This window comes from Pseudochaenichthys georgianus, unplaced genomic scaffold (genome assembly GCF_902827115.2).
Source record: "Pseudochaenichthys georgianus unplaced genomic scaffold, fPseGeo1.2 scaffold_596_arrow_ctg1, whole genome shotgun sequence".
NCBI classification, from domain to species: domain Eukaryota; kingdom Metazoa; phylum Chordata; class Actinopteri; order Perciformes; family Channichthyidae; genus Pseudochaenichthys; species Pseudochaenichthys georgianus.
In genome coordinates, this window is record NW_027263155.1 from 11,595 (window position 1) to 81,625 (window position 70,031).

Sequence of the window (70,031 nt, forward strand, 5' to 3'; positions counted from 1 at the left end):
TTTTATTGCACTTTGGCAGCAGATTCCTGTGTAGCTTCAGATCTGAGTTGTCTTATTAGTAAGCCTAATGTATTCTTTTGTAGCAACACTATTTTTATATAATGGCAAAGAAAGGGTTCAGAGTCTTTTCTTTTTTCCCTGTGTCATATGTGGCAGCACTGTTCAATGTTTCTTGAAAACATTACCCACTGTAGTATGTGACGTGTGAACACACTCCAACTCTGTATCAACAACACTGTTGCGTAACTTCAGTTAAACACTTGTATGTGTGTAGATTAGAAAGAGGTAAGATAAAGGATCTGCAGTATTTTATGAAGTATTAATCTTACAAAGGTCAGTTTTATACAAGTAGAAGTGTGTATTTACCTGGTAGTAGGCTGTCAGTAATGGCTACGCCTCTCTATTTGGACTGGTAGATCTCGGCAGACTGGCAACTTTAAAAGTAGCTCTCGGTTCAAAAAAGGTTGGGCACCCCTGCTTTAACCTATTCTTTCTGGAATTCAAAAATAGAATTTCTCAACAAAACAAAAAATGTATACGTTTAACTTGCACATGACATGGTTACTATACTTTCACTTACCACACAGCAATATGCATGGGGTTGTGGGAAGATGCTGCAATCTGTTGCAACACAGGTATCATCGACATTTATGAGCATCTTGTTCTGATCTTCTTTGAAGTGGGCTAAAAGCAGCAACAAAGCCCTACAGGAGTCTTCACCTGGATTTCCTTGGATCACATGATACACAGTAAAAATGACAAATTGAACTATTTCCCTCAACAAAAAAACCCTGACATTACGAAATGCATGATTATATACCGGTATGGCATAGAGATAAAAAGATGTGGTTATAATGGGAGTGATTGGGACATTTTTGTCTGCGAGTGGCTAATTAGGGATTTTTGTTTTGTTTGATCTGATTCTGTGAAAAAACTAATAATGCAACACAATCAATGTTATTGCTAATCTTTGACCTATCCAAAACTGTGATAAAATGATACAGTATGTATTATATGGAAAATAACAAATGTTCTCAGTTTTTATCATGAAAAACAACAGCAATTTAATGTATTCAAAATGGCATTTAAAAGGGTTAAAAACTTAAAATCCTGAAAATTATTAAATATTTGGTATTTTTTTATTAGGGTTGTTTTTATCAAAGCTTTTTTTCACAGTGAATTATAGACCCATTGAAAAAATGGCAATTGGAATTCCAAAATAGATCGAGAGAATAGCCTTGTTCCAAAAAAATCTTGCCATTTGCAGTAACCAAATGAAACGTGAAAAATGACTCATTTAGACAAAAATGTCCACAGAGGGTATTAGGTTAAGGAGGGTTAAATAAATAAATTCCCTTGTGTTGGTTGAGCACTCATTGTTACTTACTCAGATTGTTCACAGGTCTCTGAGATGTAAGTCTGGGCTACAATATAAAGAAGACATGTTGTGAGTACATCTATTAAAAATCATTGCAATGTTATCCTTCACGTTGCTTTAATAACTAATATTAGTTAATAATGTAGTATGCTCTCTAGAGCGCTTTGCAGCAACACGTTGGCTTGCTAACAAAAACAACTAACACGGCAAACTTTGATAGAAAGTGCATGGAAAGTAGTAAGATTAGCTTCAGACGCCAATTCCTTCGACCACGCAAAACCGCAAGTCATTATCGTTAAATTGTCATGTTGCAGTTATGCCTAATGGCTATAGCCATCAACAGTATGACTGAATAGTTATCAACTCTTCTCTAACCAACAGGCGAACTCATTAGCATTTCAATAGAAACCCTACTAGCATTGTTATGCTAAATAAAACTGTTAACTACCTGCTAGGTCAGGGGTGGGAAACCTCCGGCCTCCGGGCCGTATACGGCCCACGAGACAATTTGGTACGGCCCTCGAGGTAATTTATAAACACACGCAAAAAAGAAAAAAATGTAAGAAATCTTGACCGCACATTTTTTTGCTATACTAAAGAAACAGACTGTATAGTACAGCACAAACAACACAAATGATCAATACTTGCATACATTTTTACTTGTAGTATTATAATAATTGTAATGCTGGTTCTTCTGGGGGTGTTCTATCCAAGCTCAGTTACGGCACTGCAGCTTCCTGCACTGTACAATCGTTGGAGGACTGGGCTGTCACTCAAAAACTGGGTAGCCAATGGGGACACACTCCTGAAAGTCCCGCCCACCTGGGATGTTTGTGTCAAAATCTCAAACAAAAAATGAGGGAGCGCAAAAGAGAATGCTGCAGCGAGAGCAAAAGTCTGATCATTGAGAAAGAAGAAACAAGAACTGCAAACAAAAACCTATGTTAAAACAAAGAAAAAATACTCATAGTTTACATGATTACACAAATGATTTGTTTGCAACTTATAGTTTTATTTTTGAAATTTATTTTATTTTGCTTGACTTCTTTTTTTTTCTTTTAAACTCATAGCTTTATTCTGAGAAAGTGTTGCTTTTAGGGGTGTAACGGTATCCGTATTCGTCCCGTACCGTCACGATTCGGACGTCACGGTTCGGCACATGAGTCACACGGCCAATACGCCTTTTTTTTACAAGTGGGAAAAAAGTAATTCAGGGCAGTATCCACTACACTATATATAATCCAGGGGGCGGTATTGCGCCTAAAAGCTGTTTGCCAGCCGCCCTTAAACAACAAATGAAGAACAAGAAGAAACACAACAACAAAACGAACAAAATACAAGAAGAAGAAAAGTTAGTATGGTGAGTTCAGATAACACACAGGAGCTAGAACCCACCTGCTTCTTTTAAATCAGCTGTGTGGGAACATTTCAGGTTCCCTGTGGACTACAATAACGATGAGGTGTGAGAGTGGTGGATCGGACGAGGACGGTGTGTCGGCGTTGTTCTACAGCGGTGCGGTATGCTAATGGTAACACACGCCAAACATGCTAAATCATATCAGAAGGCATCACCCAGATTTGCCAATCACCGGAGCCGGTGTTCCGGTTTAACTGGTTCCCCGATCAACTGGTTGACAGATGTGGAGGCGTGGCCTTCGACTGAAATACACATTTCGATCGCTTCTTCTGTCGTTTACATACATCTTTTGGTATATTTGGCTGGATAGGAACACTTTGATGCACATTCAGTACCAGTGTGTGAGGTTGTGGTTACGATGGCGATGTCCGGACGCGAACAGCGAGGACTACAAAAAGAAAAACGAGTTGACATGGGCATGTCTGTTCAAAACATTGCGAGCTCCAATAAATCATTTAAACCAGCTATTGTTGTCAGACTTATTACTGAATATCGTTCTTAATGTGATACCAAGTCCATCTGAGACCTGTGTACACCTTCAGACAGCCTCCAAGTGAAGCACACGTTGTTTGCTCACAGTTTGAAAGCAGCGTGGAGAAGTCTTCCGCTGTGTTAAGCTGTGATCCGCTCGAATAAATCCTTAAAACCAGCTATTGTTGCCCGAATTATCACTGAATATCGTTCCTAATGTGATACCAAGTCCATCTGAGACCTGTGTACACCTTCAGACAGCCTCCCAGTGAAGCGTACGTTGTTTACTCAGAGTTTGAAAGCAGCATGGAGAAGTTTTCAGCTGTGTTAAACTGTGACCCTCTCAGGTAAACTGTGATTCGCCCATGGGAAAATGGGATCCGCCCAGATTAAACTGTGTACATCTTCTGTGGCAATCTACCAGCGATCATGTTTAATATGAAAGACACACACATACATCCCTTATAAAAACGGCATTCTGCAGCACTCATCCAGATCACATGTGACTGTTAACTCGTTTTGCAAAGATAGCAGCAGAAATGTCATTGCTGCGTGTGCAGGGATATTTAGACTTGAAAATGCTGATGGGTCATTAATCTTGGTCTCGGCAAACAATATTAGGAATCTTCTATTCCAACTACATAATATTCAGTGTCCATCGACATGAAAATAACAAAAAGGTTCATGCTGGACTCAAACCCGAGTCCCAACAGCGAAAGTCACTCCAGCCCTGCACGTTATGAGTGCGCCACGGATCAACACGATACTTCCCAGAGAATCAAAAATAAAATAACAGTGTTCAAAACACTCACGTCAATTACATTACATGACATTGCATTTACCTGACACGTTTATCTAAAGCGACTTACAATAAGTGCATAAGACCAAGAAGATACAAACTTGAAGAAAACATAATCATAAAGTACATCAGGTTTCATAGAGCCAAAACATTTAAAGTGCTACTCAACTGGCTTTAGATAAGCCATTCCGTTATTAGTATATAAGTGCTTTGTTAATAATTCTAACGTCAATAAATCCTTTACAAACTATTCTTGTTGTCAGTCTTACATTTGTATCATATATCGTTATTAATATGATGTCGAGTCGATTTGATACCCGTATAAACAAGGATATCTGATCTCGGTGGGTCTTAATGAGGCTTGATACAGACCTCAGTCAGTATACTATATTATAATATGTATATTATGGCTTAAAGTGTACATACATTCGCTCACATTATAAATTATGGTCGGGTTGCATTTTTCTGGAACTTTTTAACAAGGTTAATCTAAAATGTTGTAGTGTGGTGGTTCGATATGTCGTGTTGATCCGCGGCGCACTCATAACGTGCAGGGCTGGAGTGACTTTCGCTGTTGGGACTCGGGTTTGAGTCCAGCATGAACTTTTTTGTTATTTTCATGTCGATGGACACCGAATATTATGTAGTTGGAATAGAAGATTCCTAATATTGTTTGCCGACCCATCAGCATTTTCAAGTCTAAATATTTCTGCTGCTATCTTTGCAAAACGAGTTAACAGTCACATGTTATCTGGATGAGTGCTGCAGAATGCCGTTTTTATAAGGGATGTATGTGTGTGTCTTTCATATTAAACATGATCGCTGGTAGATAGCCACAGAAGATGTAACACAGTTTAATCTGGGCGGATCCCATTTTCCATGGGCGAATCACAGTTTACCTGAGAGGGTCACAGTTTAACACAGCGGAAGACTTCTCCACGCTGCTTTCAAACTGTGAGTAAACAACGTGTGCTTCACTGGGAGGCTGTCTGAAGGTGTACACAGGTCTCAGATGGACTTGGTATCACATTAAGAACGATATTCAGTAATAAGTCTGACAACAATAGCTGGTTTAAATGATTTATTGGAGCTCGCAATGTTTTGAACAGACATGCCCATGTCAACTCGTTTTTCTTTTTGTAGTCCTCGCTGTTCGCGTCCGGATATCGCCATCGTAACCACAACCTCACACACTGGTACTGAATGTGCATCAAAGTGTTCCTATCCAGCCAAATATACCAAAAGATGTATGTAAACGACAGAAGAAGCGATCGAAATGTGTATTTCAGTCGAAGGCCACGCCTCCACATCTGTCAACCAGTTGATCGGGGAACCAGTTAAACCGGAACACCGGCAAAAGACAACAGCTGTTCAACAGCTGATCCCCGCTGTTTTTAAGAAGCCAATAGACATGAGAGCCGAGAGACCAAAAATAAATAACGGAAACTTTTGGCATATGTTTTTCAACGACTTTGCACTCTTGCAACACTTTCTTATTATTTATGATGTCATATTTTCAAGACATTCTTTTTAGTTTTACAGCTTGATGAAACCTTTTTGTTTGACATCAGCCATTATAGATAATATGGCCATCTGAGTGTGTGTGGTACTGTGTATGGTTTGTTTTTAACTGTTTAATACAGTTAATTATTCAAAATGTCAGAGTTCTTTATTTTTAAACTGAAACGTGCACTACTGTTCAAACATAAATAACAACAAACCTGGAATTATGCATTTGGGACTTTTTTTTGCTTTTTTGTTGTTGTACCGAACCGTACCGAACTGTGACCTCCAAACCGAGGTACGAACCGAACCGTGACTTCTGTGAACCGTTACCCCTAGTTGCTTTATCTTTATGATACAAAACTAATCCCATAGTTTTCAGGTCTCAGGCTCGAAAATGACATTCCCAGAACAAATGACCATACCTTCCCTTCTAAAAGGGTTAAATTAATAATCTTTTTTCTCAAAGTAATGGTAAACCTGTGAGTTGGATGTAGAAAAGTCAGAATAAATATAGATGTTTTTTATTTTAAAGAAAATTCAGATTGAACATAGTAAAAAACTGTAAATTATAGTGTCCGTCCAAACATTCTTTTTTACTTATAGTGAAAACTACCCTTGGATGATGGTATGGTAGAATACAGCTTTAGGAATTCAAAGTACATCATATAATAAGTACCCTGTATCAAGATTGATGCAAAACAAGTGACATTTGACCTTTTTAGAGAGATTTAGCACAAATAAATCCACTTCTGGGGCCATTTCTATGATAAAGTTTTAGAGGCAGAGAGGGGGTGGAATGCGTTTGGTATTCTGGGAACAGAAGGAGAGGGAGTAAGAGCTACCAGAAAGGCACTGTTCACCTTTTTGAGGGAAACTGGGGTAGGGAAAATAATCTAACAGTAGGTTAGAATAGACCTTGGAAGATTTGTTTTTTGTTTTTGTTTTGTTTTATTTACTTTATGGTTTCTTAGTTTTATGTTTTTCGATATGCTCGTTTATTAGAGGGGTGACATGATGATACACACTCGTGTACAGTAGGTGGCGGTATGCAACCAAAAGCTGTTTGCGATCCGCCATTACAAATTGAAGAAGAAGAACAACCTGGATCGAGGAGGCGTCTCGTCGCTACGGTTCTCTCTTTCTGTGTTCCCGATAAAGTGTGTGTGAGCTCCAGCAGTACTGATCTATCATCTGTGTCTGGATAAATCTCCGAATGGACTTTTTTCTGGAGCGTTTACCTCGGACTATAGGAGCTAGCTTAGCATGCTAGCTGGAAACACGTTAGCAACACTAGTCACATTGAGAGTTTGATGGAGAGAGAAACGGTGTGTTTAACGGAGTTTGCAGGAAAAGGTGATCTAGGAAACATGAGTAAAGTCCAAATGCTGCTGTCGTTGAAGAAGCAGCGATTCACTGCTGCTGCTGAAGAGATATTTGCTCTGTTTGATAAAACGATAGCAGAGCTCGAGGAGGAGATGTCTCTTTCCAAAGAGAAGAACGAGAGACTCCAGAAACTACTGGACGCTGTTTTACAGCCTCAGCTTCGGATACACAGAGCAGGTCTGTTCCCTTTACTCTTAATCATGGGCGTAGGAAGCATCCTGAATGTGGGGGGGACATTTTTAACGGGGGGTTTGGGGATCCCCACCACGAAAAAATATATAGATTACCTGTATTCTGGTGCATTTTAACTGGTGGTTTGATACTTCTTTGTGACTATACTAGCATGAGGAAAATGATGGGTACATCTTGTAATTTCATCCAGTAGTAAAGAAAGGAAACATATTTGATTATTAATTCAGATTCTTTGAATTAATAAAAAGCAGTTTAAATGCCCATTTTTTGTACATTTATATACAACAATAAATATGTGCATTGAGAGATATAGTTGTGGAGAGTCATTTATATATACATCGCAAAATACATTTGTGAATCCTTCTGTGAGCATTTATTCATATTGAGACTGATCTGACTCCATACTGATGTTAAGTTCACCTAGGAATGGTATCGACTTAGATGTTCAAATAAATGTTGCTCTTATTGGTCATAGGATGCCCCTTGACTGAAATGTTTCCTGTTCAATATCCCCACTGATTTCCTTAACATTCTGGGATGAGAGTCCACATCACAATTTACTCTAAACTGTCATTTCCCTTTCATCACTCACCTCAGCAATGAACCTCTCTCCACTGTCCCTGTGTTCTGCCTCTGACTCACTCTCAAGCGCCTAGATGTCAAGAGAGGTGGTGAAGTGATCATTATTTATTGAGCAGTATACTCTTTCACATTGAATCATAACAAGTCATACTGAATATAAATACAACTGACTCTAAAGTAAGTCCCAGTCTATGACATTGGACATTTTGAAGACTCAAAGCCCCAAGCAGTAGGTAGAATATTAGCTAGTCTATGTAATGTGCACAGAAACTAAACAGTTAACTGAATACTGGGATGGAAATTGCCTATAAGCACTAAGTAAAACATAAACACACACAAACAGCTTCTGAATGATAAGAAGTATAATTAAAACATAATGCATATTACCATTTTGAGAGAGAGTACCTTAAAGAACTCAGAAAATAATCTCTTATTGAACTGAGGCTCCAGTAAAACACACTGACTGCGTCTATATGGACATCATGGTGTTTACATGAGCACAGAGAGATCGGGTTATTCATGTTCCCTGTTTACATGATACATACTAGTAACCTGGCATTTTGATGCCTTTTCTCATCTAAACTATTCAGTATGTGTATCTCTCTTTCATGACATAAAGACGAAACTCCTCTCAAGAAGTGAGACGCTTTTGCCGCCGCCTCCGCCATCACTGTTAACTGATTAACTGCTACCAGCTGATGACTTACTTTCCTCTTCTTTGAAAACAATGTTCTTATGTCCATGTTGTCTGGGGGAGAAAACATATCAAACCAAGAGATCGTCAGCTTTGATTTTCGCTGTATTAACAATGTCCTGAACATTTGGTGTGTGTGCCTTACCTCCTTGAACATGCGTGCGCTATGTGAGAATCTGCCTTGGTACAAAGTAGCAGCGAAAACATGGTACGGAGTTTCATTGATTTGGGCATTCTCTCAATAAGCAAGTGGAATGGATTTGATAGTGAGGCACTGACACAGCGCTCTACAAAGTGCGGTGAGTGGAGAGACCGATTCACGGACTTTCCACATGGTAGAAGTGGGGGGGTCTAAACTAATCATTTCAAAAAGTGGGGGGGACTTGTCCCACCCTCATATAATGCCATGCTCTTAATTAACACTTTCAACCAGGTTTTTTTGTACTCTCCTATAGTACACATTGGAATGATTTCTTACTTTATTTTTTACAACTAGGCTATATTAAATAGATAAAGGTGTGCTCTCTCTACCTCTCTCACTCTCTCTGTCTTGCGCACAGAGGCTGTGTGCTCCTCCGTGGCGATGACGGCTTGTGTTAAAAAATAATAATAAACATAGGCCTATTTGTAAAGTGGAGGGACACAAACTGGATTTCGAAAAGTGTCACAGTTAAACTCCTTGGTTTCAGTTGTGTGTGAGCCTGTTTTTCAGGTCTCAGGCTTGAAAATGACATTCCCAGAACAAATGAATATCTTCCCTTCTAAAAGGGGTAAATTAATAATCTTTTTTCTCAAAGCAATGATAAACCTGTGAGTTGGATGTAGAAAAGTCAGAATCAATATAGATGTTTTTTATTTTAAAGAAAATTCAGATTGAAAATGGTAAAAAAAACATTACTTATAGTGAAAACCACCCTTGAATGATGGGATAGTAGACTAAAAGCTTTACGAATCCAAACTATAACACAAGTCAAAACGTTTTCATAGCGGCCGAGAATATCTAGCCAGCTAGATGTTATTAGCCAGCTCGGGGCCGGCCTGCTAACAGTGTTAGCCAGTTCAGCCTAGCATGGCTAGCTCGATCTACTGAGCAAATAAAAGTACATCTGAGACCATTATTGTGCAGATTAAAACCCCAGTGCATGTAGTTTATTTTACCTTCGTCGTGGTCGTCGTCATTGGCCACTGAATCCGCCGTTTGAGCGGCCTCCCACACCATCGTGCCCGAATTGAAGGTCGATGCTGTGCCGGAGAATGAAGGTCTGTGGCCGAGCAGAGCATCCAAGCGCTCCTACCATTTACTGGACTTCCGGTCATTACCACTCTTGTTGTTATAGTCTTTAATTTTGTTGTAGTCCTGCCTGAGTTTCTTTATTTTTAGCCGGCATGCCGTGGCGCTGTGGACGATTCCCAGGTCGAGTAACTTTGCAGAACAACGCTCACACATTTTGGAGTTGGGTACTGCCTTCAGTAGCATTCCCTGGGTCGCGTCCTCGGAGTAGATTTCCAGAAGCGCCGACACCTCCTCATCACTCCACCGCTCCGATGATGATTTATTTATGATGATGAATTATGATTATGAACGGGAAAAGTATGGGGAAAAGTACTCCGGTGTGAAGGCGCCTATTCCCAGAACAAAAAACCCCCATTACTTACGGCCCGTCCACACAGCGGCGTGCACTGACGCTTGCCGGCGGGCGTGTCTGATATTCGACCAACAACCAATCACATGAATCTCCCGCCCCAGACACACAAGCACGCGGTTTGATTGGCTAGAGCCTGTACTGGCATATGATTCGATTGGCTGACGCCTCCGTCGAGGCGTCAAAAGTTGAACATTGCTCAACTTTTGAAGCGAGCAACGCCATCAACTCTCCACGTCGCTTCCCAAAATGCAGTTCGGCTAAAAGTGACGTCACCCCATTCAAAGTGAATGGGCAGAAGCGTTGGAAGCTTCAACGCACGCCGCTGTGTGGACGGGCCGTTATAGTGAAAACCACCCTTGAAAGATGGGTTAGTAGACTAAAAGCTTTAGGAATCCAAACTATAACATATAAGTACCCTGTATCAAGGTTGATGCAGAAAAGGTGACCCCCTCAGTCGATTTTGATGATTGACACCTCTTTTGAACCATTAGAGCCAATAGAATTGAGGGGAAGTTCCTAAATCCACCTACATGTTCCATTGAAGAGTGAGTGTGATGCATATGCAGTTTGCCCAAACCGAAAGCTATGTTACGCTCTGACAACTGAAAAATAGGCTTATTGCTGAAGGATTATCAGTGATCATTTCAAAGTGACACAGACACATTGGATTAACCTTCAGCAGCATTGTTATCGTTTGAATGCCATTGAACACAACTTTTGATCAGAAACAGCAAAAGGTAAGACTCTTATCCGTGTTTCCTCCGTAAAGCTACGTTATGCTGGGTTAGCTTCCCCTGTCGCAAAGTGATGATACTTATATTTCTAGAATCTGTGGAATCTCGGTTTGCCAGCTAATATCTTGTTTGTGAAGATCCAATAAGTAATAGTATTAGTATTTCTACCGTGAGTTCTGTGCTTACCCCCAGTTTCCACCGGGTCCGCTGCGCCGCGGTACGGCTGCACCACGGCGGTCGGAAGGATCGCGGCCACTCTAGTCAATGGGTGCTATTCCACCACACGCGCCGCGTTACGGGTCAGACGCGTCCCAGAAGCGGCCCAGAAGCGGCTCGGCGCGGCGCTTCTCTAATATTAGGATGAAGGCCATCCAGACCAGGCCCATCCCCCACATATACTAATTTAGCAGACCCCCCTCCTTCATCACAACACCTCCACTACGATACGCACAATGGACGATGAGGTTTTCATCATGGAAGTGGACTATTACAATTATTATTAACTGTGTCTGGAGATTACAACATAACAAAATAGGAAATGTATAACAACAATAAACACAATTTAAACACACACAAAAATAAAACATTTAACTACGTAGCCTACTTACTTTCTTGTAGAAGTACAAATGTCCAGGATGCCCGAATCAATAACAAAACTGCGAGCCTGCACGCACGACGCTACGCTTCTGAAACGCTTCTAGGACGCGTCCGGTAGGTTATGGCGCTAGAGGAGGTTGGATCAAAACCGCGGCGCAGCCGTGACGCGGCGCAGACGGACCCAGTGGAAACTGGGGGTAAGTGTGTTAGCATTTTTTCGCTCGGGGCTCATTTAGAGGCTTCTTGTGGGACTTGTGTTTTGTTTCGGTAAAAATTGTTCGTATCATCAGTTAGCTGAGTTTCTTCCCGTTAGGTGGGTATGACACATTCATAGTTTGTTAAATGTTAAGAAGCCCTCAGACGCTGTTTCTAGCAGATGTTGCGTTCATGCCCCCGTCTGTGGTAAAAAGGTAATGAACTGAACAAATTGTAAATCTTGTGAACTTACAGAACTGTAAAAAACAAAAAAAACAAGTATTTACTGCAAAAATACAGTAGTACAGAGCAACACAGGTGAGGCATACAGGTATGCTGCAAAAGGCCTAACGGTTCTTCTGGAGGAAGATTAAGTATACATAATGTTGCGGCTCAATCCCCAGTTACGTTTGAGTCAACGTGAGGCTAAATTTGGCTATCAACTGTGACGCGTTATCTAAGAGAGAGCCCATATTGAAGCCATATAGTTTTAAGGATATTTAATAAACAAAATCATAGCATAGTAACTATGGACAAAACGGTCAACAGAAAAAATGACAGCACAAGCTCACCCTCTGTCATCCCACTCGACATGAAACAGGTGACTTAAATAGACAAACCACACCCATGTGAAAATTACCGGAAGTGCTCTACAAACAAACAAATAAAAGTGACGTAAACAAATAGTAATAATACAAATAATGAACTTGGGCTAAATAGCATTATGGCACCTACACATACCATACCTGACGTGGAAACGTTACTCGTGGATGGGGCTACAGAACTACCAGAAAGACAGTCGAAAACGTTATTTATATATGTTTAGTAGGTTGTGGAAGTGCGCACCAAAATATTTGTTGATCTTTGTTGGTATTCATTATTTTTATATTTATTTAAATGTATAATTTATTTAATTTTTTAATTGGTTTTTCAGTTGCATTATGCGTAAGTAATCAACTGTTAAAAACATACTGTTCAAATTATTACTATACATTTTTTAGAAGTTCAATAAATCCATCCATCCATCCATCTTCTCCTGCTTACCCGTGGTCGGGTCGCGGGGGTAGCCATTCCAGCAGAGAGCCCCAAACTTTCTTTTCCCTGGCGACATCAACCAACTCTGACTGGGGGATCCCAAGGCGCTCCCAGGCCAGCGAAGAGATATAATCCCTCCACCTGGTCATAGGTCTACCCCTTGGTCTCTTCCCAGCTGGACGTGCCTGGAACACCTCCCTAGGAAGGCGCCCAGGTGGCATCCTAACTTGGTGCCCGAACCACCTCAACTGGCTCCTTTCGACGCGAAGGAGGAGTGGCTCAACTCCGAGTCCCTCCCGGATGACCGAACTTTTCACCTTATCCCTAAGGGAGACACCAGCCACCCTGCGGAGAAAACCCATCTCGGCCGCTTGTATCCGCAATCTCGTTCTTTCGGTCATGACCCATCCTTCATGACCATAGGTGAGGGTAGGAACGAAAATGGCCCGGTAGACAGAGAGCTTTGCCTTCTGGCTCAGCTCCCTTTTCGTCACAACGGTGCGGTAAAGCGACTGCAGTACCGCTCCCGCTGCTCCGATTCTCCAGCCCATCTCAGGCTCCATTGTTCCCTCACTCGAGAACAAGACCCCGAGATACTTGAACTCCTTCACTTGGGGTAAGGACTCATTTCCTACTTGGAGTGGACAGTCCATCGGTTTCCTGCTGAGAACCATGGCCTCAGATTTGGAGGTGCTGATCCTCATCCCAGCCGCTTCACACTCGGTTGCGAACCGATCCAGTGAGTGCTGAAGGTCGCAGACCGATGAAGCCATCAGAACCACATCATCTGCAAAAAGCAGTGGTGCAATCCTTAGTCCACCGAACTGCAGACCCCCTCCCCCATGACTACGCCTCGAAATCCGATCCATGTATATTACAAACAGGATTGGTGACAAAGCGCAGCCCTGGCGGAGGCCAACCCTCATCGGAAATGGGTCCGACTTACTGCAGAGGACCCGGACACAGCTCTCGCTTTGGGAGTACACATGTAGACCGGATAAGCGTACTACCAGGCCCCCTCCAGGATCCTTGCGAGAGTAAAAAGCTGATCCGTCGTTCCACGACCAGGACGGAATCCGCATTGTTCCTCCTCAATCTGAGATTCGACAATCGGCCTGACCCTCCTTTCGAGTACCTTGGAGTAAACTTTCCCGGGGAGGCTGAGTAGTGTGATGCCTCTGTAATTGGCACACACCCTCTGATCCCCCTTTTTAAAAAGGGGAACCACCACCCCGGTCTGCCACTCCTTTGGTACTGTTTCCGACTTCCACGCAATGTTGACGAGACGTGTCAGCCATGACAGTCCCTCAACACCCAGAGCCTTCAGCATTTCTGGGCGGATCTCATCCACCCCTGGGGCTTTGCCACTGTGGAGTTGTTTAACAACCTCAGTGACCTCGCCCCGGGAGATTGGTGTTGATCCCCCGTCATACTCCAGCTCTGCCTCTAACATAGAGGGCGGAGTTGTCGGGTTCAGGAGTTTCTCAAAGTGTTCCTTCCAACGCCCTAACAGTCCATCAGTTGAGGTCAACAACGTCCCATCCTTACTGTACACTCGGGTAAAGAGAGGGGCGGAGTTCTCAACTGATCACCATCTGGTGGTGAGTTGGGTCGAGTGGCGGGGGAAGCCTCTGGATAGACCTGGTAAGCCCAACGTGTAGTTTGGGTGAACTGGGAACATCTGGAGGAGGCCCAAGTTCAGGAGGCCTTCAACTCACACCTCCGGCGGAGCTTTTCAGGCATTCCTCTGGAGGTTGGGGACATTGAACCAGAGTGGTCGGTGTTCAAAGCCTCTATTGCCAAAGCCGCGGCGGGGAGCTGTGGTCTCAAGGTCCTAGGTGCCTCAAGGGGCGGTAACCCTCGAACCTCCTGGTGGACACCGGTGGTCAGGGAAGCCGTCCGACTGAAGAAGGAGGCCTTCAGGGATTTTTTATCCCGGGGGACTCCCGAAGCAGTTGCAAGGTACCGACAGGCCCGAAGGGCAGCAGCCTCATCCGTGGCCGAGGCAAAGCAGCGGGTGTGGGAGAAGTTCGGAGAAGACATGGAGAAGGACTTTCGGGCGGCACCAAAGTTGTTCTGGAAAACTGTCCGACACCTCAGGAGGGGGAAGCAGGGAACCATCCAAGTTCAATAAATGTCAATTAATAATCTTGATATCAATATTGACCAAAAATAATCTTTTTTTGCCATAATCGAGCAGCCCTTTTGCAATATATACCTGGCTACTAAATCCTAAGAACTGTTACAGGATGTGTATTTTGTAAATTGTGTAACTTTTTATTATATCATTACTTTTCTTTACTTTAAAGGTGGGGTAGGTAGGTTTCAGAAACCGGCTCGAGATACACTTTGTGTTATATTCCATGGAATGCTCTTAACATCCCGATAGCAATGAATATCTTAAGTGTTTTGACAAAAAATCCATAAAAAAATGTCATCTGTGGAACCCGTAATACTGTAAAAAGTACAACCAATCCGTTTAGCCGGCCCAGCTAAATGGATTGCTGGCCTGTCTGTCAGCCTTCCATCTCGTGCACGCACAAATGTATCTCGTTCCCTCATTGGGCGTGCATTGCAGCAGTACTTCAATGACTCGCCAGCAACAGGCGGCCACTTTCACCAGTCTGCTGATGTCATGTGCGAGTTCATGTGTGTTGGAGGAGGTGCTCTGTAAGGAAGTCTGAAGGAAGGGGCGGATTCTTTTCGGCTGTGTACTTTCACATTTTAGTGCACTCGAGCCGGTTTCTGAAACTTACCTACCCCACCTTTAATACTTACTAATTCAGGTAAAATATGTAACATTAAGCTGTCTGTGGCTCTTTTTCTGCTGTAACAACATACATTTCCCCTCTGTGAGACTGATGAAGGTATTCTGATTCTGATTAACCCTTTTTACTCTTTGTTAACACTTTAAACTCTTCATTAACGGTACGTCCACACAGCAGCTTCAGAAGCAACTTCCACCGCTTCCAACGCTTCTCTGCCCATTGACTTTGAATGGGGATGACGTCACTTTGCCTCGCTTTTCCCCGAACTGCATTGTGGGGGAGCGAAGCGAAGATTTCCAGGATGTCCAGGATCTCCAGGATTCAAAAATAAAGCACAATAATTACATTTAAGACTGTTTCCCTTTTTTTAAGAAAAGTATCGAAAAGGAATCGCAATTCTTGACTTGGTATCAGTATCGAAACCAAAATGTTGGTATCATGACAACACTAGTCGACGTCAACCCTACTGTAACAGCGGAGGTGCTGTGGATGCTAAATACCATAGCTAAACACCAATCATACAACAGCATGAAGGCAGCATAACTCTGAATATAGCTCTTGTCACACACACACACACACTTTTTGCCTAACACGCTAACACAGTTCTGTGTGCTGTTATGTTCAGTCATCATTCTTATGTTGAACATGAATACATTTACTTTGTAAGTAATTATGGGACGTATTTCTTCTTTCATAGCAATTTTCCTTCATACTTTCTTGCCTTTTCGTTCTAGCTGTGAACGAAAAAACCCTTTGTCATTTTTAACTGGAAATGGAAAGGGGTTGGGCTACATAAGGTGAATTGAGACAACACAAATACACCATAGGTGGGACTAAGAAAGATAATGTGAAAATATAAAAACAAAGGCATTAATTAGGGCTGCAAAATGTCCCCCATTGTAATGGTGATTAGATTTTTAAATTCTAACACTTAACAGTTTTTTTGTGACTGTGTGCTTCCTGTTTCCTGCAGATGTCCAGCTGTTGGTGGTGGTTAAAGAAGAGCTTCTCCCTGACCAGCAGGAGTGGGGCACCAGTCTGGACCAGGAGTACCCAGAGCCCCCCCCACACATTAAGCAGGAACAGGAGGAACTCAGGATCAGTCAGGAGGGAGAGCAGCTTCAGGAGCTGGAGGAGGCTGATATCACCAAGTCCACTTTCACTCCTGACCCTGTGAAGAGTGAAGATGATAAAGAGAAACCTCAGTCCTCACAGCCTCATCAAAGACAAACTGAACACATGGAAACAGAAGCTGATGGAGATGGCTGTCGAGGACCAGAACCAGCCAGGAACTCAGATCCAGAGAGCAGTTTACAACCCAAGACTGGAGACTCTTCTGAACTTGACACTGAAGATAGTGCTGATTGGAAAGAGACCAGAGAACCTGCATCAGGCTCAAACTCACTGAAAAATAGACATGAATCTGTCAGTGATCCACAACGTACTGCTGAAAGGAAACCATTCAGCTGCTCAGTCTGTAAAAAAGTTTTTTCAAAGAGTGGACATTTAAAGGAACACATGAGAATCCACACAGGAGAGAAACCATTTAGTTGCTCAGTTTGTGAGAAAGCTTTTTCAAAGAATATAAATTTAAAGGAACACATGAGAACCCACACAGGAGAGAAACCACACAGCTGCTTAGTTTGTAAGAAAGCTTTTTCATGGAGTGGAAGTTTAAAAAAACACATGCGAATCCACACAGGAGAGAAACCACACAGCTGCTCAGTCTGTAAGAAAGCTTTTTCATGGAGTGGAGGTTTAAAGACACACATGAGAGTCCACACAGGAGAGGAAATATACAGCTGCAATGTTTGTGACAGAAGATTTAAATGGTATAGTGATTTCAAAAGACACAAGTGTGTTGGTCGTCAGTCCTCACAGCTTAATGCAATTCAAACTGAGGATAACGGAGAGGCAGAGCCTCCAATCAGCAGCTCAGCTGAACACATGGAAACATAAGCTGATGGAGAGGACAATGAATAAGTCTTATGACAAAAAAAAAAAGGGTTGATGATATTCGCTCTAATTTTTCTGACTCACCTTTACTCACCGCTGGGTCACCAGACACTCCTTTCACCCACACACTGACCTCCTTTTCCCCTCTCTCTCCAAGTGAGGTTCTTACCCTCATTACCTCTGCCCGCCCTACCACCTGTCCTCTGGACCCTATCCCTTCAAACCTCCTTCAGACTATTGCTCCTGATATTCTACCGTTTCTCACCCATTTCATCAACACTTCTCTAACTTCTGGTCACTTTCCAAACAGTCTCAAGGAGGCAAGAGTAAACCCTCTCCTGAAGAAACCCACTCCCAACCCGTCTGATGTTATAAACTACAGGCCTGTCTCTCTCTTCCCGTTCCTGTCTAAAACACTTGAACGCACTGTCTTTAAACAACTCTCCTGTTATCTCCATCAGAACAACCTTCTGGATCTGCACCAGTCTGGTTTCAAGGCAGGTCACTCCACAGAAACTGCCCTCCTTGCTGTCACTGGGGAACTGCACACGGCTAAAGCAGCCTCCCTCTCCTCTGTCATCATCCTGTTGGACCTGTCTGCTGCATTCGACACGGTGAACCATCAGATCCTCCTTCACACTCTTCAAGAACTTGGAGTTTCAGGCTCTGCACTTTCCCTCCTCACCTCATACCTCAAAGACCGCACCTACAGGGTTACTTGGAGAGGGTCGGAGTCCGACCCTTGTCAATTAACTACAGGGGTCCCTCAGGGCTCTGTTCTTGGTCCCCTCCTCTTCTCCTTGTACACAAACTCGCTCGGATCTGTCATTAGCCCGCATGGTTTTTCATACCACTGCTACGCTGACGACACCCAATTATTCTGTCCTTTCCCCGCTCAGAGACCCAGGTCGTCACACGCATCTCTGCTTGTCTAGCTGACATCTCTCAGTGGATGTCTGATCATCACCTCAAGCTCAACCTTGACAAGACTGAACTGCTTTTCCTTCCGGGAAAAGATTGTCCCACTCTTGACCTAACGATGCAAGGAATCTGGGCGTGATCCTAGATAACAACCTGTCCTTCACTGCAAACATCGCTGCTACAACCCGCTGCTGCAGATACACACTTTACAACATCAGGAGGATACGTCCCCAGCTGATCCAGAAAGCGACGCAGGTTCTGGTCCAGGCTCTCGTCATCTCACGCATGTGCCATCCGACCTCTGCAGCTCATCCAGAATGCAGCGGCTTGTCTGGTCTTCAACCTTCCTAAATTCTCCCACACCACGCCACCACGCCGCTCCTCCGCTCCCTCCACTGGCTTCCGGTAACTGCTAGAATCCACTTCAAGACAATGGTACTTGCGTACCATGCTGCGAATGGATCTGGCCCTTCCTACATCCAGGACATGGTTAAACCGTACACCCCAGCACGTGCACTCTGCTCTGCATCAACAAAACGTCTCGCTGCACCCTCGCTGCGAAGGGGACCCAAGTTCCCATCAGCAAAAACACGTGGGTTTGCTATCCTGGCTCCAAAATGGTGGAATGAGCTCCCCATTGACATCAGGACAGCGTCAAATAAATGAACATTTGTGATTATTAGCAAATCGGTTGCAGGTGGGTGAAATCAGGCTTGGGGAGTAACGTATTACATGTAACGGCCTTAGGTCATCAGGATACAAAATAGACAAATGTATTCCCTTACAGTTACAGAAGCAAAAACAATCAGATAACAGGTACTTTTATGTAAAACAGGGCTCATTAACAGGATAGCAATGATACGAAACATTTAGAAATAAAAAACAATACATCAAATCATCCTTTATCTCTATATGGAAACTTGAAGCCCTCAATCCAAAATAAAATGGTTCATCAACAGTCAGTGGTTAACGTATAAATCAGAAAATCAGTATGACAAAAACATTAAACATATTGTCCACTTATGTTGATAAAGATGGAGTTCATTTAAGTCTTATATGAATGTTGTGCAACAATGTTAATCCAGTCAGACAGTTTTTTCTCATATGTGAACTGTCATTACATTAGATTTAGCTGACGCTTTTATCCAAAGCGACTTACAATAAGTGCGTTCGACCAACAAAATACAAACTTGAAGAAAACAGAATCATACAAGTACATCGGGTTTCATAGAGCAAAACATTTCAAGTGCTACTCAACTGGCTTTAGGGAAGCCAGTCCTTTATTAGTATAGAAGTGCTTTGTTAGTAATTCTATCGCTCGAAGTGGAGTCGAAAGAGATGAGTGTTCAGTCTGCGCCGGAAGGTTGACTCGACTATTTCTTGTTTAATAATCGTTACATCTCCTCAGGACCAAGTTCCAGTGTCCTGCCTTTCACCTGCTGATAACCCACTGCTCATTTAAGGTGGACTGACCTTTACAATGGACCAGCTAGTCTTATGGCGCATTTCCACTGCAACGGGGTAGCCCCGTTTAAGCGTCCCTAAGCGTCCTCGCTCAGGCCTCGGGCTGCCTCGCTGGCCGTCCGAGGCAGTGGCGCATTTCCATTACAGTTTAGGACCTGGGGTAGCAACGCAGTGTAGGCGGGACGATCGGATTTTTGGGCGGAGCGACGCTGGGTAAAACTGCAGTGGCGTCATTTTCAATGCGACACAACTCACAAAACACACACAACAATGGAGGATGTGGAAGCGATCGTTTTCTTGTTTATTGTGAAATCCATGGTGCTGACATGCTGTGCTCTGCATAACGTCTGCGAGAGTCATGGAGAGAACTATGATGATGGGTGGAATGCACCAGCAGCAGAGCCTGGGGTAGCAGTGTATCAAGGTGTCTTTGATGCGCTACCTTAATACCTACATATGCATTGTATTGCATTCATTGTATTGAACATAAATAAATCTTTTTTTTTTCATATACATGTGTTTGTCACATTTTTTAAACAAATGTTATCTGAATTGAATATTTAGTAAATATTTGAATTTCAAGCACCAGTAAGTACTGCCCCATAATAAGAACATTTGAGGAAATATCAGATCATGAAAAGAAAATCTTTCTAATAAATTAAGCGAATATCAAAGCTAACTATAAACATAAATACTAAAGTGTAAAACACAGCAAAACTATATTCATAAATGCAAGTGTAAAATAGTGTGGACAATTGTAAACATGGATGGAGACTAAAGTATCCACAACATAAAATAATATATTAAATATAACCTCAATCTTTCTTCTAGACATGTTAAAAGCTTGCTTGAATGGGTTATAGGTTTATTTTGTTCTCTCATCTTTGAAATATATAAGGAATGTGTTTGAGTCTAGTAGAACGAGGGTATTACAATTGAGCAATTTCTACATGTATTATGTATTTATCATGTATTCTTAATACCATTACAAAATAAACATGTAATAATGTTTTAGAGTAGGACCTCAAGCTAGCAAACTCAATTTCTTGCTTTAAATCTCTTAAAAGTAAGGGGCTTTTCCCTAACTGATGGTGTTTGTTATTGCTTTATAAATTCATGTACGTTTATGATTTTGTTCTGTTGGGTGCCATTCATTATCAACAAGAGATAAGATAAGTCAAAGAAGTACTTTATTGATGGCAGTATAAAAATACAAATGTTGTATCAAAAAGGCATGCCATTAAACAATACAAATAAAAAATGTAAAACTGTATTGCAGCCAGCATAAATATACATGGAATTGTAAATATAAAATGAACATTTTAAAGAAAATAAATAAACAAGGAAGTACAAATGTTGCATTTAAAAATTAACTAGATAAAAAATATATAATATGTACAATAACTATTAAGGTTTTTTGAAGTATCAGGGAGGAGACGGGCCACGTCGGCTGCCCAGTCATGGTGCCGTTCCTGCTGGGCCCGATCCTCTCCTCCTCGTTTCCTCTTGCCTGGGTGACAATAAGATAATAATTAGCAATAAGGAAAACACACAGGACGGGTACAGGTCACACAAGGATATAAGAATAACATGTATAAACAGAACAACAGTAAGGTGAACTAAAGAAAGTTCTGGCCCTAGATGTTTACAATGATTGTGAAAGTGAATTACATTATGTCCAGCCTGTTGATAATGAATATAAATATATGTATATGATAGGATGTCACACACAACTGTACTAGCTGCTTACTAGCTAAGACTTTACTTGTAACAGAGCATTTCCACACAGTGATATAGCTTATTTTAATTACTGACGATGGATGATTGTTATCTGTGTGTGATTTTTCTAGCGTCCAGGAGAGAAGTTTAAAAAAGGAGACTAAATGGAGTCTCTGAAAAGGTTCAAATTGGTACTTTAATTAATAAAAAGCGTGGTGATGTCACAAACAGAATATAGTCCGAACAGAAATACAGCTGTGATCTGGCTCTGGTAGTGAAGAAAAGAGCCCCCGTTGGCTCAGGTTGGTTGAATATATATCCTCTGCTGGCTCCTCCCTGCGGGCCGGCTCTCAACATCCGTTGTTACGCATATCAGAGGATAAAGACATTGTACATTCAATATATATCTAAACACGCCTTTTCTCTGGCTTAACTCTTTCATGACTTTTCATTTAACACATTCTAAACGCTGTAATCAATACTCCTAAAAATACAGCAAATACTTCACAGCAGTTTCCGGTTGGTCTGAATGTTGTCACATTCTAACCACATCTGTAAACAATAACGTAATCAAATAAACTGTACCTTATCCAACAATAATAATATCTCGACGTCTATAGTTGTAGTGTTGAAATCAGTAGGTTTCGATGTGCAACATCATATCATATTGGTGCTAAATTCACCTCTATAGTAAATGGTATATTAGCCTCATGCTAACCGGAGATGAAGGATTTTCAGAATAAAAGCTTAACAAGTTCTTGTGCACAAGAACTTCTGGTTTTTCAGTGTAAAACAGCAATTAAACTGACTGTGTGTTTAAAGTGCACTATGCTCTCAAAACATTGATTTTAATTTCTAACATGATCCAAGGTTTAAAAAAACAAAACACAATTCCAGTCGTTTTGCCATTTCTATTTCTTACCTAGAACCACACGCTGCGGTGTCGTGATGGCACTCGGTGTTGGTGGTTGAGTCGGTGTCGATTCTTCGGCTGGGTTCCGTTCTGGATTCGATGACGATGTGGACGGAACACTGCCATCAACCGTTGTTCGGGAATGTTCCTCCTCACGAGTCCCAATGTAATCATCTAGAACAGCAAAATGACTTGTTAATTCCACAAACTACTGCAGCACAATACTAAATAGCAACAACAACTATAGAAAAGAAAAACTGAACGTAAACAATGGCACATATGGTGTTAGCAAACAATAGCTCTAGCTAAGGCTATCTGCCTAGGCTATCTGCCTTAGCTAGCTATGTAGCTCTTCGGGGCTCCATAAAAGCACGGGTTGTCGAACATTAATGTAAGGATAAAATAGACTTCTTTGTTAGAAGTGAGCGTACCTTGCAGGGACTCCAGTAAAGCTGTTGCCGTTTTCCCTACATCGCAGGAAAGTCCTCGAAAATCCGCGTTCGGACATCTGTGCAGAGACATCCTGGAACACTTTCACATTTTGCGTTGTTCCGTCGAGCTCCCGCTGGATTTTATCATCCCCAATGAGATGTAGGAACGTCGTCACCTCCTCGGTCGACCACGGTGTGCTTTTCTTCGACGTTGCCATTTTTGTAGCTCCTCCGTTTACAAAATGCTGCAAGCTTGCTTCTTGATATATATGTGACGCGAGGGATGATCTCGCGCGCGATCTTGTGACGATTCTCTCTGACCAATCAGCAGTCGAGTGTTGACGTCACAGCCCTGGCCTGGTCTGATAGAACCACGATTTTATGGGGCTGGAAAAAGAGGGAAAAAGTACCCGCTAGCCGGTACTAGGCTATATGGAAATGCCACCAAAAACTGGCCTGGCCGCTTGAGGACGGTTCAGGACGCTTAAACGGGGCTACCCGCTGCAGTGGAAATGCGCTATTAGTGTCTTAATGCAAACGTTTTGTAAAGTGATGCTAGACCAAAAACGTGCTGTTGGGTTGTGTGCTCTCTGCAGGACGGTGTCTGTACTCAAAGATTGATTATGAAATGAGAGCTTCACTCTGTTTTTGTTGTCCAAACAACGCCAACAGAGCGATACGTCTTCTTTCCATCAGATGGCATAAGTGGCGAGCCGTCAGGGCCCTCTGTGAGGGCCTAAGATATTTTAAAAAAAAATATTTGAAAACATTAAAAAAATATTTTATTTATTTTTTAAATATCTTTTAAAATATTTTGTTGTTGTTACATTTTTCATTAGTTTTACCAAAATAACTTGATTTAATTGTATTTAAAATAATATTTCCAAAGAAATACATCCTTCGAATCTGCCTGTTCAGTTTCTGTTGGAATGTGAAGGGTTAAATGCCGTCTCTGCAACTGTGAAGACTGGAGAGCTTGTTGGTCCCTCTCTACATTAACAGAGGGCCCGCTATATTAACTCAATAAGAGAGTAATGTCAAATGACAGTACAATTGACCAATCATATCTTCCCTCTAAATGGGCGGGCTTTATTTTTGCGAAATTTATGACAAGTTCCGCCAGCTGTGAGGTCTATGCAAGTGGTGCAGTGACGCGTCCTAAAACCCGGAAGTAAGCTGCGCCCGGATTCCCTCGACAGAAAGCAATGGAATTTCTCCATAGGATTTTGGAAAATAGGTCGAAATAAGATCTGTGTAAAACGAACCTGTTAGATAAATGTACGTTTTGTTCAGCCGGATAATATCCACTTGTCTATCCTACTTTTATTATTTTCGAATCATAAATTTAATCGATAGATTTATAATTAGCATAAGTTCGTTCATGATGGCTCACTTTAGTGATAGTGATGACATCGTTGCGAAATTATTAACCGAGTCATTTTCAAGATTGAGTTACAATGATAAACTTGAGTGGCAAAGGATCAGCTGCATGACCCCGCCATCAAGTGCTTCATCCAAAAGGACAGGAGGATGGACTTTGTGTTTAAGTGATTTGATCATCAAAGGTAGGCCTAAGTCATTTTCAATGTGGGCCGCCGTGCCGACTTAATTCATTTGTAATTGTTACTTGGCTGTGGGTGCCCTGTAATGGTAGGTGTTTATATAAATGGTGTTGTTTTGTGTGGTAGAGGGTCGCTGCCATTGATGCGTTTTGCACCCCGGGCCGCTGTTTTGATATTCCGCTGAAGTATACGCTGTGACGTAATATCCCTTCTTTTTTTTCTCGAGGGAAGGGGGGTCACGGCTCGCCACTGCATACATGTTACATCATCCAGTTCAACTGTGATACACATATTAATGTTTCAAAACAGCAATGTGTAAGATATGGCTAGTAATGGACTATTTCAACCGAATGTGAAGGGGTTACAGTCTTGAGGTCATGTCCAATATGTTTATGTTTTGTTTGATTAAATCTACTGAAATGAGCATTCAATGACTAAATTATTCTGAATGACTGTCATTACATCATGGGTTTGCATTGCAATATTAGAACGCATTAACCCCAACTTTATTTCTTCTAAGTTGCGAGTGTTCATTGTTTAGAAGTCTGCTGTGTTTCATCCAAGCTTCCACTTCGTGCTCCGATAATGCTGAAAGTATCTGTTGTATGCTTTACCTGCTCCAGTAACACAAGTGTAATTCACTGTACAGAGACAAGATAGTGGATGGATCCAGAGGATAACCAGAAGATAGTCCGTATAGAGCCACGCCATAAGATAACACAAGTATTTATTCTCGTATTTATTAGTATTTTGTATCCTCTAAAATCATAAGTAAGTAGTAAATTATAATAACAAACGTAATGTTCTCTAGCTAATTGCCGTTTTTTGCAGCGTTATACAGTAGGCCTATGTACAAGCTTTTGTGATTGTAGTCTGTAAGAATGATCAGATATCATCGATCTATAAACTAAGCAACGCTAATGAGACACGCCGTTTTTTGCAGCGTTATATGTAAAAGCTTTTGTGTGTTTACTTGTTAGCGCACATGCATTTAAAAGTGTGTGTGTGTGTGTGTTTGTGCATGACTGTTAGGATACAACAGTCTGTATATGTGTGCAAGGGGGGAGACACCACCAGTAAAACCGAGCTAAAGCACCGTTGGTTTGTTGTTGTGGTTGTTGACGGGGCCTTACCTCCAGCAACAGGCTAATTAGTGGCTAGCACTCATTACAGTCAGTCTACTGACCTCAGCCCCTCTCCAACACATCATCTGTATTCTGTCAGAAACACAGCATGCACGTTACGGTTCCAAACTAACTCAGATTGGAAAAGGCTAAGCAAAGAGCTTTGCTAAATAGTCAGTTTTAGCCCCCATCTTTTGGGATTTCAGACTATAATTATCCAAATAGTATTTTCTCATCCTGAACACTAAGTTGAGATGATTTTGTTCTATGTGTTCTTCTTTACAGGCCAGCACCTCACATACTACAAGCAGATTACCTGTGATGATAGATTCGGCATGTCAGACTGACCCACCGTAGCCTACTGTTCGTACACAGCTATCCTCGAGCACTCTTCCAGGTTCACGTCAAAGTACAGGTTAGAAGCACGTTTTTAAAATGTTATTTGGCTACACCTTGACATTCTGATGTTGTAGCCTTGAATTTGTGTGCTTGTAATTTGTGTAAAGCCTATTTGTATTATCTTATTTTTTTGTTTTAATGTCAAATACAATTATGTTACAGCTGTCCAGGCTAAAATTCCCTTTTTTTTAACCTTTATTTAACCAGATAAAAAGCATTGAGATACAATCTCATTTGCAATGCTGACCTGGCCAAGAAGACAGTAACGTTACACATAACACATAACACAAACATATAAAATACAGAGAACATAACTATGAAAACAAAAGACGAAAAAGCAGTCACTACATTGTACACATTAGGACAGTAAGAAAGGTGCACTACTTATTACTGCAAGAGCAGCTGGTGGTAAGGACTTCAGACAACTTCAATTTAAAACAAGCTATTGAGACAAGTGCCCTCAGTTTGAGGCGTGATTGAAGGTCATTCCAAGACCAAGGGCCATAATAAAAAAGACTCCTTTTCCCAGCCTCAGTCCGCACAGCAGGTACCTGGAACCGTATCCAGGCACTGGATCTGAGGTTGTAAGAGTCAAAAACTGGAGCAAATCTGGCACATATGTACAGTGGAAGCTTACCTAAAATGGCTTTATTATACATTAATAAAAACCAATGCTGCATCCTACGCATTCTAAGTGAGGACCATCCAGTTAGGCTATACAGTTTGCAATGATGATAGGGCATGATAGGGATGATAGGGATGATAGGGCAATGATAGGGTGCATTTGATATATAACGCAGCGCAGCATGGTAGAGTGGGTCAAGTTTGGCCAAAACAGTGGGACAGGCAAATCTATAAATGGTATCACCGTAGTCCAGCTGGGACAGGAATAAGCCAGAGACCAACCTTTTACGGGATGAAATTGAAAAACAACATTTAAGTCTGTAAAGGAAGCCAAGAGTGAATTTTAATTTCTTTGATAGAACTTCAATATGGTGTTTGAAGTTCAGATTACTGTCCAACCAAAAGCCAAGATATTTGTAGGTATTGACAAACTCAACAGAGACGCCATCAAGGGTGTCAATGGAGAGGCAAGAGGACGCTGACTTGGGAGCAAAAAGCATTGCTTTGGTTTTCTTACTGTTCAAAAGCAGTTTGGAATGAAGAAGTGCATGCTGCAGCGTGATAAAATCAGATTTTAAATTGGAAACGGCCATATCCAGAGAAGGAGCACATGAGTATACAATAGTGTCATCAGCATACATATGATAGGTAGACAATTGCATCTGATTGCAAATATTGTTTACATATAATAAAAAGAGCAAAGGCCCCAAAATAGAGCCCTGTGGAACTCTCTTCTCCAAGGTGACTGGCTCAGAGACAGTACTACCCAGCCTGACGCATTGAGTACGGTCGGTTAGATAACTCTGAAACCAGCAAATGGCATTATGACCGAAACGAGACGTCAACATAACATTAGACAGAATGTGGTGATCTACAGTGTCAAATGCTTTGGCTAGGTCTATAAACAATGCAACACAAACAGATTTTGTATCCAAAGCAGCCTTAATATCGTCTAAGACTTTCAGACTGGCAGTCACAGTACTGTGCTTTGATCTGAATCCAGATTGCATAGGGTTAAGGATGTTGTGTGAATTTAAAAAAAGTTTTAGCTGAGTTTTGGCAGTGTGTGAGTGGACAGGGAGAGATTACAAATATCAGTTACTGGTTGTGCATTTCAATTTAAAATTCCCTGCAGAAGCTTTGGTGGTCAAGAAAGAATCTGCAGTCTCCGAAGCCTGATAAAGATGTGTGTGTACAAAACGCAACAAAATCTGTGCTGGGTCCAGGCTCAAGGGCGTAATATCTAGTATTATCAATTCAAACACCATGACACAATTCCATCAGATTAATGATAAAAACCTAGAGGACATTATTCAACTTCTGAAATCCTCCTCCTGCTGCCTTGATATGACTCCAACTGGATTTTCCAAAGATGTTTTTCGTTGCATGGCCTCAGATCTACTTCATATAGTAAACAAGTCTCTTCACTCAGGTATTTTTCCACAGGCCCTGAAAACTGCAGTCATTTAACCGCTCTTAAAAAAGAATAATCTAGATGCTTCAGTCATGAATAATTACAGGCCCATATCAAACCTGCCATTTCTAGGTAAAATCATTGAAAAAGTTGTTTTTCAACAGTTGAGTAATTTCTTGCATTTAAATAACTGTATGGATGTGTTCCAAACCACAGCACTGAGACTGCTCTTGTAAAGGTCTTGAACGCGTGGAAAGTATATATATATATGAAAAAGGTATTTATTTGATAACACAATGTGGTCGAAGCCAAACAAAAAGACGAAGCAAAAGAATAGGAGACGTGGCTGCTCTCTGAGGTCCGGTCCTCTGCGGGGAGAGCGATTGCGGGTCTCACTCAGGCCTTTTAATCATCTGGTACCGGCAGCCAGGTGTCCTCAATCAAAGCTGATAGACAAAAGGGAGAACATTAAAGGAACACACACACACCACAAGAGATAGCATGGCAGGGGTCGTCACCCCCCCCTTAAAGTCGGTGTCCCCAGGACCACAAAACAAAAGACATAAGGCACCCCACTTCAAAGAAAACTAACAATTGCAACATACAACCCTCATACTGCCAACCGCGCCTCCAACACCCAGCCAGACCTTTAGCAACACAGGTAGGCTACCTGAGAAGCACATTTTAAAAAGATGGGCAGAGCGAGAACGATTTACCAAAACAGTATGTAACATTTGTGACAATCATACCACCAACCATCAATCTGGAAAAGACAATAGGTTAAGCGCATTTTTCTTCGGGGCAAACAGTTAACAGGTGGTCCATGTTTCCTCAGTTGTAGCAGTTACCCAGCTAGCGGGGAACGTTCTCACAACTTTGGCTAACGTTACCTATTGGTTCTAATAAGGTTTTAAATAATAATATCAAGGCAGCAGGAGGAGGACTTCAGAAGTTGTATAATGTCCTCTAGGTTTTTATCATTAATCTGATGGAATTGTGTCATGGTGTCTGAATTGATGTTAAGTGGACACAGAGACAACACATTTGCTGTTCCTGATACAGAGGCACTGACTGCTTGTCTGATTTTCTGAATTTTGTCAGTGAAGAAGGAGGCAAAATCATTGCACGCCCTGGTGGATAGAAATTCAGAGGCTACTGACACTGGGAGGTTAGTTAGTCTGTCGACGGTAGCAAACAAGGCACATGCGTTGTTTTTGTTTTTGGTAATGATGTCAGAGAAGAACGATTGTCGTGTGTTTTTCAATTCCAAATTATAAAGGCCAAGTCTCTCTTTATAGATTTCAAAGTGAACCTGGAGATTTGTTTTTCGCCACCTGCGTTCAGCTTTTCAACATTCTCTTTTTTCTATTTTCACGGTCATGGCCTTTCTCCATGGAGATATTTTCTTGCCAGACACTTCCTTTACCTTAGTTGGAGCAATGGCATCTATAAAAAATTTAATTTTTGAATTAAAATGATCTACTAGCTCATTTACTGAGATGTTAGCAGGGGCAAGTGTGGAAGAAAAATTCTGAGTAAACATTTCCCTAGTATTTTCAGTTAAATATCGCTTTGTGGTTACCTCTTTTTGAACATTTTTGTGAAAAGAAATAGAGCTCTCAAAGAAAACACAGGAATGGTCAGAGAGTGCAACATCAGACACCACAACCTTAGAGATATTCAGACCCTTTGAGATAATTAAGTCCAGAGTGTGCCCCTTATTGTGCGTGGGCTCCGTCACATGCTGAGTCAGTCCATAGCTATCAAGAACACAAAACAGTTCTTTAGCCCCTCTGTCCTGGGGGTTGTCAACATGGATGTTAAAATCACCAACAATGACTAGACGGTCAAAGTCAATACACACTATAGACAGCAGTTCGGTAAAATCATCAAAACAGCTTGCACAGTATTTGGGTGGTCTATAGATATTTAGGAACAGAGCTCGAGAGGAGTATTTCAGCTGAAGGGCCACATATTCAAAAGAAGCGAAGTTCCCATAAGATGTCTTCCTGCATTGAAGGGAATCCTTGAACAGAATAGCAACTCCACCCCCTTTCTTATGCATTCTTTCCTGACTCATAAAACTAAAGTTGGGAGGGGTTGATTCGATAAGAACAGCTGCACTGTTATTTTGTTCAATCCAAGTTTCTGTTAAAAACATAAAATCGAGATTGTGCTCAGTGATAAAATCATTGATTAAAAATGTTTTTCCTGCCAAATAACTGACATTTAATAAAGCTAGTTTAAGTTTGTTAAACACATTATCAGTCAGGTTTTTGGAATCACTGCTAAATTAGATAAACTCACACAAACGTTTGAGCGCTTCCTGTATCTAAGATGATTCACCGCTCTTAATCTATTACATAGCAACACATATATCGGCAAAGCTACTGGCAGGCAGGACCCCGGCATGTCCTGGAAAGAGTTGAGAGTGCCATGCGCCCTTGAGCCTGGACCCAGCAGATATCAGTTTGCAGCCTTTTGTACACACACATCCCTATCAGGCTTTGAAGGGGAGGGAGGACCCACCACCCTGCTCCTCTCATCATAGGAGGGCAAGGTGAGGGCTACACTGTAGAAAGGGGGGTTTGGAAATCTGCTTCCATCTTCCTTGTATTGTTTTGGTTTGGATGATTGTGGTAGGCATGGTGATGATGCCGGGGGAGGTGGTGCGCATCTCTGCTTCGGTGATTGTGGTGGGCGTTGTTGAGGGGCGGGGGTAAAGGACATGCTGCCAACCCTGCGTGTCGCCTTCATGTGGTCATCGAACTCCAGGGGGGTGGGCGAGGGTGAAAGGGTGAGCGGAGAGTAGAGAGAGCAGGGGGATGAATGAAGAGTATCCTCAAAGGCATTGACAGGGAGGTTGACGGGCAGTGGAGACTCCTCGATTTGTGTCATAGGTCTCCCATAATCAGAACATTCCTCAGGCGGGTGCAGTGATACTTCTTCAGGGTTTTATGCGCGATGTGTTGTGTCTTTCTCCGGTTTTGATTCCTCTTGCTGCTTGTCCTTGGCAGAGGGAACAGATTGATTACGCAGGCAGTTGAATATATGAGATAAACAATTTCACTCCTGACTTGTTCAGGCAAACTCCATTTGCTTTAAAAAGATGTCTGCGGTCCCAGAAAAAGTTAAAGTTGTCAATAAAATTGACAGAATGGTCAGTACAGATAGTTGAAAGCCAGGCGTTCAGTGCAAACAATCTGCTGAATCTCTCCACTCCTCTTCTGACTGGCGGTAGAGGGCCACTGATGAACACCTCTGCATTTAGAGAGCTGACAGTTTCCAACAAACATTTAAAGTCTTCTTTCAGCACTTCTGACTCTTTTTTCACAACATAATTTGTTCCAATGTGCAGTACCACATTCTTCACGATGTTCAGCCCCAATATGCAGGATCTTCTCAGCCAAGTCAGAGACCATATCCTTGGGAAAACAGAGTACTTTGGTGTTGTTCTTACTACACAGACCTTTTACATCTCTTACAGCAGAGTCACCCACAATCAGAGTTTCAGGCCCAGTCGTTAGCTTTCCCTCTAGCCTTTTACTTTTGGAGTAGCTATTGGTCCTTACCCTGCTGTGTGAAGAGGACAGGTTATCCAGGTCATCAGAAAGAGATCTCCGTCTCTCGGGCAGCGGAGTGTATCTGTTCTGGATTGGCACACTTGGTGGTTTAGGAGGATTTTTTGTAGTTCTCCCTTTAGCAGATGTCCACTGCTGTTTCCTAGTATGAATAGGGGTTGAAGAGGCGCTCTTCCTGGGTGATAACAATGCAGGCCAGCAGGTCGCATCACAGATTTCAGAGCACTGGGCTCTGCCTGTTATCCGTCCTCCCAAATCCCATGGAAATGATCCAGAGAGTTCCAGGGTGGACTACCACTTGTAGATTTATTACCCAGTACACAGCCCTCCTGTTCCTTGGAATCCTTGTAGCTGCTAACTAGCTGTGAGTTAGCATACCCTTTTCCATTATTTTGCAACACTGGTAAAGTGGTGTCATTCCCATGACATAGTCCATTCACTTCCACGTTAACTTCCAACCGTTGCATTTTCATTTCCAACACAGCTATCTTCTGTATAAGTTTGTGGAAGTCATCTGTAGAGAACGGAGGCATTTTGCTACCAACTAGCTTAAGCTAAATAGCATGCAGTAGCCTACCAGGCTTTAGCTGTTGCTAGTCCACGCTACTGTAAGACTGAGGTCGTCGTAAAAATGTTGAAATATGGCTGAAACCCTCCGTCTATTTGCGAAGATGAACTGTCCCAGTGATAAGTTAATGTCCAGGAGCCGTTGCTCGAAGTTTTCAGAGAATAAGAATAGTAAAATCAGCATGGATGTTTAAAATAAATCTGATGTCACCACATTTTCGTTTTTAGAAAAAAACAAGCACGTAATTCATGATATTGCACATTTGCGTAGGCATGTCTTAATTCCCAGCTAGACATTATTGGTTCTAAAAACATTCTGAGAATGTTACCATTCATTGTCCTAGGAATGGTTTCATCGAGAAGTTTTATTTTGGTTCCTAGAATGTACTTCTGAAAGGTAGGATAACGTTCTCTAAAAACATTCTTTAAAAGTTTGGTGATAACATTGCTCAAACATTATACCCCAAGTGTTTTTGTTGTTTATGCACATATCTCTATGGTCATATGGATCAAATAACACTTAGAAAACCAAAGACAGACATATAGAAGAATGGACCGACTATCACTGCCCGTCCCTGAAACCCCTGTTAGTGGGTTAGTCGGTTAGTGGGTAGTTATCCTACCTTTCAGAAGAACGTTCTGGGAACCAAACAAAAACTTCCCGCTGAAAACCTTCCTAGAACAATGACTGTAACATTCTCAGAATGTTTTTAGAACCAAACATTTCTAGCTGGGTAGTCTCACTGGCATTACTGCAATGCACCGCAACGTGGCCAATGTCGCCACATATGTAACATTTCACCTTAATTACAACGTCTCTGGATGTGACCAAGCCCACCGCAGGAGTAGCACTTCCGGTTGATGGCATGCCCACAGTCACGAGTCATGTGTCCTTTGTCTCCACACCGATAGCAGAACATTTCCTTGCCTCGTCCTCGACCCCTGCTGCCGCCGCCGCCACCACAACCACCATCAACGCCGCCACCACAACCACCATCAACGCCGCCGCCAGGACCACCATCAACGCCTCCGCCACCACAACCACTTTCAACGCCGCCACCTCCACGACCACTTTCAATGCCGCTTTCAGTTTTGGCCATAGTACGTGTGACTACGCAAGAGGACGTGACCTCTGGAACCACTGTAGAGCTCTCCCCAAACCCAGACTCAATCAGGTCACCAGTCACTAAAAATGCAGAGAAAACATCAGTCCAGACTCTGCTACCTGCCAAACCGTTGCCCAGAATGAAATGTATCCCCTCGATTGTAAAGCTGGACGTACACCAACAGCTACTAAACTACCAGGGAAAGTCCTGCGGTGTGAACGCGGCTATCGACAGGCAGCGAGGCTTCGTTTGTCATCGATGACGTCACTGGCCCAAAACGATACAAGCCTCGATACATGCTTCACAAAAAGCTTCGGGGATTACTCGACACACGCTCCGAAGCCTCGGCGCAATACGTAACATAGTTATCACGTCTCTTTCTGAAAGCCTGCAGTTAAAGTGTGCACTGCTAACATGTCAAATCTGGCCAAGTATAGTTGTCTAATTTCTAGTCAGAATTTGTCGTTACACTTGATATAAGACCTAATAACTTAAGTCTTGTTTTTAGACAAGGCATCTTAAAGATTTCCTAAATGATGGCTTCCAACAATCTCAGACATGGACTGGATCATCCTGATGGTGTTAATTGTACTGCAGTGGAATGCTAGAAGTTGAATTGCAAATGGACAAAAAAGTTCAAAAAATATGTTGACAACCTGGGAGAGAAACCTGATGTACTTTGTATTCAGGAAACATGGCTGAAAGCACAACTGGATTTGATTGTAAAGGGATACACTGCAGTTAGAAGAGATAGGGACTCTGGCAGAGGGGGAGGAGTTGCAACATTCATATATACAGAGTGGTATAAGTTACAAAGTTATGCATGTAAGTACAGATCATGAAGCTAGTTATAACGGTATGGAATGATAGAGGACCTATAGATATAGTACATTATTATAATCCATGTGGGAAATTAAATCAAAGTATATTAGATGATGCTGGGGTTTCACTGCAAGACAAAGTAATATGGTGTGGGGATTTTAATTAACATAATTCGCTATGGGGAAGCAGTAGCACAGATGCAAATGGTACAGTAGTTATTTTTGTTTATTATTGTTCTGCATAGTCTCTTGTCCACACTCCAGTCCAGTTGGTGGCAGTAATGTACCTACAAGTTGATTTGCCAACTGCCAATACACACCAAAGAAGAAGAAGTGAAGTTCGCTGTTCTTTCTAACCTGGATCGAGGAGGCGTCTCGTCGCTACGGTTCTCTCTCTCTGTGTTCCCGATAAAGTGTGTGTGTGTGAGCTCCAGCTCTACTGATCCATCATCTGTGTGTCTGGATAAACCTCTGAATGGACTCAGTGCTCTTTTTTCTGGAGCGTTTACATCAGACTATAGGAGCTAGCTTAGCATGCTAGCTGGAAACACGTTAGCAACACTAGTCAGATTGAGAGTTTGATGGAGAGAGAAACGGTGTGTTTAACGGAGTTTGCAGGAAAAGGTGATATAGGAAACATGAGTAGAGTCCAAATGCTGCTGTCGTTGAAGAAACAGCGATTCACTGCTTCTGCTGAAGAGATATTTGCTCTGTTTGAAAAAACGATAGCAGAACTCGAGGAGGAGCTGTCTGTTTCCAAAGAGGAGAACGAGAGACTCCAGAAACTACTGGACGCTGTTTTACAGCCTCAGCTTCGGATACACAGAGCAGGTCTGTTCCCTTTACTCTTCATTAACACTTTAAACTCTTCAGTAACACTTTATTATCACATTAATAACACGTTAGCTCCTTTATCAGCACTTGCTGCAGGTAGTAGATCCTGAAGTAAAAGTTCAAACACCACACTGTGAAAATACTCCATTACAAGTTAAAGTACATTCATATCTTATTTAAGTAAAAGTATGTAAGTATTATTAGACAAATATATTGTATTATAATAATTATAATTTATTACGGAAGAGCAAACCTACCAAATTAAATATATTTATAAAAATGCATAAATTGAATAATATGCCATTTAATGTCCTGATTTAAATATTAACCATACATGTAGGCACTAGTTGATTACATGTGACATCAATTGATAATTTAGTTTTAATGTGCTTCTTTATTCACCTTTTCTTATAAATGTGTAAAAAGCAAATTAAACAATACTTTGGATAAATTCAAATTGCAGGAGAATAATTTGTTGTTAAATCAATGAATACATACTTTCAATGTAAAAACATCTCAAATGTTACTTGATAAAGAATAGGGGAACTAGTACAAAGGTCATTAAGTAATTACAACATTAATATAAATTAATGTAAAATCTCATCAATCAATTATTGCCCACATGTATTTATAATATATTCTGTATATACAGAATATATATTTTGAGAGATATACACTAGTATTAGACGCAGTCAAAAGTTTGGACACATCTTCTCATTTGAAGTTTTTTATTTATTTAAATTGTTTCCAAGACATCAAAACTATAAAATAATACATATGGAATTATCTAGTAAACAAAAAAGTGTTGTTAAATCCAGAATATGATTTATATTGTGCTGGCTACTGCAGAATGCTGTGGCAAGGCAAGTGTATTTATATAGCACATGTCAACATGAATTGCTTTATAAAAAATGAAAGGCATTAAGAAAAATATTATGAAATGAAATTTAAAAACACTAATTTAAAAGCAAAGATACATGAATAAAAGTTACAGTGCAGTGTGAGATACACACATCTGAAATGTTTAGGTCTGACTCAATCATTGCTAACTTTTTAGCAGAAATAGTTTTCTATGACCTCCCTTTCTTTCTCCTTTCTTGTTTAACTTGTCCTTTAGTTATTTCAAGTGTTTCATGCTAATCAAACCCCCCCTTGGAAAATTATAATCTGACTTTATGGTACCTTTTTAGTTTTCGTCAAAACTATTCCTCTTTTTTATAAATGCACATTAGTTAAGTTTAAGTTGTCTTTTCTAGGACTTTTTTGGTGTCCTCCGCGAACCAGGGTCTTGAAACCAAAACGGCACACGCAGTGGACTTTAACCACAATAATGACTTTAACTACCTACGTGGGGACATTAACCCCAATACACATATGGGACTTTAACCCTAAAAATAATAAGCCTGAATATATCAATTAAAACCAGCATCAAAATGGCATTTAAAAACAGTCATTCAAAAGCCAAGATATTAAAATAAACATTAAAAGAAACAGTATGGATACAAGTTACAGTGCAGTTTAAGATGTGAATAGTTCAATTAAAAGCAGCGGCAAAAAGAAAAGTCTTTAGCCTGGATTTAAAAGTAGTCATAGTTGCAGCGGACCTGCAGGTTTCAGGGAGTTTGTTCCAGATATTTGGAGCATAATAACTGAACGCTGCTTTACCATGTTTAGTTCTGACTCTGGGGACAGAAAGCTGACCAGTCCCTGAAGACCTGAGAGATCTGGATGGTTCATAATTTAGCAGGAGGTCAGAAATGTACTTTGGGCCTAAACCATTCAGTGCTTTATAAACCAGCAGCAGTATTTTGAAATCTATTCTTTGACACACAGGAAGCCAGGGTAAAGACTTCAGAGCAGGAGTGATGTGATCCACTTTCTTAGTGTCAGTGAGGACTCGAGCAGCGGCGTTCTGAATCAGCTGCAGCTTCCTAATAGATTTTTTAGTGAGACCTGTGAAGACACCATTGCAGTAGTCCAGTCTACTGAAGATAAAGGCATGGACACGTTTCTCCAAATCCTGCTGTGACATTAGTCTTTTTATCCTAGATATATTCTTTAGGTGATAGTAGCCTGATTTAGTAACTATTTCAATGTGACTGTTGAAACTCAGGTCAGAGTCCATGACTACACCTAGATTTCTGGCTTTATCTATTGTTTTGAACATTGCAGACTGAAGCTCAGCGCTAACTTTTATATGTTCTACCTTGGCTCCTAAAACCATTACCTCAGTTTTATCTTCGTTTAATTGGAGAAAGTTCTGACACATCCAGTCATTGATTTGTTCAATGCACTTACTCAGTGTTTGAATTGGAGCATAGTCTCCTGGTGAAATGGTTATGTAAATGTGTGTGTCATCTGCATAGCTATGGCAACTTATTTTGTTGTTTTTCATTATCTGAGCCAGTGGTAGCATGTAGATGTTAAAGAGAAGAGGTCCCAAGATAGAGCCTTGAGGTACCCCACATGTCATATTTGTCAACTCAGATGTGTATGTACCGATAGAAACAAAGTTGTTTCTGTCCTTTAAAGAGCCTGTGACACGGTTTTCCCCCATCATCCAAACCCATCAATTTGAGTACATATTGTCCCCTTGAAAACCGTTACTGAAATGATTTTGGATATTTGTACTTTGATAACCATTAATCTGCCTTCAATGTTGACAATTTTCTGGATCTTCTCGCGGATTCTTCAAGTCCCGCCAAATGATGGGTGACGTCATTGCGGGCACAGCGCTCCAGCTGCACCGTCCAGGATCCCAGCTTCTGCATGTAAACCTTTATATATATACAGTCAGATGTAAACGCACAATGGTGCACACAGCAGCAAGCTCAGACAGCGATGACAGGTTAATGTTGAACGTGTCTGAGAGCTCATATGAGGCTGAAGGATCGGTTTATGTTGTATCTGTTAGAAGTTTAGGAATGAGGTGCGTCAATATGGGCGATCATATGGTCATGTAGCCAGTGGTGGAATGGGACTAAAAATCATCCCGGGACTCTCGACCGGCCCACTTCGGTACCGCTAGTAAATTGTCAACGGGGGGAGCGGGGGATGTAAAATACAAATATAATGTATAATGTCTGTGTCTTTGACATTAGCGCTGCTAGCCACCTGTGCCCTGTACTACGAAGCCAGTTCAACAGACCCTGGATATGTTTGAGTAACAAACAAACTAACAACAAACTAACAAACGAGATCTCGCTAAGCGGTCCTACGACGCTGGTTATCAACTCGGTAAATCAAGCCAGGGTTTCTCTCTCCAGCTGAGAGCGCGTTCACGTCTAAGACACGAGTGGATCTGACTTTAATTACATTTGTCTCGAGTGTTTCGTCAACATAATGTGTTAAATAATACTTCTGCATCCAGTCTGTGACACTGTGAGTGTTGCACGGCCAGATGAGGCTGGAGAAGCTGACTCAGATAAGGAAATATATGATATATTATGATATTATATGATCGATGATCTGATTGATGATGTAATATGAATGATAAGTGCGACACGTCGGCGTCTTCTCTGCATACGGCAGTTTAAACTGTATTTTCTTTATCCTGTAATATGACTTGAGAGATTTAAACTCCGCACACTGAGTTGATCTCTTTTCTATAGATGCCGGAGGCGGGCAGCGTCAGGTAAAAGAAGTTATTTAGCCTTCTCAAACCTGAGCCTCACGCGCCGCCTATGGGGTATGTGCTAGTTACTTATCCGACCGGCCCACTTCGGTACCGGCCCCTCGGGATTCGTCGAGATGGCCAGTCCGCCACTGCACCCAGCCCACGTAAACTGTCAACGGGGGGAGCCTCGCTGCGGGGAAACGGTGGACCTAGTGTCCCGATCGGAGTGGGAATAATAATAATAATCCGTGCATTTTATCCATTAATTTCCCCAACATTGTGGTAAAAAACCACACGTTTAATCCACGTTGGTGTACTACAACTACAAAAAGCATCGGTTTGTTTTCTCATCATGCAGTAAATGCAGACCGGCTCAAACAAACGATTTTTAATCATCATCCTCACTCATCATTTAATGTATCATATGTTCGCCGAATTGACATGAAAGCACTAATAAATGTAGTTTCATCCACTTGAGTTTATAACCACAAAAATAATCGATTTGTTTTTACATCACATCCGACGGGAGGAAATTCAGCAGCTCTCACTCCCGATTTTTAATCCTAATGTAATCATCATCTTCACCACGATCATTATGTTTATGTCGCCGAATTGACATGAAAGCACTGACACATATGAATATACTGTAGTCAACTTCATTAAAACGTTATTAACGTGTCTAAACTCAGTAATTCACCATTTCTACGCATGACACAACACACTTTGTCCGTGTTTGGCTCTCGAAGCGTTCCCGCATTGACGTCACTTCCGGCTTCCCCCAAAACTTCAAAATGAGTGAAGGAATTTCCCCGCGATGTTCGAAATTATTGATATTTAACGAAACGGTATCGCTTTTTCTTTTTTAAACTGACGGTTCGAGATTACTAGTAGCCCAATATTTCATTGCACAACAGTTGTTGGGATGGTGTCACAGGCTCTTTAAGTAGGATTCAAACCAATTTAGAACTGTTTTCCGAAAGTCCCACCCAGTTTTCCAGTCGGTCTAGTAATATGTTGAGGTCAACAGTGTCAAACGCAGCACTGAGATATAATAATACTAACACTGAAGTTCTGCCACTGTCAGTGTTTAAGTGGATGTCATTGAAGAACTTTACAAGAGCAGTCTCAGTGCTGTGGTTTGGACGAAAGCCTGACTGGAACACATCGAAACAGTTATTTAAATGCAATAAATTACTCAACTGTTGGAAAACAACTTTTTCAATGATCTTACCTAGAAATGGCAGGTTTGATATGGGCCTGTAATTGTTCATTACTGAAGCATCTAGATTATTCTTTTTTAAGAGCGGTTTAATGACTGCAGTTTTCAGGGCCTGTGGAAAAACACCTGAGTGAAGAGATTTGTTTACTATATGAAGTAGATCTGAGGCCATGCAAGGCAAAACATCTTTGAAAAATCCTGTTGGAATAATATCAAGGCAGCAGGAGGATAATTTCAGAAGTTGAATAATGTCCTCTAGGTTTTTATAATTAATCTGATGGAATTGTATCCTGATGTCTGAATTGACTTTAAGTGGACATAGGGACAACACATTTGCTGTACCTGATACAGAGGCACTAACTGATTGATTTTGACTGACTGATTTTCTGAATTTTGTCAGTGAAGAAGGAGGCAAATGTATTTCACGCCCTGGTGGATAGAAATTCAGAGGCTACTGACACTGGGGGGTTTGTTAGTCTGTCGACAGTAGCACATAAGGCACGTGCGTTGTTTTTGGTAATGATGTCAGAGAATTCCAAATTATAAAAGCCAAGTCTCTCTTTATAGATTTCAAAATGAAACTGGAGATTTGTTTTTCCCCACCTACGTTCAGCTTTTCTACACTCTCTTTTTTCTGTTTTCACGTTCATGGCCTTTCTCCATGGAGATATTTTCTTTCCAGACACTTCCTTTACCTTAGTTGGAGCAATGGCATCTCTAACAATGTTTGAATTAAAGGGCCCATGTCATGCTTTTCCGGTTATTACCCGTCCCCTTGTGTATTGTGAAGGTGTTTATGCATGTAAACGGTCTGCAGAGTCAAAAACCCTCAAAGTACACCCTGTAGAGAGTAAAAATCTAACACAGTCTATGCTGCCCCAAAACGCCTTGTTGGAGATTTCTCATGTTCCATTGTTTACTTCCTGGGTACTGTGACGTGTGAATACCCAGAGGCCACAGCCTCTGCCAGCATTTCACGAAAAACAAAGCTTCACAAACCTTTCAGCGATTCATGCCGGATATGTACAGCGTAGGGCACTGAAGAACGATGCTGTTCCTACTTTGTTTGGACCAGCGGGAGATTTGGGTACCCAACCTGTAACAGGGTTCCCGCGGGGTCTTAAAAAGTCTTACATTTGATAATCTGAATTTAAGGCCTTAAAAAGGTCTTAAATATGACTAAAAAAATAAGTAAGGTCTTAAATATGATTTAGAAGGTCTTAAAAATGATCGGATTTGAAATGTACTTCTGTGTTGCAATCACGTCTAAATGTGTTATGTGGGAAATGTCCGGCCTGCAAAGTAACCAGTACGGTAAGAGCCTTTCAGTTCCCCCCAACAATTTGTATTGAAATAAATCAACATGGAACCAGTAATCACTAACTTTGTTTCCTCCGGCCCCTTATTGGACAACACCCAGCTAGTAACGTAGCAACCAAGCTTCAGCTAGTGGCAGTCAGAAACTCATGTATCTTCAAATCTACTTACAAATAAATATGGGGAAGTGTAAGTTCAACCGTATTTTGGTTGGAAAACATCAAATGTAGTGCTTGGTTGAAACCAGTGGAGGGAACGTGTTTGAAGCCCGCTGCACCTTTTGCAAAATAAATTAGCGTATTCATTGACTTTGAAAACATCCATTTATTGAACTTTAAAACAAATAATAATTTGAACAGTATGTTTTTAACTTTGTTAAAACAAATTAGACTAAAATTAATTAGATCAAATATGTTCTATCTAGTGGACTGTCAAAACCTAGCCAAGCAAAATAATCGTTTTTTTCGATTATGTTGTTTTCGTAATTGTGGCAGGCCAAAATCCTAATTAAGATTAAAATACACACACACACACACACATTTTTTGTCTAACACGCTAACACAGCGTGTTGCTGTTATGTTCAGTCATTGTTCTTATGTTGAATATGAATACATTTACTTTTTAAGTAATTATGGGATGTATTTCTTCTTTCATAGCAATTTTCCTTCATACTTTCTTGCCGTGAAATAGGTCTTAAATTCTATTCAAAGTGGTCTTAAAAAGTCTTAAATTTGAGTTGGCAAAACCTGCAGGAACCCTGTGTAAGTATTCATTGTTGTTTGTGTATTTATGATGTTTAAAACAAACAAGGTATCTACCACGACTGTTTAAATGGGTAAACTTTTTTCGGGCTGCTAAGCTGGGATCGCGGAGAAATGCTCTCCGCAGACCCATGCTCACAGCGTTATAAGCCTTTTTCTTACTCAATATCAAGCCACACTTATTGTTTTTACTTCGGCTGTGAGTGTTTGTGTGTGCTCCGGATGAGTTTTGCTTGTTCTCGCTGTATCGCCGACCCGGAAGCCTGTCCGCTCCTCGCAGCAGATCGGAGCAACGAGCCTCGCAACGTCCTGACCAATCAGAGCACACTGGGCTCACAGGGAGGGGAGGGGGGCAGGAGCTCCAACTAGCCATTTAGGACAGAGTGAATACCGGTGAAAATACATACTTTACAGAGATGCTGTATGAGAAACCAATGTGAGTTTAGAAAATTGCACAGTATAAATCTATTTTAGTATACCTCAACATTGGAATTATGATCAGTAGAAATGGCCATGACATGGGACCTTTTAAAATGATCTACTGGATAGGATGAGATTGAGCATCAGCTAGTTACAAATAAAAGACGAGCCACAGGACCAGCCGGTCAGTGGGCAAAAAAACAAGTAGCACTTTAATTCATTAATTTGATCCAACAAATTTAAAAGGGCAAATATTAACCATATTTGCTGTTTATATTGCTTGTAATTGAGATGAAGTAAACATCTGTTTAGTATGTTAACATAACATAGTTTGATTGTGTTGAATTGAAACCCAAAAAGTCCACCAGACCCACGAACACTGGCTGAGTAACACAAATATGAACACCACACAAGGGTTAAATATTGCTTTGTGGTTACCGCTTTTTGAACATTTTTGTGAACAGAAATAGAGCTCTCAAAGAAAACCCAGGAATGATCAGAGAGTGCAACATCCGTCACCACAACTTTAGAGATATTCAGACCGTATGAGATAATTAAGTCCAGAGTGTCCCCCTTATTGTGCGTGGGCTCCGTCACAAGCTGAGTCAGTCCATAGTTATCAAGAACAAAAAACAGTTATTTAGCCCCTGAGATTTAATGGATATTAAAATCACCAACAATGACTAGACGGTCAAAGTCAATACACACTATAGACAGCAGTTCAGTAAAGTCATCAAAAAAGCTTGCACAGTATTTGGGGGTTCTACAGATATTTAGGAACAGAGCTCGAGAGGAGCATTTCAGCTGAAGGGCCACATATTAAAAATAAGCAAAGTTCCCATAAGATGTCTTCCTGCATTGAAGGGAATCATTGAACAGAATAGCAACTCCACCCCCTTTCTTATGCATTCTTTCCTGACTCATAAAACTAAAGTTGGAAGGGGTTGATTCGATAAGAACAGCTGCACTGTTATTTTTGTTCAATCCAAGTTTCTGTTAAAAAACTAAAATCGAGATTGTGCTCAGTGAACAAATGTAATCATTGATTAAAAATGTTTTTCCTGCCAGAGACCTGACATTTAATAAAGCTAATTTACGTTCGTTAAATACACTATCAGTCAGATTTTTTGTGACAAGCTGTGGCTGACATGGAATCACTGCTAAATTTGATAAACTCACACAAACGTTTGAGCGCTTCCTGCTTCTAAGCTGATTCACCGCTCTCAATCTATTACCTATCAACACAGCTATCGGCAAAGCTACAGGCAGGCAGGGCCCCGGCTTGTCCTGGAAAGAGATGAGAGTGCCATTCGCCCTTGAGCCTGGATCCAGCACATATCAGTTAGAGTTTGCTGCGTTTTGTACACACACATTCTTATCAGGCTTCGGAGACCACAGAGGCTGCCTTGAAGGGGGTGGTTGACGTAGGCACGGTGATGAAGATGGGGGAGATGGTGGGCTTCTCTGCTTGGATTATTGCGCTGGGCGTCGTTGAGGGGCCGGGGTAAAGGACATGCTGCAAACCCTGTGTATCGCCTTCATGCGGTCATTGAACTCCAGGAAGGACTTGGTGCCAACCCTCTGTATCTATTTCATGTGGTCATCAAACTCCAGGAGGGAGGGTGAACGGAGAGTAGAGAGAGCTAGGGGGTGAAGGAAGAGTATCCGCAAAGGTGATAGGGGGGGTGAAGGGCGGTGGAGACTCCTCCATTTGTCTCATAGGTTTCCCATAATCAAGACATTCAAACAGGCGGGTGCAGTGATACTTCTTCAAGGTTTTCTGTGCAATGTGTTGTCTTTCTCTTGTTTTGATTCCTCTTGTTGCTTGTCCTTTGCAGAGGGAACAGATTGATGACGTAGGCAGTTGAATATGTTAGAGATAAACAATTTCACTCCTGACTTGTTCAGGCAAACTCCATCTGCCTTAAAAATATGTCTGCAGTCCCAGAAAAAGTTAAAATTGTCAATAAAATGGACAGAATGGTCAGTAAAGACAGTTGAAAGCCACGTGTGCAGTGCAAACAATCTGCTGAATCTCTCCACTCATCTTCTGACTGGCAGTAGAGGGCCACTAATGAACACCTCCGCATTTAGAGAGGTGACAGAGTCCAACAAACAGTTAAAGTCTTTTTTCAGCACTTCATTCATTCCAATATGCAGTACCACATTTTTCACAGTCGGAAGTTCAGCACCAATAGGCAAGGTCTTCTCAGCCAAGTCAGAGACCATTTCCTTGTGAAAATTAAGTACTTTGGTTTTGTTCTTACTACACAGACTTCTTACATCTCTAACAGCAGAGTCACCCACAATCAGAGTTTCAGGCCCAGTCGTTAGCTTTCCCTCTAGCCTTTTACTTTTGGAGTAGCAATTGGTCCTTACCCTGCTGTGTGAAGAGGACAGGTTATCCCAGTCTTCAGAAGGAGATCTCCGGTTCTGGGTCAGTGGAGCGTATCTGTTCTGGATTGGCACACTTTGTGGTTTAGGAGGATTGTTTGTAGTTCTCCCTTTAGCAGCTATCCACGGCTGTTACCTAGTATGAATAGGGGTTGAAGAGGCGATATTCCTGGGTGATAACAATGCAGGCCAGCCGGTCGCATCACAGATTTCACAGCGCTCGGTTCTGCCTGTTATTCGTCCTCCCAAATCCCATGGAAATGATTTACTCTTTGCACACAGAGTTACAGGGAGGACTACCACTTGTAAATGTATTACCCGGTACTTAGCCCTCCTGTTCCTTGGAATCCTTGTAGCTGCTAACTAGCAGTGAGTTAGCATGCCTCTCCATTCTTTTGCAACACTGGTAAAGTGGTGTCATTCCCACGACATAGTCCATTCACTTCCACGTTAACTTCCAACCGTTGCATTTTCATTTCCAACACGGCCATCTTCTTTAGAAGTTTGTGGAAGTCATCTGTAGAGAACGGAGGCATTTTGCTGATAAGTGATAACTAGCTTAAGCTAAATAGCATGCAGTACCAGGCTTTAGCTGTTGCTAGGACACGCTACTATAAGACTGAGGTCGTCGTAAAAATATTTAAATATGGCTGTTACCCTCCGTCTATTTACGAAAGATTACTGTCCCAGTGATAAGTTAATGTCCAGGAGCCACTGCTTGAAGTAAGGAAGCATCTTTGGTAGCCATGCTGGTTAAGGGTGCATTGAATTCTTTATAAATCACCAACAGTGAGACCAGCAAAGACCCCCACCCTCACACCTCCTCCTCCTTGCTTCACGGTGGGAGCCACTCATGCAGAAACCATTCGCTCACCTTCTCTGCGTCTCACAAAGACACAGAGGTCCAAAAAATCTCTGGACCCATCAGACCAAAGTACAGATTTCCGCTGTCTAATGTCCAATCCTTGTGTTTCTTGGCCCAAACAATTATCTTCTTCTTGTTGTTCATCCTCAGTCGTGGATCTTTGCAACGATTGGACCATTCAGGCCTGATTCACGAAGTCTCCTCTGAACAGTGCATATTAAGATTGTCTGCTCCTTGAGCTCTGTGATCATTTATGTGGGCTCTAATCTGAGGTGCTTTAATTAGCGCTTTCTGATAATGGTAACTCTGATCTATGTATACTCTGCAGCAGAGGTAACTCTTGCACTTCCTTTCCCGGGGGGGATGAGCCAGTCTTATCATAGCGTTCAATGGTTTTTGCGACTGCACATACATTCACAGTTCTTGACATTTTCCGGATCGACTGGCCTTCATTTCTTAACATGATGATGGATGGTCGTTTCTCTTTGAGTTGAGTCGTTCTTGCCATAATAGGGATTACAACAGCAGTCACATAGGGCTCTCCACTGTGCACTAACCCTACCTCTGCACAACACAACTGATGGTCTCAAACACATTAAGAAGGCAAGTCATTCCACAAATGGACTCTTGACAAGGCTCACGTGTTAATTTGATTTATTTTTATTTATTTTACATTTATATAACCAGGATAGGTCTCATTGAGATTAAACATCTCTTTTTCAAGAGAGTCCTGGCCCAAGAATGGTAACAGCACAGTTTTACAGTTACAGACAATTAAAAAAACACACAATCACAACACAGTCATACACCAAGTTTAGCCAAAGCATTTACAGACACAGCGGCCTGCTTCAAGGTCAGTTAAAGTCGCTTTGAGTGTGTTTTAATGAGACCAGCTCTCTGAGTTTCAGCTCAGTTTGAAGCAGGTTCCAAGCTTGAGGGGCAGCGTAACTGAAAGCCTTCTTCCCCAGTTCAGTACGGACCTTTGGTTCAGTTAAAAGGAAAAAGTTCTTGGAGCGAAGCCGATAAGATCCTGTGCATTTTCTGTTTATGTACATCCTTAGATAAGGGGGAAGAGCACCAAGAATAGCCTATAAGGATGTGCCAATGTTTCAGTCTACGCGTGGTCAGGGAAGACCATCCAACACGAGTGTATAGATTTCAGTGGTGCGTCAAGGTTTTGAGATTTGTGATGAATCTCAGTGCACCATGGTAGACGGTGTCCAGCGAGTGAAGGCACTGAGAAGATGCATTCATATAAACCACATATCCATAATCCAGCACAGACCGAAAGGATGCAGACACTAGTCTCTTTTTGGCATCATAGGAAAAACAAGACTTGTTTCTAAAGAAAAAACCTAATTTTATTCTAAATTTTTTCACAAATTCCACAATGTTTAAAAGAAAGCGAATTATCAATTATAATTCCAAGATACTCATACTGCAACACAGATTCAATCTCCGTCCCCTGCAAGGTGGTGATAGGAGGAAGGTTCAAGACCTTGGATTTTGCTTTCGAGAACATCATTAGCTTTGTCTTGGCAGTATTTAAAGTTTAAAATCACACATGTTGGATTGTACAATGTTAACATTATTCTGGAGCTGACAAATAGCCTGCTTCGGGATGGACGCAGAACAATAAATAACTGTATCATCAGCATAAAAATGCAAATTTGCATTCAAAACATTGTTATTAAGACTGTTAATGTAAATAATAAATAACAATGGTCCTAAAACAGATCCCTGTGGCACACCCTTGGATACCTGAAGAGATGTTGAAGTTAAGCCTTCTGCCCACACACTGTGATCTGCATGATAGATAGTTCTCGAATCAACAGACAGCCTTACCTGAAAGACCAATACTAACAAGTCTGTGTAACAGTAAGGCATGATCCACTGTATCAAAAGCCTTTGACAAGTCAATCAAAATTGCTGCGCAATGCTCTCTATTGTCTAAGAAATAAATAAGATAATTTACTACTTTTTAAGGCAGCTGTTGTAGTGCTGTGTTTTTTCCTAAAACCAGATTGAAACTCAGATAAAATATTATTTGTTGATAAAATCTCCTTCAGTTGGAAATTCACCAGAGATTCCAGTACTTTATTTAAAACACATAATTTGGGGATGGGTCTGTAGTTGTTTAGGAGAGTGGGGTCACCCCCTTTTAACAGTGGGAGAACAAAAGCAGATTTCCAAATAAGGCGAATTTCGTTTGACTCCAAGGACAGATTAAAAAGATAAGCCAAGGGCAAAGCTATAAAATCAGCTGCTAACTTTAAAAAGTACGGCTCCAGGTTGTCAGGACTTGCTGATTTTCTTGGTTCCAAACTTTTCAGGGCTTTATGCACCTCTGAGACTGTTACTGGAATAAAATTAAACGGTTCACCCTCCCAGATACCACCATCGGAGCGATCAGTGGCTCCTTGTGCTATGTTCTGCGAGGTAAACAGCGAACCAGAAGCAATACAAATGTTCATTAAAACAACCAAGCATTTCTGCCTTATCAGAGATTTAAACGGAGTCCTCCTTCACAATGCAATGTGGAAGCTCTATAACATTTTTGTTTGCAGCTAGTGATTTAATTGTATTCCAGAATGTAAGGGGATTATTTAGGATGTCTGAAGTTTCAGTTAGGAGATGGTCCGTTTTGGCTTTTCTGATTTTAACGGTAAATGCATTTCGCAGCTGCCTGAAGAGCAGCCAATGTGACCCAAGACCTGTACTCCTGGCTTTTGACCATGCCATATTGCGCTTGTGTAGTAAATCAGAAAGATCTGATGTGAACCATGCCATCAACTATTTTAATAAAACCATCATAAAATAATGTCCAGGCAGTTTCAACATCTGCAATGAGATTGATTTTGTCCCAATCAAATAGAAACAGGTCGTGGAAAAAACCCTGCTCTACAAAATGTTTCATATCACGCTTTATGATGATAAAGGGTTTTGTCTTAGGGACTTTTGTATTCCGTACCGTGGCAATGACACAGTGGTCACTGATGTCATTTGCAAATACAGAAGCAGGGGTGTATTTATGAGAAGCATTTGTAAGGATTAGATCAATTAAGGAGGATTTTTCAGGAGATTTCAGATTGGGTCTACTGGGACTGCCAACAATCTGAAAGAGATTTAAGGAATTGCAGTATGTTTTAACATCATCAGATGCTGGTAGCAGCCAGTTCCAGTTAAGGTCACCCACAATGACAATTTCATTATAGTTAAGACTGGACAAAAGCTGCATTTAAAGATGGTAAAGCGTCGCTGACAGCTGAAGGTGGTCTGTAGCAACCGACAACAGTAATATGGAGCGCTTTTGATACTTCCAAGTCAAGAGCCAAAAGTTCAAATTGTTTTGTCTGTGATTTAGAGAGAATAATGTTTACATGAAACTTTGATTTAACATAGACTGCAACAACTCCACCCTTTTTAGGTCGATCAGTCCTATACACATTAGAGCCGTCAATGCAAATATCCTTGCTTGAAATTGATTTTCAGAAGTTTCAGATATCACTATTATATCAGCATCGGTTGAATGTGCCCAAATACGAATCATATCCATTTTAGCAATCAAACTAAATGGATGAGACCAAGACCAGACCTTGATTTAAAATCTGCTGGGGTATTCAAATTAACACAATAATCTGGTCCAGGGTTAGGTTGCACATTTCCAACAATAAGAGTACAATTAGACACCTATAGACAGGCCTAGGTGGACTTTTTGACGGCTCTCTCTTAGTGTTTAAACCTAACAGAAAATCATGAACATGACTTGAAGAAATAATAAAGTTGTCTTGGAGAGCCATGAGGCTAATCAGACGGGCCAAGTCCACAGATCCGCGCTTGACGGATGCGGGAGAGAGGATCAGAGGGAGGGGGCTCAACATTGTGCCCAGCGGACTGCAAGAGGAGCACGTTCCCCATCCTGGTAAAACCGGGGTTGGGAGAAATGGACGGGATATTTCGGTCCCGTGGGGACTTCCCCCAGTGCTGCTCCAAATTAAAAGGGATAGGACAGCCAAAAGCAGTCACATAATTAAAATCCCGCAAAACGTGGAGAACCCGACCAAAACAGCAGACTCTTGAGCTCCACGCCATAAGACAAATTAGTCAAGAACGAAATCAGGGTCAATCCCATGTAAACCCGTTCCGGGAATTTTCAACCACCCGATCAGCTGGGGACTATGCATGTCATGATGTCACATGTAAACAGGAAGCCCGACCCGATACATCACTGGTTTAAAAGTTTAAAAAACTGGATCAGTAGGGATCTTAACACAGTCAAGTAATTGAAAACCATTCCAGGTGTCTACCTCATGAAGCTGACTGAGAGAAGCCAAGAGTGAGCAAAGCTGTCATCAAGGCAAAAGGGGTCTACTTTGAAGAATCTAAAGTAAAAATCATATTCTGTGTTTTCTTTTATACTTTTGATATCTTCAGTATTAATCTACAAAGTAGAAACAAATTAAAATAAACGAAAACCATTGAATGAGAAGGTGTGTCGAAACTTTTGACTGGTACTGTATATAAAAACACACATATTTTAATATTTAGCAGGTTCCCTCATCTATAATAATTTATACAAGAGCAACTTTGAAGATGTACAGCAGTAAAATGCAACATACAAAATAATCAGGAAACATCATAAATTAAACACTGACAGGGAACATTTTACAGCACCATCATTACTATTACATAAGAAGGTGCTGTAAAATGTTCTGATGATACTTGCATACTTTTACTTAAATAAGGTTTGAATGCAGGATTTTAATTTGTAACAGGGTATTTGCATTCTATACTGTAGGCGTAGTGTATCTGTGAACAATCCCAAATACAATTCATTGTTTACATTGCAGCTAGTGCTGCGCCAGAAGAAAAAAACCTTTTTCTTTTTTAACTGGAAGTGGAAAGGGGTTGGGCTACATAAAGTGGATTGAGCCAACACAAACATTAGACTGGGACTAAGAAAGATAATATGAAAGTATAAAAACAAAGGCATTAATTAGGGCTGCAAAATGTCTCTCATTGTAATGGTGATTAGATTTTTAAATGCTAACACTTAACAGTTGTTTCTTACTGTGTGTTTCCTGTTACCTGCAGACGTCCAGCTGCTGGTGGTGGTTAAAGAAGAGGTTCTCCCTGACCAGCAGGAGTGGAGCACCAGTCTAGACCAGGTGGACCCAGAGCCCCCCCAACACATTAAACAGGAACAAGAGGAACTCGGGATCAGTCAGGAGGGAGAGCAGCTTCAGGAGCTGGAGGAGGCTGATATCACAGAGTCCACTTTCACTCCTGACCCTGTGAAGAGTGAAGATGATAAAGAGAAACCTCAGTCCTCACAGCCTCATCAAAGACAAACTGAACACATCGAAACAGAAGCTGATGGAGTTGACTGTCGAGGACCAGAACCAGCCAGGAACTCAGATCCAGAGAGCAGTTTACAACCAAAGACTGATAACGACACTGGGGACTCTTCTGAACCTGACACTGGGGACTCTTCTGAACCTGACACTGGTGACTCTTCTGAACCTGACACTGGAGACTCTTCTGAACCTGACACTGAAGACAGTGCTGATTGGAAGGAGACCAGAGAACCTGCGTCAGGCACAAACTCACTGAAAAATAGACAAGAATATGTCAGTGATTCAAGCCGTAGTGCTGTAAAGAAACAATTTGGCTGCTCTGTGTGTACGAAATCTTTTACATATAGAAAAAATGTTCAGCGACACATGAGAATCCACACAGGAGAGAAACCATTCAACTGCTCAGTCTGTAAGAAAGCTTTTTCACAGAATATACATTTAAAGGAACACATGAGAGGCCACACAGGAGAGAAACCACACAACTGCTCAGTCTGTGAGAACGCTTTTTCAAGGAGTGGAAGTTTAAAGGCACACATGAGAATCCACACAGGAGAGAAACCACACAGCTGCTCAGTCTGTAAGAAAGCTTTTTCACGGAGTGGAAGTTTAAAGGCACACATGAGAGGCCACACAGGAGAGAAACCACACAACTGCTCAGTTTGTGAGAAAGCATTTTCACGGGGTGGAAGTTTAAAGACACACATGAGAATCCACACAGGAGAGGAAATATAGAGCTGCAATGTTTGTGACAAAATAGTTAAATGGCGTAGTGATTTCAAAAGACACAAGTGTGTTGGTCATCAGTCCTCACAGCTTAATGAATAAGTCTTAAGACAGTTCACACATGAGAAAAAACAGTCTTGACTGGATTAACATTGTTGCACAACATTCATATAAACAGGGCTGCAGATAACTGGTGCACATGCGCACCCCACGCCAAAAAAGAGCACCGGATCATTTGAAAAAAGGCGCATTTGCGCACCAACATTGAGAGAGAGGGGGAGAGAGAGAGAAAAGAGAGAGAGAAGAGAGATATTTGCGAGTTGCATAAGAACTGGAAAGATAGCAGGTTTTCCCACACATAGACTTTACTTGGGCGGGCTGCCCAGGTATATTAACGGCCGCCAAAGTATAATTTGCGAGCTATTTAGGTTTAATTAACCCAGTAACCCTGCTGCGTGCTCACTAGCGCACCTCCCCCCCTGTTCATAAAGTCAAGTACCCCTCAAAAGGTCCGGTTTATTTCATTTTAAGGATGCGCACCAAGCAACATCTCCAGGTGCTCCTTTGAGAACCAGGGCGAAAAAGTTATGTGCACCCCTGCATACAAGACTTAAATGAACTCCATCTTTATCAACATAAGTGGACAATATGTTTAATGTTTTTGTTAGTCTGATTTTCTGATTTATACGTTAACCACTGACTGTTGATGAACCATTTTATTTTGGATTGAGGGCTCCAAGTTTCCATATAGAGATATAGGATGATTTGATGTTTTATTCTTCATTTCTAAATGTTTAGTATCATTGCTATCCTGTTAATGAGCCCTGTTTTACATACATTTCCCTGTTATCTGATTGTTTTTGCTTCTGTAACTGTAAAGGAATACATTTGCCTATTTTGTATCCTGATGACCTAATGCCGTGACATCTAATACGTTACTCCCTAAGCCTGATTTCACCCACCTGCAACCGATTCGCTAATAATCACAAATGTTCATTTATTTGACCCCTTGACTCGACTATTTCTTGTTTAATAATCGTTACATCTCCTCAGGACCAAGTTCCCGTGTCCTGCCTTTCACCTGCTGATCACCCACTGCTCATTTAAGGTGGACTGACCTTTTCAAGGAACCAGCTAGTCTCAGTTTCTTAGTGTCTTAATGCAAAAGTTTTGTAAAGTGATGCTAGACCAAAAAAGTGCTGTTGGGTTGTGTGCTCTCTGCAGGACGGGGTCTGTACTCAAAGATTGTTTATGAAATCAGAGTTTCACTCTGTTTTTGTTGTCCAAACGACGCCAACAGAGCGATACGTCTTCTTTTGGCATAAATGTTACAGTATCCAGTTCAACTGTCATCCACATATTAATGTTTCAAAACAGCAATGTGTAAGATATGGCTAGTAATTGACTATTTCAACAGAATGTGAAGAGGTTACAGTCTTGAGGCCATGTCCAATATGTTTATGTTGTGTTTGATTAAATCTACTGAAATGAGCATTCAATGACTAAATTATTCTTAATTACTGTCATTACATCATGGGTTTGCATTGCAATATTAGAACACATAAAACCCAACTTTATTTCTTCTAAGTTGCGGGTGTTCATTGTTTAGAAGTCCGGTGTGATTCATCCAAGCTTCCACTTTGTGCGCCGATAATGCTGAAAGTATCTGTTGTATGCTTTACTTGCTCCAGTAACACAAGTGTAATTCACTGGACAGAGACAACAGATAGTGGATGGATCCAGAGGAGAACCAGAAGATAGTCCCTATAGATGCTTCAGTAATGAACAATTACAGGCCCATATCAAACCTGCCATTTCTAGGTAAAATCATTGAAAAAGTTGTTTTTCAACAGTTGAGTAATTTCTTGCATTTAAATAACTGTATGGATGTGTTCCAAACCTCAGCACTGAGACTGCTCTTGTAAAGGTCTTCAATGACGTCCACTTAAACGCTGTCATGGCCTGGCTCTTAGCCATAACGAACGTGTGGAAAAGACAAGTATATATATATGAAAAAGGTATTTATTTGATAACACAATGTGGTCGAAGCCAAACAAAAAGGCAAAGCAAAAGAATAGGAGACGTAGCTGCTCTCTGAGGTCCGGTCCTCTGCGGGGAGAGCGATTGCGGGTCTCACTCAGGCCTTTTAACCCTCTGGTACCGGCAGCCAGGTGTCCTCACTCAAAGCTGATAGACCACAAGGAGAACATTAAAGGAACACACACACACACCACAAGAGATAGCATGGCAGGGGTCGTCACCCCCCCTTAAAGTCGGTGTCCCCAGGACCTCAAAACAAAAGACATAAGGCACCCCACTTCAAAGAAAACCCACATATGCAACATACAACCGTCCCTCATACTGCCAACCGCGCCTCCAACACCCAGCCAGACCTTTAGCAACACAGCTATGCTACCTGAGAAGCACATTTTAAAAAGATGGGCAAACGATTGACCAAAACAGTATGTAACATTTGTGACAATCATACCACCAACCATAAATCTGGAAAAAAAATAAGTTAAGCGCATTTTTCCTCGGGGCAAACAGTTAACAGATGGTACATGTTTCCTCAGTTGTAGCAGTTAGTCTCAATGGCTTTACTGCAATGCACTGCAATGTGGCCAATGTCGCCACAACTGTAACATTTCACCTTAATTACAACGTTTCTGGATGTGACCAAGCCCACTGCAGGAGTAGCACTTCCGGTCGATGGCATGCCCACAGTCACGAGCCATGTGTCCTTTGTCTCCACACCTATAGCAGAACATTTCCTTGCCTCGTCCTCGACCCCTGCTGCCGACCACCATCAACGCCGCCGCCGCCACGACCACCATCAACGCCGCCGCCACGACCACTTTCAACGCCGCCGCCGCCACGACCATTTTGACTACTGGAGCAATGCTTGGTCTTCTAATATCTAAACAACATAGTTCTGGCCCTAGCACGCGTGACCACGCAGGAGGACGTGACCTCTGGCACCACTGTAGAGCCCTCCCCAAACCCAGACTCAATCAGGTCACCAGTCACTAAAAGTGCAGGGAGAACATCAGTCCAGACTCTGCTACCTGCCAAACCGTTGCCCAGAATGAAATGTATCCCCTCGATTGCAAAGCTGGACGTACACCAACAGCTACTTCACCCTTAACAAGGTCACAGTCAATATACATCTTATGAACAGCAATAGGAAGAACTTTTAAGCCCATCCCCCAACTCAGAATTGTGTCACCTGTGTCACTTTCATCTGACAAAGGCAAAACAGAGTCAACAATATAGGAGTCAAAAGCCCCTGTGTCCCGCAAGATTTTGATTGGAACTTTGACCTTACTACCTACCAATGACACCAAGCCGTCTCGTATAAATGGAGCATAAGATGCCAAAACCTCAGATCCACATAAGTGGGATGTAAGCACATCGGCAACACAGCAGCTTTTCACAGGTGCAGCCAACGCAACAAGCCCAACAAAATATCTTCCTCCCTCAGATTTTGCTCTAAGCGCAGGACATTCTGCCTTCCAATGGCCTTTTTCACGACAGTAGTGACAATTATCATTATTATCCATGTTGTCCACCTCAGATTTGACCAAACCCAATTTCCTTGGACACATCCCAAACGAACCAATATCAACAGCCTTTCTACTTCCTTCAAAAACAGTTAGGGCCCCAGAGCGCCCTCTGAACCTGCTCTTATGAAGCAACACAAACTCATCACCTGCCACAGCAGCTTCAGCCGCAGAAGTGACCTTTCGTTCCGTGACCTTTCGTTCCGTGACATATGTTGCAAGTCGATCAGGAAGTACAATTTCTGAACTGCTCCAAAATTATCAGGTCGCACAAATCGTCAAAAGAAACGATATCAAGAGCAGTTAACCAACGCTTAAAATGAACAGACAAATCCCTCGCCATCTCCACATACAGTGGGGCAAAAAAGTATTTAGTCAGCCACCAATTGTGCAAGTTCTCCCACTTAAAAAGATGAGAGAGGCCTGTAATTGCCATCCTAGGTACACGTCAACTATGAGAGACAGAATGGGGGGAAATAATCCAGGAAATCACCTTGTAGGATTTTTAATGAATTAATTGGTAAATTCCTCAGTAAAATAAGTATTTGGTCACCTACAAACAAACAAGATTTCTGGCTCTCACAGACCTGTAACTTCTTCTTTAAGAGCCTCCTCTGTCCTCCACTTGTTAACTGTATTAATGGCACTTGTTTGAACTCGTTATCAGTATAAAAGACACCTGTCCACAACCTCAAACAGTCACACTCCAAACTCCACTATGGCCAAGACCAAAGAGCTATCAAAGGACACCAGAAACAAAATTGTAGACCTGCACCAGGCTGGGAAGACTAAATCTGCAATAGGTAACCAGCTTGGTGTGAAGAAATCAACTGTGGGAGCAATTATTAGAAAATGGAAGACATACAAGACCACTGATAATCTCCCTCGATCTGGGGCTCCACGCAAGATCTCACCCCACGGGGTCAAAATTATCACAAGAACGGTGAGCAAAGATCCCAGAACCACACGGGGGGACCGAGTCCATGACCTGCAGAGAGCTGGGACCAAAGTAACAAAGGCTACCATCAGTAACACACTACGCCGCCAGGGACTCAAATCCTGCAGTGCCAGACGTGTCCCCCTGCTTAAGCCAGTACATGTCCAGGCCCGTCTGAAGTTTGCTAGAGAGCATTTAGATGATCCAGAAGAGGATTGGGAGAAGGTCATCTGTTCAGATGAAACCAAAATAGAACGTTTTGGTAAAAACTCAACTAGACGTGTTTGGAGGAGAAATAATGCTGAGTTGCATCCAAAGAACACCATGCCTACTGTGAAACATGGGGGTGGAAACATCATGCTTTGAGGCTGTTTTTCTGCAAAGGGACCAGGACGACTGATCCGTGTAAAGGAAAGAATGAATGGGGCCATGTATCGTGAGATTTTGAGTGACAACCTCCTTCCATCAGCAAGGGCATTGAAGATGAAACGTGGCTGGGTCTTCCAGCATGACAATGATACCAAACACACCGCCCGGGCAACGAAGGAGTGGCTTCGTAAGAAGCATTTCAAGGTCCTGGAGTGGCCTAGTCAGTCTCCAGATCTCAACCCCATAGAAAATCTTTGGAGGGAGTTGAAAGTCCGTGTTGACCAGCGACAGCCCCAAAACATCACTGCTCTAGAGGAGATCTGCATGGAGGAATGGGCCAAAATACCAGCAACAGTGAAAACCTTGTGAAGACTTACAGAAAACGTTTGACCTCTGTCATTGCCAACAAAGGGTATATAACAAAGTATTGAGATGAACATTTGTTATTGACCAAATACTTATTTTCCACCATAATTTGCAAATAAATTATTTTCAAATCAGACAATGTGATTTTCTGGATTTATTTCAACAACATTTCTTTCTGCTGCTCAAACGAAAGTGCACTAGCCTGAAAAAGAGGTTTTAACAAAACCTCCTCTTTCTCTGCACAAAATACTCCCGTCCCACTTAATGTTGACACTATAGAGTCTTTTATGTTCTCTTTCATCCTCTTATCACTGACAATAGACACCGAGAAATACTCAGCAATCAAGAGCAACTGCTCTTTTGAAAAAGTGCAAAGAGACTCCTGAGAAGGAGCCTTAATGCCTCCACGTCAGCCATATTGTACTAACACGACCCCTCACCGGAACACAACACCGAACCTTTAAGCCGAGAGAAGGAACATTTTTTTTTAAAAATGGACCGACACCACAGCGTACGTACAAAGTGGAACAATACTAACTTTTTTGATTGGAGTTTCCCCACTAACTGTTACCATCCCACTGACTAATCTCATCCCCAGTCTTCATGCAGTTACTTGTGGTGGGTATTTATGCACTGGAGACCGCTGGCCCAGCAAAGCGACTAGCAGGCTAGCAACACTACTGAGACCACGGCCATGCGCTCACATTGCTCTTTGTGTCCGTAATACAATAAAGGGGACATGATCAAATAGGAATATAATGATCTTGTAAATAACGTTAACTAAAGGGAACAATCTATTTGACACAGCTGAAGCTACTAACTAATTTAATAAAAATCACAGTTGTATTACACACAATGCACTGTTTTTTGAGAACAAAAATTCGTAACTAATGCACCATAATACATTCTGACGAAAAATAAAAATTATTATGAATACAAATAAAATAAAAGCAACAGCAACATCACAGTGGAAATACATCAACACTAAACTGAATCCAGCAGATGATGCATTTCGGGGATTGGCTGCAGAATCGTTCTTGAAATGTGAGACTTGGATAAATGGTCCATTGTTTCTGAAAAAACCTGAGGAAAAATGGCCTGAGTTTCCGGACGCACTTAAACTGGTCAATGACAGTTATCCTGATGATCCAAAGGCGAAGAAGGACAAATTCAATGTGAACCTAACCATTGCAACTGACCTAAATGCCACAAGCAAGCTAGTGCATCACTACTCTGATTGGAGGAACTGAAAAGAGCAGTTGCATGGTTCCTTCAAGTAAAACATCTCTTGCTGCTTTTAAGTAAAGACTCAATGAGAGGTCTCACACTCTCAGGATAACTTGGAAAAGGCTGAAGCAGCAGTGTTGTGTTTCTGTCAAAAACAGTTGAAAAGGGGAAAACCTATCAAAGGAAGTAGTACACTGTATAAATTGGATCTAGTGTACGAAAATGAACTGGTAGAGGCTGGAGGAAAGCTAAATAAAATGGCAATGCCTGAGGAAGCAAAGCACCCAACCATTCTTGGAAAACACCACCATGTCTCTAAAACCATACTTCGAGATATTCATCAACAAGTTGGTCATAGTGGAAGGAATCATATGTTATCCAGGTTAAGACAACAATACTGGATACCATGTGCCAATGCATTAGCCAGAAAAATAATATCTGAATGTACCGTGTGCAGACGCATGCATGGAAATGCAGGAGAACAAAAAATGTCAGATTTGCCAAAAGACAGAATTACACCAGACCTACCACCATTCACATATGTTGGAGTGGATTACTTTGGCCCACTGGCAGTGAAAAGAGGACGAAGCATTGTGAAACGATATGTAGTTATCTTTACCTGTCTAACAACCAGAGCGGTGCACTTGGAAGTAGCTCATTCGTTTTATACAGATTCATGCATTAATGCCTGCAGACGTTTCATCAGCAGAAGAGGACAAGTATTGGAGATGAGGTCGGACAATGGGACTAATTGCATTGCCACTGAAAGAGAGCTGAAGGAATCAATAAAAGAGTGGAATCTGAGCAAAATAGAACAAGCCCTCCAGCAAATGGACCTTCAATCCTCCTTACGGAGCACATCATGGCGGAGTATGGGAAAGACTAATCCGGCTTGTAAAGAAAATTCTGCTATCCATCACAAAACAACAAACACTTGATGACGAAAGCCTTTCAACAGTTCTGTGTGAAGATGAAGGAATTCTCAACAGCCGACCAATAACTACAGTGTCAAATGATCCAAATGACTTGGAACCTCTCACACCAAACCATTTGCTGCAGCTCAAGGTCAAACCTTCGTTGCCCCCAGGCTTATTCCATCAGCAAGATACATACACAAGACGCCGCTGGCGACAAGTGCAGTACATAGCAAATTTGTTTTGGACCAGATGGATCGAAGAATATCTACCACTTTTGCAAGAAAGACAGCAATGGAATCACATTAAAAGGAACTTCATACCTGGAGACATCGTAATAATTATGGATTCAAATGCACCTCGTGGATCCTGGTTAATGGCAAGAGTTATGGGGACGCGTCCTGAATCTGGAGGATTGATTCGGAGTGTTCTTCTTAAGATAAAAACCAACACGCTGGAAAGACCAATAAGCAAAATATGCCTACTGGTGCCTGCCTTAGAATAAGGAGATAACTGAAGATGGACAATTAAGACACCCTGTCTATCTCAAATAGAATATGAAGACTGACTTTGTCTGGCTCTTTTTGAATTTTTGTTTATTGTTATTAAAGATGCCCATAACAATAGGGGCTGGTATATTAGAGCCAGCATTTTGATTTTATTAGAAAGGCCATCTAATTGTCAACACACTAAAAAGGACTACAATTCCCACAGCGCCTGGGCTAAAGCCACAGTGATGGGCAACCTGTTGAGAGACGCCTTCGAGGAACAGTTTTTAACCCTACACGTACACACAAATCGTAGAAGTACCCTTTAAGTTACGAAGTTATATAAGCATTATTAAGAAAGAAAGAATACCTAAGTTGTTTGTTATTTTATTTGAGTTTTGCCTATTTCTTTTGAATATTGTAAAGGCCTATTTTTCTTTGTTGCATGTGCAAAAGTTTGTTATTTTATTTTGAGAAAACACATCGAAACATCATCTAAACCATCGGAGGCAAAGCAACACTTCAAACTGTGAGTAATGTAAAGGAAAGAAACGAGTTAGAACTGTCTGTTTAAGGCGTCTAGTGGCTTGATGGAAAGACAAGGAAGGAAGCCACGACATTGAGTATTGCTCAGATTAATTATTATTATTATTACATAGAGTATTGCTCAGATTAGTTATTATTACATAGAGTATTGATCACATTAGTTATTATTACATAGAATATTGATCAGAGTAGTTATTATTTAAACTTTACTCGTCGTATTTTATATTTGATTATTTTGACAGTTTTCCTAAAATGTTGGAATTTGCTCAAATATCTTTATCTCCATGATATTGTTCTCCTCCTCTCTCAGCAGAAATCTCTTACAGAAACCAAAGCGTCCACATTCATTCCTCTCTATATTCTGGAGCTTTCTACACACACACACACACCGTTCAAACACTCATTTATCAACAATGTATTGCATAAAATGTCCAAAAAAACCATCTTTGAATTCAAACATACAGTAGCATATACACAAATTATAAAGAAGTCCAACTATAAATAAATCAACAAAAACTAAAGTGTGACTCCCAACCTGAACATGATTTCTGGTATATTAACTTTAATAAATAACAATGTAATAAATATGAAACATACAGGTCAATATCACCTTGCTATTGGTAGCTGAACTGTCAACACCCCAAAACATAATCTTAGATAAGTGTTATTGTTACGTTCCCTACTGGGCTATGGGAACCAAAGGGAAGTAACAAAATATAAAATGACCGGGCAAGAGAAAAAGGAGAGGAAACGGATCTCTGAAGCCACAAGATGGTCTTTTAACCGACAAAATAAAAAGGGCTCACCAGCCAACTTGCAAAGCAAACAAAAATAAACTAGAACACAAATATACACTGGAGCACATCTCCTGATAATTAACAGAACACAGGTTTCACACAGAGACAGAGTAATTAGTGATGTTACGTATTGCGCCGAGGCTTCGGAGCGTGTGTCGAGTAATCCCCGAAGCTTTTTGTGAAGCATGTATCGAGGCTTGTATCGTTTTGGGCCAGTGACGTCATCAATGACAAACGAAGCCTCGCTGCCTGTCGATACCACGTGACTGCTTCAGGAAGCGATTCAGATCGGTTGAACCGTTGAACCACAATGCTCATACCCATGGATGTATAATAACAATCATATTACCCCTCCTGTACCCGGGCCCGGTGACACGATGGAATCAAGAGAGCTCAGTATATATCACTTCATATAGAGGTCGGAACATGTCATAAGTATTGTAACGTTCACAGGAAGGAGTCGAGAGGCAAGCTTCAAGTTACTAGGCTTTAATAACTGACTTCTACACAGATGATTACGGAGGGGTATAGCTTGAGGCTCAACCTCACACACATTGCCACTGACTTCTAACACAGCACCTATATAACACATTGTACACGTCACACTTCCCGCCCTCCCCCGTCTGCTCACCCAACCACAGGCCCGCACCTCAGACAGCAGCCCGTGCAGCTCCATGATTGGCAGAGAGACGGGGGATTCCTGAGTGACACCCTCAACAGCCTATACCAGGGTCGCTACACTACCCCCCCACTACAAAATTCCTCGCCCACGAGGAACAAAAAAAAACTCAGCACAAACACTATAATTACTCCCTTACATTGACTAGGAAGGTCTGGGTGGACTACCATCCCTTCCAATGAGACCAGGGCGCATTCTTGCCCTCTACAGGAACCGAGGGGTCTCACTCTAATTTACTACCAAACAAAATCTCTGAAACGACCCGGGGGTCGTACCTGCCTTCTCGGCAGGGGAACTGGGGTCAGGAGGACAGGGGTGGCCGGTTCTGGCCCAGGCGGCGAAACAATGAGGGGACACTCAGTCCCTGATGGGGGACTGCTACTCTGTTCGCCGGGGGACCTGAGTGGGAGTGTCGAGGGAACGGCTGTGGGCCCCGATGTTCCTCGGTGTTCAGCCTGTGGAGAAGCGACTCCTCTGTACGGAGCCAACCTGTCTCTGTGGAGCACCACTTTTCTCCCCTTTGGGGGCAGCTGCACCCTGTAGACCACTTCCCCCACCCTCTCCAGTACTCTGCAGGGACCAACCCACTGACTGTCCAGTTTTGGGCACCGCCCTTTCTTCCGTTGTGGGCTGTAGACCCAAACCAACTCCCCGGCCCTGAAATGCTGCCCTCTTGTCCTGGTGTCGTAGTTCCGCTTCTGTCTCACCCCAGCACTTTTCTGCTGATCGCGGGCAAAAGCGTGAGCGGAATCAAGGCGATCCTGAAGTCTCCTGGCGTACTCAGGCCCTGGAGGCGTGTCCAGGGAATCCGGTGGCTGACCAAACGCCAAAACAGCAGGGGTTCGAAGCTCTCTCCCCAACATGAGGAGGGCAGGAGAACAGGCTGAGGACTCCTGAACTGCAGAACGACATGCCATGAGCACGAGGGGCAGATGCTCGTCCCAGTCGCGCTGATGCTGAGACGTGAGGATGGCCAGCTGCTGTCCCATGGTGCGGTGAAATCTCTCGACTAGTCCGTCGCTCTGAGGTCGCAAGGGGGAGGTGCGTGTTTTGTGCATGCCCAGCTGTGAACACATGGAGGCGAACACCCGGGACTCGAAATTTCTCCCCTGATCACTGTGCAGGGTCTCCGGCACTCCAAAACGGCTGAACATGCCAGCCACCAAAGCATCTGCGACTGTCTCTGCTTCTTGGTCAGGGAGAGCATACGCCTCTGGCCACTTTGTGAAATAGTCTATGGCCGTGAGAACGTAGCGGTTCCCCCTGTTTGACAAGGGTAGAGGCCCCACCACATCAACCGCTACTCTCTCCATCGGAGCCCCCACGGAAAACTGTTGTAGCGGAGCATGGGAACGACCAGGTGGGCCCTTCCGCGCCATACACAAATCACAGCGGCGACAAAAGTCTTCGACATCCCTCCGACACTGCCCCCAGTAGCAGCCCTGACGAAGGCGCCGGAGAGTCTTAGTGATGCCAAAGTGCCCAGAGCCTGCTGTTCCATGCATGGCCTTGAGTACGACCTCTTGCAGACCCCTCGGGACCACCACTTGCCACCTCTTCTCCCCCGTTGCTGGCTCCTTCCACGCCCGCTGTAGTACGCCCTGACACAGACGTAGAGCCTCAAACTGAGACCACAGCCCCTTGGTTGCTTTGGAGAGCACTGCCACTTCCTCCCACGGTGGCCGATGCTGCGACTCAACCCACTGCAGTACAGGCTGTAGAACGGCGTCCAGCTCCTGCTGTTGCTTCCACTCGGCCACGTCCACTGTCTGGAGCTCCCGGCAGATAACCTCTTCCACTTTCCGCGCTGCCGCACAGACAATGTCCTCCTCCAGCAGCTCCTTTTCCCGAGTCTCTCTCTTCTCGCAGTAGTGGCATCCGCCGGCGGCACACGGGCGGCGGGAGAGAGCGTCTGCATTGGTGTGCCGCACCCCAGCCCGGTGCTCCACCCTGAAGTCGAAAGCTTGGAGCTCTTCTAGCCACCTGGCGACCTGCCCTTCTGGCTCTTTGAACGTCATGAGCCACTGTAATGCAGAGTGATCCGTACTCACCATGAACGCCTGCCCACATAGGTAGTACTTAAAGTGCCTGATGGACAGCACCACTGCCAAAAGTTCCCTGCGGGTGACGCAGTATCGTTGCTCTGCTTTGTTGAACGCCCGGCTGAAGTATGCCACCACCCGCTCCCCCTCTGGTGTAGTCTGGGAGAGCACTCCGCCCACCCCAACGCCGCTAGCGTCTGTGTCCAGGGTGAACGGCAGCCCGGGGTTGGCTGGGGCGAGAACCGGGGCTTCACTCAAGGCACGCCGAAGGCTGTCAAACGCTGCTTGACATTGCTCAGACCACAGGAAAGCTCTGTCCTTCTGCAGCAGCTGGAACAGGGGTGCGGCAGTGCAAGCAAAACCCCGTACAAACTTTCTGTAGTACGAGGCCAGGCCCAGGAAACTCTTCAGCTGTTTCTGGTTGCGAGGATTTGGCCAGCCTGCGACCGCCTGCACTTTCTCTTGTAGGGTGCCGATGCCCTCACCCCCCACTTTGTGGCCCAGGAAAGTGACCTCTCTCTGCAGGAAATGACACTTGTCTGGATGTAGCTTCAAACCAGCAGCTCTGATCCTCTCCAGCACCACTCTTAGAGATCCCAGGGCCGCCTCAAACGAGCTGCCATGCACCAGGATGTCGTCCAGGTAGACCAAACACTGCTGGCGGGGAATCCCAGACAGCACCCTGTCCATCAACCGCACAAAGGTGGCCGGGGCATTACACAGCCCAAAACTGAGGACCTTGAACTGCCATAGTCCCCGGCCGGTGCAGAAAGCCGTTTTTGGTCTGGCCTCTGGTGCCAGAGGAACTTGGTAATACCCGCTGCGGAGATCCAAGGAAGAGAACCACGACGACCCTGCGACCAGGTCTAGGGACTCATCGATGCGGGGAAGGGTGTATGAGTCCTTCTTGGTGACCCCGTTCACCGGTCTGTAGTCTGAGCACAGCCGCCAGCCACCTGTCTTCTTCGGGACCATGACTACAGGTGCATGCATGCTGCAGGCAGACATCATCGAGCTCGATGATGTCTGCCTGCAGCATGCTCTGCACTGCCTCGTCGCAAGCCTGCTGACGAGCAAGGGGGAGTCGCCGCGGGCGACACTTGATGGGACGCGAGTCCCCTGTATCGATCTCGTGTTCTACCAGGTGCGTTCGGCCCACCTCCTCCTCCTTCATGGCGAAACTGCCCTGGAACTCTAGCAGAAGCTGCCCCAATTGCTCCTGCTGCTCGGGATTCCGGCCCCCACAGTTCTTCCTCCACACCTCCAATACTGCAGACTGAGCCTCTTCCACCTCCGCCTGGGGTACCTGAGGGGGGACTGTTATCTGGTGGCACAATCCGGGGGTGACCGATGGGGAATTGTCCTGAGCGGCCGTCACCGGGGATACGGAAAAGGGGGGAGGGTTTTCTTCCGTTCCTAGGGTACTCACGGTGGGTGTAGAGGGTCTCCCTGCAGGCTCAGCAGGGTCGTGGATACGGGTCATAGTAATCACCGGCCCCCCCTGGAAACTCACTGTGCCTGCTTGAAGATCCAGGAGGCAGCCAGCCGCCTTCAAAAAGTCCAAACCCAGAATACACGGGTCCTGTACATCCGCTATCCACACGGGGTGCTGCACTTCAACTCCCCCCACCGCCACAGTCAGCATGCCTCTTCCTTTCATAGGCGCCAGCTCTCCTGTGACTGTGCATAGACGCACCGCTGTCGGCTCAAACATAGTCCCACTGGGCAACACATCTGCTCTCACCAGGGTTACTGTAGAGCCTGTGTCCACCAGTGCAGTGCAGGGCACCCCTTCCACGTCGACCGGGACATAGCAGGACTCCCCACCACCAGCACGGCCCACCGCGACGACATGCTCCCCGCATGTGCTGTCATCTTCTTCAGGAAGCCGTAGAGTCTGGCTCCCCCGGCTGTGCTGTCTGGCTCCTTCCTCTGATGTCTGAGTTGGTGACATTACAGCTGTGGTTTGGTTGAGGAGTCCTCGGGCTTGGTTCCGCATCTTCTCCTTTATGCGGGCCCCCCGTCGTTTCCCCGGGTCCGGTATGTCTTGGGGCAGTCCCTGGCCAAATGTCCTGGCTGACCACACCCCCAGCAGACCCTGGTACTTGGTCTGCTTGTTGGCTGCAGAGAAACAGCCCTTATCAATTCAGTCATCTCGGTAACCCATGCAGGTTTCTCCTCCTCCCTGCAGCTCCTCACAGCCGGTGCTGCCGGCCCTCCGTTGCTCCTAGCAGCTCCACTCCACACCTTCTCTCTCTCCACAGCCATCTCCAAGGCCGCCTGCAAGGACTGTGGATGCTGCAGCTGTACCTCGACCCTCAAGTCCGCAGGGCGAAGAGCCCTGACGAATTGGTCACGTGCCAGCTCACTCTGCACTCCGGGTGGCATGTGCCCATACGCCCGCCGCGTCATGCTCTCTACGTCGTTAGCCAGCACACGCAGCGTCTCTCCAAACTCTCTCCAGCGGTTACTCAACTCGTTCCGGAGCAGCTCTGGTGGGAAACACTGTCCAAACCGCCTCTTCAAAGCCCCCGCTAACGCTTCATAGGTGAGTCGGTCCTCCGGGCTAAGTAGTACCAGACATGAAAGAGCCTCGTCTGTGAGGCACAAAGCTAGCTGTAGTGCTTTAGTCTCTATTGACCACCCCCCGGCATGTGCAAGCAGTTCAAATTGGGCATGGAAAGCCTCCCAGTCTGCCTTACCCGAGTATTTGGGTGTCTTCACGGACGCGGCGGCTGCTACTGGTTGCTGGGCGCCGCCATTGTTGTTTACATCCCGCTTGGAAATGGCGCGAAATGGCGCTGAAGATGGCGACATTCCCGCGTCTCTAGCCATCTTCACCGCCGACTCTCTCAGGTGCTCTCTCGCCTCCTGTGCCCTCCTGAACTCTCCACTCATGTCCTTCGACCACCCGCATGCTCCATCTTCCTCTCCATCACTATTTTCTTGCTTCACTCCCATCTTGCTGAACTTTTCCATCTCCGCTAGCTTACCGGCTAGCTCGTGACGCAGTTACGAACTCCCGTCAGGATAGACGTCCTCCGTTCGAAAAGTCACTTCTGACACCAATGTAACGTTCACAGGAAGGAGTCGAGAGGCAAGCTTCAAGTTACTAGGCTTTAATAACTGACTTCTACACAGATGATTACGGAGGGGTATAGCTTGAGGCTCAACCTCACACACATTGCCACTGACTTCTAACACAGCACCTATATAACACATTGTACACGTCACACTTCCCGCCCTCCCCCATCTGCTCACCCAACCACAGGCTCGCACCTCAGACAGCAGCCCGTGCAGCTCCATGATTGGCAGAGAGACGGGGGATTCCTGAGTGACACCCTCAACAGCCTATACCAGGGTCGCTACAGTATAAATGGATACAAGCATAAATAAATGTAAGAATAAAAACATCAATAAATACAGGAATACATATATTTCAGTGTTTTCAGTGAGATTGGGCGTGTGTGCTGTGGCTCAGCTGGAAAGCAGTTGACTCATGACCGCAGGGTCCCTGGATCAACGACTGAACAATACGTATTTTTTGTTGTTTATAAAAGCTACAGCTAAATGAGATAATTTAGTCAATAAATGTATTCTTTGATATAGTTTAGCCTTTCTCAGGCTACAACATGGTTACGTTTATGAATATTATTAAGGAATATAAATCCCTCTTTGCAATGTTTACCAGCCTCCTTAGGCTTTTCAATCACAATCATTAAACTGGAATAAATACAATATTGTTAACATGAATATATGATTTTATGTTCGTTGTTTAGAGTTATTCTAAGGCTTTACTCATTGTGAACTCGGTATGAGATGATGGAGCACACTGTTGAGATGTCCAATCTGCCTGTTTTACACACTTTGACCAGCAGGGGGGTTTGTGTTCAAATGAAGCCCATGATGAAGCCCCATGAGATGAACTCTTTTGCGAACCAATTGGCTGGAAAGCTTCAAAGCTTCATAAGGCTTAACTTAACCCATAACTGCTAGGACTGTCTTAGGGAAGACAGCTTTTAGATGCGCAGCTCCTCTGTATTGGAATAGTCTGCAAATTAAATGGAAACTGAACAATCTGGTGCCACTAAATGTTTGTAAAGCTCGGTTGGATGCTAGTCAATCAGAAGCTATTGGTACCGGTTTATGTGGATAATTATGTAAATGATGCTGTGTGATGTCCTTTTGTTGTTCTGTTTATGTTTTTATGTTTCATGTGGAACTACTTGAACAGGTCTCCCTTGGAAAAGAGATCAATGATCTCAATGGGATTTTATCTGTATAAATAAAGGTTTGAAATGAAAATGAAGGCTTCATCTCGCCATCACTAAGAGTAACCATGCTGTAACCATGCTGCACTCATGCAGCCAGAGGAGAAGGAGAGACGCCACTGCAGCCTTCCTCAGGTCCTTTATGGAGACCCTGATTGGGGATTGGGAGCACCTGGGGGAGAAGCTGCACCTGGAGACAATCAGGGAGAGAGAGAGACACACACACAAAAGCACACACACACAAGCACCAACTGCGGCACGTTACAGTTACCATGGGAGAATTACTATTTGTGTGGTACTGCTGCCTCATTAGGCCCATATTGAGCATATTAAGACTCATGTACAACAACTTCCTGACTTACAATCAATCAGCACTAATTAGAGGGTCATTGAGGAAAACTCTCAACTAATGGGTTATCACTTATATGGTCATGTAGAATAAAGCATTAATAAGTGTTTTATAACGACTAATAAAGGGCCAATATACTGCTAATATGCATGTTAATTAACAACTAGTTGATGGTGAATATATGTACCTTAATATAAAGTGTTACCGAAAAATTATTTCAACTATCAAAGAAAATGTGCAGGTTATTAGTGCGAATGCTGTTTACAGCATTCCACTATAGTACTTCAACACTTTATTAGTGTGAATGCTGAATTTACAGCATTCCACTATAGTTCTTCAAATCTTTATTCTTCCCCTTATTTCAGCCAATACTTTGGCTCTCCATAACTTCAGCTTATTTTCAGCTACAAAAACCATTCAAATATTAAACTATTCAGGCTGTTCAGGAATCGATGGGAAACCTTCAACTTTTTCAAAATATGTCATACTTTTTGAAATATTCAGCTTTTTAAACTCTTTTTTTTACATTGAAGTCAATGGGAGATGCCTTCAAATCCTGTTTTCCTACACTTTGCGCCAAATGCATCTCCTTCCACATAATTTCAGCCAGACCCTTCATTCCAACTTTCAAATGACCACAAGACCTTCAGCTATTCAAACTTGACCTTTACTTTTGATATCTTTTAAACATTCTGAGATATTGAATTTAGTTTGGAGCTTGGTAGAGTGGCATTTTTCAGATTTTTACATTAGAGTGGATGGGAGCAGCTCGTTAACTCTAGAGTGCTCTGTTCTCAAAACAGAGTGCAGGACAGCTCAAAATTCTCCCCCAAAAATGTTTTAAACTTGCCATACTTCCCAAACCCTACACTCCTCAGACATATTTTTTCATGGAAAATGTAGGAAAACCTCTCCTAGGTTGGAAAATAAAAACAAATTAAGAAAGAATATTAGACAAAATGCCTCTTCAGGATATGAAGTGACAACAAGTCCAGCTAGCTCCCAATTGATTCCCCTGTTAAATTGTTCCAGATCTTTCTTCAGAGCAGAGAGAAGTACACTTTAGACCAGGGGTCTCCAACACGTCGATCGCGAGCTACCGGTAGCTCGCGGGCAGCTTTTCAGTAGCTCGCCGCTCGATTATCGATTATAGCGTAGTAACGGTGCTTCTTGATTTTTCGGCCGCGGCCGGACAATAAAGTGTTTTTATTTTAGAATTGTTTCTGTCACACAAATATAAAATTGGTCCGTGACGCAGAGATCAAGGAACAGACGTGACAGCGGCACAGCGACACCACACACGGAGCAGTCTGCTTTCTCCAGCAGCACCAGTCAAACCAACGGCAGAATGACCCGCTCTGAATCAGGCCCTGTCGCTGCGGCTCAGAGACACAGGGAGGGATTTGTGTTTTTGAAAAACACTCGTTATCGTCATGTCAGGTTTTTGGTGGATTCAATCAAGTCTTGTATTGCAGAGTATGAATGTCCTGCTATTTTCAGTTGCTAAATACGTGTGTAAAGTTTGTGAAGGCAGGAGGAACGCTTCCGCAATCACCGTCTCCTCTCCATTCCTCCAAACCCCGCCCCCTCCCCTAATGGCTGACAGTGACCCGATAGAAACTTTATTATTCACTTAATCACTGATTGAGATATGATGAAGCTAACTTAATCTCATACATTCATGGGATGTATGCAACAGTAAGACAGAGAATGCACCCACATGCACTATTTTTGTTTTTATAATGCTATCCTTTTTTTAACAGAAGACCGTTGCTAGAAGCTGCAGCTAGACTGCAGAAGCATTAGTTTTTTGTTTTTGAGGATGGAAAAATGTCACACACACAGATATAGGGAGGCTAGACCTATACAATTGATTTATTCTGGTTTATAATGTAATGTCAAGACGAAGAAGAAGAAAAGATGGCTGAACTGTTCAGTATCTGTGGAGATGGAGGTGGAGGTTATAAATCTCCAAAATCAT

General features: G+C 42.8%; 1 protein-coding gene across 1 annotated transcript; it reads left to right on the top strand.

Annotated features, from left to right (window-relative positions):
- Positions 1 to 34,333: 34,333 nt before the first annotated feature.
- Positions 34,334 to 52,951, top strand: LOC139432883 (zinc finger protein 79-like). The gene is made up of 2 exons (XM_071202593.1): positions 34,334 to 34,830; positions 50,520 to 52,951. Exons 1-2 carry the CDS (start codon positions 34,581 to 34,583, stop codon positions 51,512 to 51,514), a joined length of 1,245 nt encoding a protein of 414 aa, XP_071058694.1. The 5' UTR covers positions 34,334 to 34,580; the 3' UTR covers positions 51,515 to 52,951.
- Positions 52,952 to 70,031: the final 17,080 nt, after the last annotated feature.

What these genes read in the sequence shown, in the direction of transcription:
- LOC139432883 (XM_071202593.1), top strand. Translation starts at nt 34,581, where the DNA reads ATGGAGAGAGAAACGGTGTGTTTAACGGAGTTTGCAGGAAAAGGTGAT. An exon ending in GCTTCGGATACACAGAGCAG is followed by an intron (nt 34,831 to 50,519) that starts GTCTGTTCCCTT and finishes TGTTACCTGCAG; the next exon opens with ACGTCCAGCTGCTGGTGGTG.